This window comes from Erinaceus europaeus, unplaced genomic scaffold (assembly GCF_950295315.1).
Source record: "Erinaceus europaeus unplaced genomic scaffold, mEriEur2.1 scaffold_811, whole genome shotgun sequence".
Classification (NCBI taxonomy): Eukaryota; Metazoa; Chordata; class Mammalia; order Eulipotyphla; family Erinaceidae; genus Erinaceus; species Erinaceus europaeus.
In genome coordinates, this window is record NW_026648051.1 from 1 (window position 1) to 58,383 (window position 58,383).

The 58,383-nt window shown below is 40.1% G+C and overlaps 1 protein-coding gene across 1 annotated transcript; it reads right to left on the reverse strand.

Annotated features, from left to right (window-relative positions):
- Positions 1-312: 312 nt before the first annotated feature.
- LOC107523616 (beclin 1-associated autophagy-related key regulator) lies at positions 313-42,060 on the reverse strand. Its single transcript, XM_060184679.1, has 6 exons — positions 41,825-42,060; positions 25,514-25,576; positions 21,042-21,084; positions 9,356-9,437; positions 3,407-3,644; positions 313-758 (listed from the first exon to the last, which is right to left on the reverse strand). Exons 1-6 carry the CDS (start codon positions 42,043-42,045, stop codon positions 506-508), a joined length of 900 nt encoding a protein of 299 aa, XP_060040662.1. The 5' UTR covers positions 42,046-42,060; the 3' UTR covers positions 313-505.
- Positions 42,061-58,383: the final 16,323 nt, after the last annotated feature.

Consider the following 58,383-nt stretch of genomic DNA (forward strand, 5'->3'; position numbering starts at 1 on the left):
CCTGAAAGCAGAAGTACACTAGAGTTTGCAGTGAGTACCTCCCTAACACTTCCTCTCCACTATTCCAAGCTTTGGGTCCATGATTGCTCAACAATTTGTTTGGCTTCTTATGTTAACTCTCTTTTCAGTCACCAGGTTCCAGATGCCATCAGGATGCTGGCCAGGCTTCCCTGGATTGAAGACCCCACCAATGTGTCCTGGAGCTCAGCTTCCCCAGACACACCCTACTAGGGAAAGAGAGAGGCAGACTGGGAGTATGGACTGACCAGTCAACGCCCATGTTCAGCGGGGAAGCAATTACAGAAGTCAGACCTTCTACCTTCTGCAACCCACAATGACCCTGGGTCCATGCTCCCAGAGGGCTAGAGAATGGGAAAGCTATCATGGGAGGGGGTGGGTTATGGAGATTGGGTGGTGGGAATTGTGTGGAGTTGTACCCCTCCTACCTTATGGTTTTGTTAATTAATCCTTTCTTAAACAAAAAATAAAATAAAATAAAAAGTTTTCACAGAGAATTCTGCTTCTCACCAGGCCCTTGCGTGGTCTTCTTCTCTTCCACCCAATTGTAGTAGGCAGAGTAGTCTCCATTATTGGGAAGGCTAATCCAAGGCCCTGTGATGCTGATGCTGGTATCTCCATTGTGGTCATCACAGACCCATCTCCCTGAGTGGTAAGTTGTCCTCCGGGCTTCAGCAAGCTTACTCACAGTGCTGGAGGTCATGGCACTATCACTCTCACAAGACACATCTGCAGGATCTCTAAAAATCAGAAGACATAAGCAGGTCAGCTAGGTAAACCAGTGGAAAGACACTATCCTGTCGCCACACAGCTACTCAAGTTTTTTGTTTTTTTTTTTCCTGGAGTCAACCAAGGTATTGTAGTATGCAACAAGTGTTCCATGTGTATATCCTGCCCATTGTGCTGGAAGGTGGCACAATAGATAAGGCACTGGACTCTCAGGCTTGAGGTCCCGGGTCTTTTTCATTTTAGTTGGATAGAAACAGAGAGAAATTATGAGGAAAGGGGGAGACAGAGAGAGACACCTGCAGCCCTGCTTTACCACCTGTGAAATTTTTAATCTGCAGGTGGGGCCTAGGGGCTTAAACCTGGGTCCTTGTGCACTGTAATGTGAGCACTTAACCAGGTGCGCCACCACCTGGTCCTGAGGTCCCAGGTTTGATCCCTGGCATCACATATGCCAGAGTGATTCTCTGGTTCTTCTTCCTTCTCTTCCTCCTATGATTTATTTATAGAGGCTTACTTAAATGTCAAGGTATAATAAACTTACATAAAATTAGTGATTTCCACTGCTTCATCAAGTACATTCTTGAAGTGAAATGGGTTTTTTAAAAACTGAAAATACATAGTAGAACATAGTAACTGTTAATACAGTTAGGTGTCACTACCTTGAAACTTGGTGTCAGACCACCGCGACTTTTAAGCCAACAGTAAAATGTCAAAACTGAAACAAGAAACTAAAGTGATAGTGTTCTAAGACCAGTTTTTAATTTTTTTTTAAAAAGAATTTATTTACTTATTAATGAGAAAGATAGGAGGAGACAGAGAAAGAACCAACCATCACTCTGGTACATGTGTTGCTGGGGATTGAACTCTGCCTCATACTTGTGAGTCCAAAGCTTTATTGACTGCACCACCTCCCAGACCACAATTTTTTTTTTTTAACATAACATATCTACTGCTCTTGGTGGCCATGGTTTCCTTTTATTTTTGATAGGATACAGAGAAACTGAGAGAGGAGGGAGAGGGGGAAATACCTGCTGTACTTGCTTCACCATCCTGAAAGTGAGGAGCTGGGGCACCAACCCAAACCCTTGCACATGGTAATGTGTGCATTCAACCAGGTGTGCCACCACCCAGCCCCCTCCAAGACCAATTATAACTCGCATGGAGCCCTGAAAGGATCTTAGGGTCCCTCAGAAGCCCACAGACCACCTTTGAGAGCTGCTGGTCTGAGATGCAGAATGGGAATCAATGGTGAGAAGCATAGCAGGTAGAGATGCTCAGCAGGGGGGGATCGCAGTGTGTTCGGGGAATAGGGCTGTTCCGTGTGGTTGTGTGTGTTCACAAGAGAAGCACCAGGAGATGGTGCTGTAAAAGCAGAATGGCAGTGGGAAGACTAGGAAGTAGGAGGGCTTTCTGTGCTGATCTAAGTTTAGATTCTGTTCTTTCTTGGTTCTCAATTCTTTTTCCTTCTGTCACGACATACGTGTGAGAGACCTCCCACGTTATGGAGTAGGCTGAGCATGAGGGGACAGTGGCCATTTCTAAACTCAACCTCTACCTTTCTTCTCCTACTCAAGGAACTTTGACAAATAAGGAATTTATAGGAGTAACTTAAAAACTATCAGTTTTTTTAATGGTTTGGGAGAGGGAATGATGGTTTCCAGTAGTCTTTAACACATAGACACAGACTATCATCTCCCCATGACTGATATCGGAGGAGGCGCACCAGGACCCTACTGTTGCTTCATTCTGTCCCTTTTCTACCTTCCACAGAGTCCTCTGCTTTGGGCAATATGCTACACCCAGTCCAAATTTGACCTTATGATTTCCCTTATTGTTCTTTCTTTTTTTTTTTCTTTCCCTCTAGGGTTATTGCTGGGCTCGGTGCCTGCACCATTAATTCACTACTCCTGGAGGCCATTTTCTCCCCCCTTTTTGTTGTAGCCTCGTTGTGGTCATTATTATTACCATTGGTGATGTTGTTCATTGTTGGACAGGACAGAGAGAAATAGAGAGATGGGGAAGACAGAGGGAGGGAGAGAAAGATAGACACCTGCAGACCTGCTTCACCGCTTGTGAAGCGACTCCCCTGCAGGTGGGGAGCCGGGGGCTCGAACTGGGATCCTTATGCCAGTCCTTGCACTTTGTGTCCCGTGCGCTTAACCCACTGCGCCACCACCCGACCCCCGTTCTTTATTCTTAAATTCCACCTATAAGTGAAATCATTAGGTATAAGTCCCTCTTTTTTCTGGCTTGTCTCAGTCAACATGATGCCGCCAAGTTCTGACCATGGTATTGCAAAAGAGATGACCTCATCATTTCTAACATCTGCAGAGCACTCCATTGTGTACATGTACCACAACTTTCTTGGCCATTCACCTGTCATTGGGCATCTGGATTCCTTCAAAGTTGGGGCTATTATAGACTGTGCTGCTATAAACATAGGTGTACAGGTCTTTAGAATAGGTAAAACTATCCAGCTTAAAAAATATATATGTATATATAAAGGGCAGGAGTAGATAGTATAATGGTTATGCAAAGAGAATCTCATGCATGAGCCTTCAAATCCCCAGGTTCAATCTCCCATACCACCATAAATTGGAGCTAATCAGTGCTCTGGTTTAAAAAAAAAAAAAAAAAAAAAAAGACTCGCTTACTGTACCTCACACTACTCTTTACTTCCTCAATTGGAAAAATGACAGAGGTGAGCTCTAATATGTGAGATCGCCGAAGACTTGCCAGACGCTCATAATGACTTTTTAAGTCAATGGTTTTTTTCTCTACCAGGTCGCCAAGCTTGCGATTGTGCCTCTGAATCTTCTCTTTTTTCTCTTGATGCCGTTGCGCTCGAGTGTAAAGCTTCTGATTCTTTTCCTTGGTTTTGAGAAGGCCTTCAGAATCTAAAATAAATCGCGACCAACAATTATATCTCTTAACAGTTCATGGGTACCATAGAATCCCACTTCATAAGCATAAGCATCCTCTTAGAGCCAAACTGAAAACTAAACCTGAACAAAAGTAACTAGATAATGGTCACTTAGTGGAAGCTTAGAGTTTAACTCAAATAGATGTTAACTTCTGAAGCAAAGAAGACCACCACTAAAAATGACTCTGGGTCTTCATTCTTAATCATCACTAGTAAAAATCACTAGAAGACTATCAAGTTCAGCACAGGAAGCAAACAACTTGCTTATAAGACTATCTAAAATAGCAAGGAGTGAAAAAAACTGCCTGGGATGGTAGAATCATGCATTCATGAGAATTCAGCAAGACAAAGCAGATAAAACCAAACACACCAATATCTCTAAGAATGCTTTTTTTTTTTTTCCTATTCTGCTCTGCAAATGTCCATATTGAGTCCATTCAATTCAGCCAAGCCTCCAATCCTAAGCTCCTTAACATGCTATGTTAATGTTATGCACCCCACTTAATGGCACACATCTTAGTTTCCTGTACCAGGATCAACCAAATCTGTAGTCTCTTGACTAGAACATTAACAAGCCTCTGAAAAATGTCTAAGAGGTGTGTTCTCTTTAAATGTGGATCACCAGACATAAGTATCACTGCAGGCTTAAGAGGTCTTCAGTTTTAGTTCTCCTTAGGTGCATCTGCTTACCATGCCTGTTCAAATGTTAAGTCTCTGGTTCTATTAGACATGTTCAAGCAAGTCCATTCATTTACATGATCCACACAGAACTTTTTGAGTGCTCAAGTAAATCTGGCTAGCCTACCCATGACCCTGAGTCATATGGTAGCCATATTTTTCTGGGACAGTTTCCAAATTAATACCATGGACCCTTGCACGTAGCAGGAAGTCATCAGTCACCCAACCTGCAACAGCACAGATTCAGTACTCCAAGAGTGCAACTTTTCTCCATTCTATCGCCCCTTAAATACCAAAGTCCTTTCTACAATCCACTCTTGTTGATTTGTATAAATAAGTCTGACTACAGCACAGATCAACTGAACCCCAAAGTTTCATACAACTTCCCTATCTGTGATATATAACAAATTTGGATTATTCTGTATTGTAATACCTAGAGTCAAAAGATCCTAGAAAAATATTCACTAGGCTCTATAGCTTATAATTCATGTCCTTTTCTGAATATATGTGATTTCTCAAAGAGAAAGGGTGGGGGGCCTTAGGTCCTAGGTTCAAACCACCTTAAGCTAGAGATGATCAGTGCTATAGTCTTTTTTTTTTTTTTATCTTTTTAAAAAATATTTATTCCCTTTTTGTTTCCCTTGTTTTATTGTTGTGGTTATTACTGATACCATTGTTGTTGGATAGGACAGAGAGAAATGGAGAGAGGAGGGAAAGATAGAGAGGGGGAGAGAAAGAGAGACACCTGCAGACCTGTTTCACTGCTGGTGAAGCAACTCCCCTGCAGGTGTGGAGCCAGGGGCTCAAACCGGGATCCTTACGCTGGTCTTTGCACTCTGTGCCATGTGTGCTTAACCTGCTATGCTACTGCCCAACTCCCTGCTCTAGTCTTTAAAAAAAAAAAAATTAATAAATCGGAAATATTGATAAGACTATAGGATAAGAGAGGTTCATTTCTACACAATTTCCACCACCAGAACTCCGTATCCACTCCCCTCCCTTGATAGCTTCCCTATTCTTTATCCCTCTGGGAGTATGGACCCAGGATCATTATGGGGTGCAGAAGGTGGAAGCTCTGGCTTCTGTAATTGCTTCCCCACTGAACATGGGCATTGGCAGGTGGATCCATACTCCCAGCCTGTCTCTCTCTTTCCTTAGTGGGGGTGGAGTTCTGGGGAGGCAGGGCTCCAGGACACATGGTGGGGTCATCTGCCCAGGGAAGTCTGGTTGGCATCATGGTATCATAACCCTAACTGTCTCTCAGTATCTTTTTTTTAACTTTTAAATTATCTTTATTTATTTATTATAAAGATAGCCAGAAATTGAGAGGAAGGGGGAGACAGAGAGACAGAGAGATACCTACAGCACTGCTTCACCACTTGTGAAGCTTTCCCCCTGCAGGTGGAAACCGGGTGCTTGAACCCAGGTCCTTATGCACTGTGACATGTGTGCTCAACCAGGTGTACCACCACCCACCCCAGTATCTCTCTCTCTCTCTCTCTTGTTAAAATGAAAGAATGAGAGGAAGGAAGTGGCTGGGGGTGGGGGAGAAAAGGAAAACTATTAGGTCTTAATAAATTCTGAAATTCCTTAGCTTCCATAAATTGTCTACCATTTATTTTGAGTCTGGTCTAGAGGGTGGTAAGTAGTCTGTACTACTATTCTAAAGACATTGGTTTCCAATCCTATAGGCCACTAGAACCACCCAGAGTATCGATACACAAAATGTGGTCTTGTAGACCTGGGCCCATCTGTGCATACTTTCACCAGATTATCTCCAGAAATATTTTTCTTTGCTATGTCAATTTGACATTGCCATGACATCCAAATGTACAATCATTTTTTTTTTTTGGTAACTAACTGTATTGCAAAACCAGTGCTTTATGAAAGGATCAATGTAGGTATAAGACAGCTTGAAAATATGAAAAAAAAAAAAAAAAGGTATTTACAATGGGAAGTTTAAGAACTACAGACATAATTCCTCAATAATAAAATTTTGGGGCCAGGTGGCACCTACTTAAGTGCACACATTACAGTGCTCAAGAACCCGGGTTCAAGCCACTGCTCCCCACCTGCAGGGGGAAAGCTTCACAAGCAGTGAAACAGTGCTGCAGGTATCTCTCTGTCTCTCTATCTCCCCCTTCCTCTCAATTTCTGGCTAATTTAAAAAGTTTTAAAAAAAAGATAATGAGAGACAGGGTTATGATATCATGATGCCAACTGGACTTCCCTGGGCAGATGACCCCACCATGTGTCCTGGAGCCCTGCCTCCCCAGAACCCCACCCCCACTAAGGAAAGAGAAAGACAGGCTGGGAGTATGGATTCACCTGCCAATGCCCATGTTCAGTGGGGAAGCAATTACAGAAGCCAGAGCTTCCACCTTCTGCACCCCATAATGATCCTGGGTCCATACTCCAAGAGGGATAGAGAATAGGGAAGCTATCAAGGAAGGGGAGTGGATACGGAGTTCTGGTGGTGGAAATTGTGTAGAAATGTACCTCTCTTATCCTACAGTCTTAGCAATATTTCCAATTTATTAATAAAAATTTTAAAAAAGACTAGAGTACTGATCTTCTCTGGTGGTGCTGGAGTTTGAACCTAGGACCTAAGTCCCCCCCTTTCACTTTGAGAAATCATATGTATTCAGAAAAGGATATGAAATATAAACTATAGAGCCTAGTGAATATTTTCCTAGAACCTGGCTTAATTTCTCTCTGGCTAAGAAAAATAATCTTTTTAAAAAATTAAAAGTCAGTTCCTTAGTCACACTACCAGTATGTTATGTGTGACTAATGGACACCATATTCATCAGTGCAGGGACGGGACATTTGAATCATCACCGACACCCTATTGATTCTATGAACACCTAAGTGCTGACTATGGAGATCTCACAGTATGGAGGTGTCTGTCTGTCTCTCTCCCTCTCTATCACCCCCTTCCCTCTCAATTTCTGGTTGTCTGTATCCAACAAATAAATAAAGATAATTAAAAAAAATTTTAATTAGAGGGAGTAGGCTAGTAGCGCAGCAGGTTAAGCACAAGTAGCGCCAAGCCCAAGGAACAGCATAAGGATCCCAGTTCGAACTCCCGGCTCTCCACCTGCAGGGGGGTCGCTTCACAGGCAGTGAAGCAGGTCTGCAGGTGTCTATCTTTCTCTTCTCCTGTCTGTCTTCCCCTCCTCTCTCCATTTCTCTCTGTCCTATCCAACAACAACAACATCAATAACTACAACAATAAAACAAGGTAACAAAAGGGAATAAGTATTTTTTAAAAAATTTTTAAAAGAAAAAAATGAAATTTTAATTTTCAAAGTTCAGTAGGACCCAGGATTCTCTCTCTAAAGCTTATGAAGATCAACCAGGTGAATCTGATGATTTGCTAGGGATAAAAGCCACTGTCACAAGGACCGGTATAAGGATCCCAGTTCAAGCCTCCAGCATCCCAACTGCAGGAGGGTCAATTCACAATCAGTGAAGCAGGTCTGCAGGTGTCTGTCTTTCTTTTGCCTCCAGGATTATCACTGGGGCTTGGTGCCAGCACTATGAATCCATTGCTGAAGGCCATTATCTCCATTCTGTTGCCCTTGTTGTGGTTGTTATTGTTGTTATAGCTATTGTTGTTGTCTCTGTCCTATGACAGAGAGAAATGGAGAGAGGAGGGGAAGACAGAGAGGAGGAGAGAAAGATAGACACCTGCAGACCTGCTTCACCATTTACGAAGAGACTCCCCTGCAGGTGGGAAGCTGGGAGCTTGAACTGCGCTCCCTGCACCACCGCCCAGCCCCCTGTTGTCTATTTTTCTCTTCCCCTCCCCTCTCTGTCTTCCCCTTCTCTCTCCATTTCTCTGTCCTATCCAACAACAATGACATTAATCAACAACAACAATAATAATAACTACCACAACAATAATAAAACAAGGGCAACAAAAGGGGGAAAAAATAGCCTCCAGGAGCAATGGATTCGTGGTGCAGGCACTGAGCCCCAGCAATAACCCTGGAGAGAGGAAAAAAAACAAACACTGTCACAGTGTCCTCTGCTTCAGAATCATAGCTTTTATTTCCTGTGCTTGCTGCTTTTGTTGGGGGGGAGGGGTTTAGGGACCTGTTAAAAAGAGATATTTGAAGTCTTAAATCTGGTTATCAGAAATGTACAACTCAGCAATTTCTGGAGGTTCATAGATGCCTGGTATGAACACCATGATAGAACAGGGAAAAAAGAATAAAGCAAGGCCAAATAACAAGTTCTTACATTGCTATGGAGCCACAGCCTTTGGTGAATATGTGCAAAACCTGGTAAATGCTGTTTATCTGCAGTGCCTCTTTCCCATGCTATTTTGCTTCTCTAGCTTAGTACACCTGTGAAACACCTTGTGAGCACTTTATTCACACAAGCAGTTACAAAAGCAGTTTACACACCATTCCATAACATATAAATACTTAATTCTGAAAGCAATGAGTAGACAAGCAAAGGATTTACAAGATATGATGCTGACTCATTCTAAATTTGAAACATTCATCTTCAGAAATGCATGGGATAGCCCTAAGGGTTCAAGATTTCTATATGGATTCTTATGTAGACAGCTACCTACAATAAAGTAGAAACTATACAAATACAAGATGGTCAAGATTAAAACATATATATGAGGTTCATTAAAAGAGAAACAGCCAAAGTGTCTGGTTCTCATAGCAAGCTAATTCTAAACTTCCTGTTAGCTAAAGCAAATGGGACACTTTCATTAACTTTTTAAACTGAAAAAGTAGCAAGTTATTCACAGATCTTTCTATCTGTGTGTGTATATATATATTCCTTATATTAATATAAGGAATATATATATATATTGCTTATATAAGTGTTTTATAAATAGTTATCAATAAACATTTCCAGGATACTATTGCCTTCCCCATCCCTCCTCCTTTCCTTCTTTCCCTAGTTACTCTGGTTTATTAATCCCCCAAAATATCACATGAGCTGTTTAGGAGAGTTGGAAGGATGGGGTAAATGACTTACTTTTCTTCATTTCTTCATTTCCTTTACATATTGTCTGTTTTAGTTGTTCAATCCTCATCTTACAGGACATTATTTTCCATCTCTTAAAAAAAATACGTAACAAGTGTTAGAAATGATGGTCTATTGTGCTTAATGATCATCTACCTGGGACCACTAGTTATTTTCAGATACATCTTAGAAAACATAATGAGGAAAAGACCAATAGGGGCTGAGTGGTGGTGCACCTGGTTGAGTGCTAATGTTACGCTGCGCAAAGACCCGGGTTCAAGCCCCTAGTCCTTACCTGCACGGGAAAGAGAGCTTTGTGAGTGGTGAAGCAGGTCTGCAGCTGTCTCTCTTTCTATCACCCCCTTCCCTTCCAATTTCTGCCTATCTCTATCCAATAAATAAATAATAAAGATTTAAAATTTTTAAAAAAGAAAAGGCCAGCGGAGGGTAGATAGCATAATGGTTATGCAAAGAGTCTCTCATGCCTGAGGATCTAAAATCCCAGGTTCTGAAATGGAATTGGAGTATTACACCAAAGTAAAAGACTCTGGGATGGGTGGGTGGGTGGGGAGAATACAGGTCCATGAAAAATGATGAATGACATAGTGGGGGTTGTATTGTTAAATGGGAATCTGGGGAATGTTATGCATGTACAAGCTATTGTATTTACTGTTGAATGTAAAACATTAATTCCCCAATAAAGAAATAAATTATTAAAAAAAAAAAAAAAGAATTGGGAGAAGCATACGGGAAAGTGGGCCCTACCCTAGGGTCCCAGGACTGGGGGAAGTTTAGGCTCTATAGTGGAAATGTGAGGTTCCTGCTGTCTTAGGGTTCAAGAAGACAATGGATAGTTACTGTTATCATCACATTATTTGGTAATTGGGTTAACTTTGAAAAGTCCCTTTGTTAGACATACAATCAATTTTCCCCCCTCTCATATGAATTAAATAATGATTTATATGACTACAATTCAATAGGTGCGTATATAAACACCATTCCCATCACCAAAAGATGTGTCCCATCGCACCCACCCACCCCCATCCCCTCCACCCCCCCACCCCCACCGGAGGGGGAGGGTGGACATAAAAATAAATAAATAAATAAATAAAATAAAAAAATAAAAATAAAATCCCAGGTTCAATCCCCCGCACCACAATAAGCCAGAACTGAGCAGTGCTCTGGTTAAAAAATAAATTAATTGAATTTTTTTAAAAAAAGGCCAATACAATTATACTGAGTATAGCTTTTCTTTTCTTTTTTTTATTTCTTTATTGGAGAATTAATGTTTTACATTCAACAGTAAATACGATAGTTTGTACATGCATAACATTCCCCAGTTTCCCATATAACAATACAACCCCCACTAGGGCCTCTATCATCCTTCATGGACCTGTATTCTCCCCACCCACCCACCCTTTTACTTTGGTGCGATACGCCAATTCCATTTCAGGTTCTACTTCTGTTTTCTTTTCTTTTTTTAAATTTATTTCTTTATTGGGGAATTAATGTTTTACATTCAACAGTAAATGCAATAGTTTGTACATGCATAACGTTCCCAGTTTCCCATTTAACAATACAACCCCCACTATGTCATTTATCATCCTTCATGGACCTGTATTTCCCCCCCCCACCAACCCCAGAGTCTTCTACTTTGGTGCAATACACCAATTCCAGTTCAGGTTCTACTGTGTTTTCGTTTCTGATCTTGTTTTTCGACTTCTGCCTGAGAGTGAGATCATCCCATATTCATCCTTCTGTTTCTGACTTATTTCACTCAACATGATTTTTTCAAGGTCCATCCAAGATCAGCTGAAAACGGTGGAGTCACCATTTTTTACAGCTGAATAGTATTCCGTTGTGTATATATACCACAACTTGCTCAGCCACTCATCTGTTGTTGGACACCTGGGTTGCTTCCAGGTTTTTTTTTTTTTTTTTTGCCTCCAGGGTTATTGCTGGGCTTGGTGCCTGCACCATAAATCCACTGCTCCTGGAGGCCATTTTTCCCCTTTGTTGCCCTTGTTGTAGCCTCGTGGTTATTATTATTGCCATTGTTGATGTTGTTCGTTGTTGGATAGGACAGAGAGAAATGGAGAGAGGAGGGGAAGACAGAGAGAGGGGGAGAAAGACAGACCATGCAGACCTGCTTCATCGCCCGTGAAGCGACTCCTCTGCAGGTGGGGAGCCGAGGGCTCAAACTGGGATCCTTATGCCGGTCCTTGCGCTTTGCGCCACATGTGCTTAACCCACTGAGCCACCGGCCAACCTGCTTCCAGGTTTTGGCTATTACAAATTGTGCTGCTAAGAACATATGTGTACACAGATCTTTTTGGATGGATGTGTTGGGTTCCTTAGGATCTATCCCCAGGAGAGGAATTGCAGGGTCATAGGGTAGGTCCATTTCTAGCCTTCTGAGAGGTCTCCAGACTGTTCTCCACAGAGGTTGGACCAATTCCCACCAGCAGTGTAGGAGGGTTCCTTTGACCTCACACCCTCTCCAGCATTTGCTGCTGTTACCTTTTCTGATGTATGACATTCTCACAGGAGTGAAGTGGTATCTTGTTGTTGTCTTTATTTGCATTTTTCTGACAGTCAGAGACTTGGAACATTTTTTCATGTATTTCTCAGCCTTTTGGATCTCTTCTGTGGTGAATATTCTATCCATGTCCTCCCCCCATTTTGGGATGGGGTTATTTATTGTCTTGTTGTTGAGTTTGGCAAGCTCTTTCTATATGTTGGTTATTAAACTCTTACCAGATGTATGGCATGTAAAGATCTTCTCCCATTCTGTGAGGGGTTTCTTGGTTTGGGTAGTGGTTTCTTTTGCTGTGAAGAAGCTTTTCAATTTGATGTAGTCCCATAGGTTTATACTCGCCTTAGTCTTCTTTGTAATTGGATTCGTTTCATTAAAGATGTCTTTGAAATTTATGCGGAAAAGAGTTCTGCCAATATTTTCTTCTAAGTGTCTGATAGTTTGTGGTGAACATCCAAGTCCTTGATTCACTTGGAATTTACTTTTGTATTTGGTGAAATACAGTGGTTCAGTTTCATTCTTCTGCATGTTTGAACCCATTTATTCCAACACCATTTGTTGAAGAGACTCTGCTTTCCCCATTTAATAGTCTGGGCCCCTTTGTCAAAGATTAGATGTCCATAGGTGTGGGGGATCACTTCTGGGCTCTCAATTCTATTCCACTGTGTCAGTGTGTCTATTCATGTTCCAGTACAAAACAGTTTTGATGACAATGGCCCTATAATACAGTTTGAAATCTGGGAGTGTGGTGCCTCCGGTTCTGTTCTTTTTTCTCAAGATTGTTTTGGCAATTCTAGGTCTTTTCTGGTTCCAGATAAACATTTGTAGCATTTTTTCTATCCTCCTAAAAAATGTGCTTGGGATCTTGATGGGGATAGCATTATGAGTATAGCTTTTCTATGTTAAGAGTACAAAAATTATTTCAAGTTGTCTTGGTTGGAGGCCAGGCAGTAGTGCACCTGCTTAAGTGCACACATTACAGTGCATTAGGACCACACTGGTGGTGGGATTAGTGTGTAAGCACCTATTATGGAAGATTGAGAAATGTGCCCACATGACAACTATCTTGTAAATCCTATATTAATTCCCTAATAAAGCAATTAAAATTTTCTTGGGATGGGGTGGCAGCTCAGTGGCACTGCAAATGCATGAAACTCTGGTTCATTTCTGGTACCACGGTTAATTCTGCAGTGCTGGAATTTCATATGTCTGTGATTCCACTGCTCCAGGTTGATTTTTTTTTTTTCTCATTTCAGACAGAAAGACACACACAGAGAGGGAGAAACACCACAGCACTGCTACCAGGGAGCTTCCTCTGGTGCCATGGTGCTCCTGTGCGATGTCAGGGCTCGAATCCGGGACTTCATGCACGGTGAAGACACACATCCTACAGGCTGAGCGATCTTATCATCTCATGGTCCCCCCACTGTTACCACACTAAATAAAAAGTGACTCAGGAGGTGGCATAGCAATAGAGAACATGACTGGAAAGCATGAGGTCCTGGCTTAATTTCTCTCTGGCTAACAAATAATCTTTTTTAAAAAATTAAAAGTCAGTTCCTTATTCACAATACCAGTATATCACGTGTGACTAATGGACACCATATTCATCAGTGCAGGGACGGAACATTTGCATCATCACCGACGCCCTATTGATTCTATGAACACCTAGTGCTGACTATAGAGATCATTAACATTTATCTCACTGATGCAATATGCAAACATTACTTTCCAAATAATAGAAACTGCAATAAAACAACAAGTGCTTTTTAAAGTACCTAGTTAAACTATTATTTCTCCAAAAATCCTTGATGAAAATGAAATTTTCATCCTGCGTATTAAGCATGATTTAGATATAGTTTCCTTTGAAGGAGGGGAGAAAAAAAGGATCAGTGAAAATGCAAACTAATACTTAGCTAAAAAGTATTTATTAGCTATTCTATAATGCCTTCATAAATGTGGATAATTAAAAGCTTAAAGCAACATTCAAGTGTTTATAGTATTTAACACCTGTACAAGGAGTCTGATGGTATATGGCACACAGCAGATTATAGGGCTGTTCCACTGGGGGAAATCCTAACCTCATCAAAGAAGTGAAACATTTGAAAACACATTTGTAGAACTAGTGGGTTCAGGAATGAATTGAGTGAGAACTAGGAGACATACTCATTTTTAAAAGGTAGTAGTCTATAAGACTTAATACAATTGTTTTTATAGAAAATCTAGAAAATAGCAGTGGATTTAGAAAAAAAATGGAATTTGTCTAAAATAGTAACTTTTGAACTTTTTCCATATATATAAATGTTGCTATAGCACAAAGAGCATAAGCAAAATTCACTTAGAACACACACTCAGAGAGCGGACTTCCGGAGGCGGAGCTACGAGCAGCAGATCGCTTTCTCTCCTCTCCTCTCCCGGATCAACTAGGAATACCAAAGGAGACCACCCGGACAGAAACAAGACAGGACTAGAATGACCACAGAAACCCAGTAAATCACCCGTGAGTACAAACACGTGTGGCTGGTGACAGAGAGGAGAGAGGGGCCTAAGGAGAGATTAAGTGACTGCTAACAGTTCGACAGTTTGTCGGTGGAGACACCACCTCCAGTCTGCTCCACCAACAAGGGGACAGCTGAAGGGAGGAAAGGACTCCCCAGAGACTCACCAAGTACAACTCTGAGTCTCCATTGCTACTACCCTCAGAATCTGGAGCAGCAACAGGGAGGGACACCAGGGCACAGAGATCTAACCAGGAAACTCAGGAGAAGACCTATACCTCGGTGGCATAGCTGAAGGGCTGTGAAAGTCTCTTTGCATAACCACTGGATTATCTCTGCCACACCCTGCTTTATCTCTTGGTCAGGAGTCATTGATTAAGCCAAGAAGCCTATTGATAGTTTAAAAGCCCTCAGGCTACCATAGCCTACAGGGGAAAAAAAAAAGGCTTTTACACCACTGAGCTCCAACTCAGGGATTGAAAAAACTGTAAACTTATATAAAATGGTTAAAACAACAAGAAAAAATAATGGAGACTCAAACCAGGACAAGAGTCCAGCTAAAAGTCCTCCAGAGGGCGAAGCACAAAACAACGAGTTCAACATCCAAACATTAGCTAAGGAAATAATAACAGGAGTGAGTAAAGAATTTGAAAAAATTGTAATCAGAAATGCAGGAACAACAAATGAGAATATAGAAGAAAATTCTAATAATCTCATGGTTATTAGAGAGCTGAAACCTGAAATTGCTGAGCTAAGAAGGCAACAAGCTGAACAAGCTAAAACAGTATCAGAGCAGGGCAACAAAATAGATGAACTCCAGAAAGCAGTAGAGGGCAGAGAGAATAGAATCAATGAGGCTGAAGACAGAATTAGCAAGATTGAGGATGAATTAGAGACAACTAAAGAAGAAGTAAGAGACCTCAAAAAGAGATTAAGAGATGATGAAAACAACAACAGAGTCCTATGGGATGACTTCAAAAGAAACAATATACGCATTATTGGCTTACCAGAGGAAGAAAGAGAAGGGGAGGAAGAAAGCGTTCTCCAGGCCATAATAGCTGAAAATTTCTCGAGTCTAGACAACACCAAAGACATAAAGATTCAAGAAGCCCAGAGGGTCCCAAACAGAATTAACCCAGACCTAAAGACACCAAGACATGTCATACTTAGATTGGAAAGGAATAAGGATAAAGAAAGGATCCTCAAGGCTGCAAGAGAAAAACAAAGAGTCACCTACAAAGGAAAACCCATAAGATTAGCAGCAGACTTCTCCATACAAACACTACAGGCCAGAAGAGAATGGCAAGATATCTATCGAGGGCTCAATGAGAAAGGCTTTCAGCCAAGAATACTATATCCTGCTAGATTGTCATTCAGACTAGATGGAAGCATCAAAACCTTCTCAGACAAGCAACAGTTGAAGGAAGCAACCATCACCAAGCCTGCCTTGAAAGAAGTTCTGAAAGGTTTCCTATAAACAACCAGACCACCACAAATAGAACATATATCAAAACACTCTAAAACTCTACAAGAATGGCGTTAAAATATCTTCAATCTTTGATATCAATAAATGTGAATGGCCTGAATTCACCTATTAAAAGACACAGAGTAGGAAGATGGATCAGAAAACACAACCCAACAATATGTTGTCTACAGGAAACTCACCTAACGCAACAAGACAAACACAGACTTAAAGTGAAAGGATGGAAAACTATCATTCAAGCCAATGGCCCACAAAAAAGGGCAGGAACAGCTATTCTCATATCTGACATGATAGACTTTAAAATACATAAGATTAAAAAAGATAGGAATGGACACTACTTAATGCTCAGAGGATCAGTCAATCAAGAGGACTTAACAATTATTAACATCTATGCACCCAATGAGAAGCCATCTAAATACATCAAACTTCTACTGAAAGAGCTACAGCAATATATTAACAGTAACACAATCATAGTAGGAGACTTCAACACCCCACTATCTCAACTTGACAGATCATCCAGGAAGAAAATCAGTAAAGACATAAGGGAGCTAAATGAAGAGATACATAAACTAGAACTATTGGACATTTTCAGAGTCATTCATCCCAAGAAACTGGAATACACATTTTACTCAAATCCACATGGATCATTCTCAAGGATAGACCATATGTTAGGCCACAAAGACAGCATCAGCCTATTCAAGAGCACTGAAATCATCCCAAGCATCTTCTCAGACCACAGTGGAATTAAACTAACACTTAACAATCAACAAAAGATTAGTAACAGTGCCAAAATGTGGAAGCTAAACAGTACACTTCTTAACAACTTCTGGGTCAAAGAGGAAATCAAGGAAGAAATCAAAATGTTTCGAGAGTTCAATGAAAATGAAGACAAAAGCTATCAAAATATTTGGGACACAGCTAAAGCAGTCCTAAGAGGGAAGTTCATAGCTATACAAGCACACATTAGGAAACAAGAAAAGGCACAAATAAACAGCCTGATTGCACATCTTAAAGACCTAGAAGAAGAACAACAAAGGAAACCTAAAGCAACCAGAAGGAGAGAAATTACTAAAGTTAGGGCAGAAATAAATAACATTGAGAATAGGAAAACCATACAAAAGATCAATGAAAGTAAATGTTGGTTCTTCGAAAGAGTAAACAAAATCGACAAACCTTTAGCCAGACTCACAAAACAAAAAAGGGAGAAGACCCAAATAAATCGGATAGTAAATGAAAGAGGAGATATCACAACAGACACTGCAGAAATTCAACATATCATGCGAGGCTTCTATGAACAACTATATGCCACCAAGTTAGAGAACCTGGAAGAAATGGATGATTTCCTAGATACCTACCAACTTCCAAAACTAAGTAAAGAGGAAGTGGATAACATGAACAGGCCCATCACAGCTAATGAAATTGAAACAGTTATCAAAAATCTTCCCAAAAATAAAAGTCCTGGACCAGATGGTTTTACAAATGAATTCTACAAAACTTTCAAAGAAGAACTAATACCTCTACTTTTAAAAGTCTTCCAGAAGATTGAAGACACTGGAATACTCCCTGCCAGCTTCTATGAAGCCAACATCACCCTGATACCAAAAGCAGACAGGGACACAACCAAAAAAGAAAACTAGATCGTTCATCATGACCAAGTGGGGTTTATCCCAGGCATGCAAGGTTGGTTTAATATACGTAAATCAATCAATGTGATCCACCACATCAACAAAAGCAAGACCAAAAACCACATGGTCATATCAATAGATGCAGAGAAAGCCTTTGACAATATACAACATCCCTTTATGATCAAAACACTACAAAAAATAGGAATAGATGGAAAATTCCTGAAGATAGTGGAGTCTATATATAGCAAACCTACAGCCAACATCATACTCAATGGTGAAAAACTGGAAGCATTTCCCCTCAGATCAGGTACTAGACAGGGCTGCCCACTATCACCATTACTATTCAACATAGTGTTGGAAGTTCTTGCCATAGCAATCAGGCAGGAGCAAGGAATTAAAGGAATACAGATTGGAAGAGAAGAAGTCAAACTCTCCTTATTTGCAGATGACATGATAATATACATGGAAAAACCTAAGGAATCCAGCAAGAAGCTTTTGGAAATCATCAGGCAATACAGTAATGTGTCAGGCTACAAAATTAACATTCAAAAGTCAGTGGCATTCCTCTATGCAAACACTAAGTTAGAAGAAATTGAAATCCAGAAATCAGTTCCTTTTTCTATAGCAACAAAAACAATAAAATATCTAGGAGTAAACCTAACCAAAGAAGTGAAAGACTTGTATACTGAAAATTATGAGTCACTACTCAAAGAAATTGAAAAAGACACAAAGAAGTGGAAAGATATTCCATGCTCATGGGTTGGAAGAATTAACATCATCAAAATGAATATATTACCCAGAGCCATCTACAAATTTAATGCTATCCCCATCAAGATCCCAAGCACATTTTTTAGGAGAATAGAACAAATGCTACAAATGTTTATCTGGAACCAGAAAAGACCTAGAATTGCCAAAACAATCTTGAGAAAAAAGAACAGAACCGGAGGCATCACACTGCCAGATCTCAAACTATATTATAGGGCCATTGTCATCAAAACTGCTTGGTACTGGAACATGAACAGACACACTGACCAGTGGAATAGAACTGAGAGCCCAGAAATGAGGCCCCACACCTATGGACATCTAATCTTTGACAAAGGGGCCCAGACTATTACATGGGGAAAGCAGAGTCTCTTCAACAAATGGTGTTGGAAACAATGGGTTGAAACATGCAGAAGAATGAAGCTGAATCACTGTATTTCACCACATACAAAAGTAAATTCCAAGTGGATCAAGGACTTGGATGTTAGACCAGAAACTATCAGATACTTAGAGGAAAATATTGGAAGAACTTTTTTCCGCATAAATTTTAAAGACATTTTCAATGAAACGAATCCAATTACAAGGAAGACTAAGGCAAGTATAAACCTATGGGACTACATCAAATTAAAAAGCTTCTTCACAGCAAAAGAAACCACTACCCAAATCAAGAGACCCCTCACAGAATGGGAGAAGATCTTTACATGCCATACATCAGATAAGAGTTTAATAACCAACATATATAAAGAGCTTGCCAGACTCAACAACAAGACAACAAATAACCCCATCCAAAAATGGGGGGAGGAATTGGACAGAATATTCACCACAGAAGAGATCCAAAAGCCTGAGAAACACATGAAAAAATGCTCCAAGTCTCTGATTGTCAGAGAAATGCAAATCAAGACAACAATGAGATATCACTTCACTCCTGTGAGAATGTCACACATCAGAAAAGGTAACAGCAGCAAATGCTGGAGAGGATGTGGGGTCAAAGGAACCCTCCTGCAGTGCTGGTGGGAATGTCAATTGGTCCAACCTCTGTGGAGAACAGTCTGGAGAACTCTCAGAAGGCTAGAAATGGACCTACCCTATGACCCTGCAATTCCCCTCCTGGGGATATATCCTAAGGAACCCAACACATCCATCCAAAAAGATCTGTGTACACATATGTTCTTGGCAGCACAATTTGTAATAGCCAAAACCTGGAAGCAACCCAGGTGTCCAACAACAGATGAGTGGCTGAGCAAGTTGTGGTATATATACACAATGGAATACTACTCAGCTGTAAAAAATGGTGACTTCACCGTTTTCAGCCGATCTTGGATGGACCTTGAAAAAATCATGTTGAGTGAAATAAGTCAGAAACAGAAGGATGAATATGGGATGATCTCACTCTCAGGCCGAAGTTGAAAAACAAGATTAGAAAAGAAAATACAAGTTGAACCTGAAATGGAATTGGTGTATTACACCAAAGTAAAAGACTCTGGGGTGGGTGGGTGGGTGGGGAGAATACAGGTCCATGAAAAATGATGAATGAAATAGTGGGGGTTGTATTGCTAAATGGGAATCTGGGGAATGTTATGCATGTAAAAAAAAAAAAAAAAAGAAGTAGAAACGCAAAGCAGAAATTGACTGAGTTTGGAGTATGGCACCAAAGTAAGAAAGCAGAAGTATACTAGAGTTTGCAGTGAGTACCTCCCTAATACTTCCTCTCCACTTTTCCAAGCTTTGGGTCCATGATTGCTCAACAATTTGTTTGGCTTTGTATGTTAACTCTCTTTTCAGTCACCAGGTTCCAGGTGTCAGCAGGATGCCGGCCAGACTTCCCTGGATTGAAGACACCACCAATGTGTCCTGGAGCTCAGCTTCCCCAGAGACCCATCCTACTAGGGAAAGAGAGAGGCAGACTGGGAGTATGGACCGACCAGTCAACGCCCATGTTCAGCGAGGAAGCAATTACAGAAGCCAGACCTTCTACCTTCTGCAACCCTCAATGACCCTGGGTCCATGCTCCCAGAGGGATAGAGAATGGGAAAGCTATCGGGGGAGGGGGTGGGATATGGAGATTGGGCGGTGGGAATTGTGTGGAGTTGTACCCCTCCTACCCTATGGTTTTGTTAATTAATCCTTTCTTAAATAAAAAAAAAAAAAAAAAAAAAAGAACACACACTCATAGTCATCACTCGGATGTGTTAATGTTCTGGGTCGTTTTTGTTTTTTTTTGATAGACAAAGGCAGTGGGCAGGGGGGGGGCATACATCACAGCACTCGTTTCCTCCAATGTGGGAGCCAGACTTGAACCTGTACAGTACATATAGCAAAATAAACAGGCACAGGAGCAAGTGAGCTATTTTGCTAGCCGTATCACAAATAATCTTTCAATACAGTTGAACAAGGCGAGGAGTAGAAGGCTAAGCTCCACAGAGTTCAAAACATAAGGCCAAGTTATAGTCAGCCTTCCATATACATGGGTTACATACAACATTCCCAGTTGGCTGAATCTGTGAATACAGAGCTGGCAGACAGTGAATAAAAGAGTTAACAAACTCTTTATTTTCATATGCTGTCCTCAATCCCCCCCCCCCCGCGCCCTACTGCAAGTCTTCCCCCCACATATGAGGCCCAAACTACAAATATTTACAAACATTTCAAATAGAGAACTTCTCAAAAGTGGGGGAGGGGGGGAATAGAGAAAAAGTAAGCTTAAAAGTAAGCTTAACTTCCAAATAATTTTTCAAGCTCTACCAAATAAAAAGCACAGCATAAAGAATACAATTTGAGTCTTCTTACAGCTTACCAACTGATCTGTTATCCACTTTCCTTCCATAGCTCTTAACACTCTGTATGGAGAAAACACATAGATATAAAGCATAAGTCATAAAATCTTACACAATTCGATAACCTCAAACATGTTTTTTTTTTTTTTTTTTTTTTTAACCAGAGCACTGTTCAGCTCTAGCTTCTGGTGGTGGTGGGGGGACTGAACCTGGGACTTTGGAGCCTTAGGTATAAGAGGCTCTTTTCATAACCATTATGCTATCTAACCCCACCCCGTTTTGAGAAATGGCTAACAACACTAGAACTTCGGCATTTAGAAGCGTTTTCAGGGCTGGGTGGCTGCGTACTCTATAAAGTACACACATTATAATGAGAAGGACCTAGGTTCCAGTCCCCAGTCCCCACCTATAGGGAGTTTTATGGGCAGTGGAGTAGGCTGCAGGCACTTCTCTTTTTCTCTCCTCTATTTGTCTCTATCTCTTTTAATATATCTATATATACCACCTATCTACAGCCCCATCACTAACCCTGGTGGCAAAAAAAAAAATTGTTTTCCAAGTTCTCCATTCTCTACAACTTTTTTCATACCTCCTTCCTTTACATTTCCAACATTACCCTGAGTCTTTCTATAAATGTTCACAGGAAACTTCCAGAACAACCAGACACTTTCCCCCTTAGTCGCAGCAAGAATTTTCATCAGTCATAATTAATAATGAAAGGTACAGTAACTCATAATTAATAATGAAAGGTACAGTAACTCAAGATACAAAATGATTTCTAGAATAAAGTTGTAAAAAAGTTACCTACAGAATTAAGTATTCTATGAGAAAAAAATTAAGTTTCTGTGACTGATTAAATTAGAGAAAAGACTGGGTTAGGGGTTAGATGGGGCCACACCTAGTTAAGTGCACACACTGTAGTGTGCAATGACCCAAGTTTAAGCCTCTAATCCCCAGCTGCAGGGGGAAAGCTTCACAAGTGATGAAGCAGGGCTGCAGGTGTTTCTGTCTCTTTCTCTCTCTCTCTGCATCTCCTCTCTCAATTTCTCTCTGCCTCTATCCAATAATAAAGATAGAAAGAGAGAGGAAGAGAGAGGGAGGGGGGAAGGAGGGGGGGAGAGAGAAAGAGAGAAGATTGAGTTAAATAAAATCAAGCAGTTTCCTTTAATGCAGTGTCTTGGAAAATTAATCTATAGAGAAGGTAGGTTGATTATTCTTTTTTTAAAAATATTTATTTCCTTTTGTTGCCCTTGTTTTTTTATTGTTGTAGTTATTGTTGTTGTTATTGATGTTGTCACTGTTGGATAAGACAGAGAGAATGGAGAAAGGAGGGGAAGACAGACAACGGGAGAGAAAGACAGACACCTGCAAACCTGCTTCACTGCTTGTGAAGTGACTCCCCTGCAAGTGGGGAGCTGGGGGCTCGAACTGGGAATCTTAGGCCGGTCCTTGTGCTTTGTGCCACGTGCGCTTAACCTACTGCGCTATTGCCCGACTCCCAGGTTGATTATTCTTAATAGCTGAGTAGTATTCCATTGTGTATATATACCACAACTTTCTCAACCATTTATCTGTTGTTGGGTACCTGGGTTGCTTCCAGGTTTTGACTAGTACAAATTGTGCTGCTATGAACATAGGTGTACACATATATTTAATGGAATACTACTCAGCTATTAAGAATAATGAGTCCACCTTCTCCAATCCATCTTGGATGGAGCTAGAAGGAATTATGTTAAGTGAGATAAGTCAGGAAGACAAAGATGAGTGTGGGATGATCCCACTCATAAACAGAAGTTGAGAAAGAAGAACAGAAAGAGAAAAGCAAAGCAGAATCTGACTCAGTTTGGAGTACTGCACCAAAGTAAAAAAACTGGGTGGAGAGCGAGGATAGATTTTTAGCTTCCTTATAGGGGGGTGGGGGTAGGGACACAGATCTTTGGTGGTGGGAATGGTGTTAATATACACTCCTATTAACTTATAGTCTTATAAATCACAACTTAATCAATATGTGAGGGGAAATGAATTGAATGTCTCAAACTTTTTAATGCATAGACTCAGACTTTTGATGCATAGTTCTGAGTATATATTCCTTCAATCTAAGCACTTTTAAGGTTTCAAATTAATAACCTGATTAAATTCTAACAGTTGGCTTAAATTGTTAGTACATTTTGTGGTCCGGGAGGTAGTTCAGTGGATAAAGCATTGGACTCTCAAGCATGGGGTCCTGAGTTCAATCCCTGGCAACATATGTACCAGAGGTATGTCTGTTTCTTCTCAGTCTCCTCCTTTCTCATTAATAAATAAAATATTAGAAAAAACTGTTAATACATTTCTAATAATGGCTTTTTCTTTGAAATATTAAATCACCTAGTTTTAGACCAGGAGACCAGAAGCAACTGGTTATGTTACTATATATGACACAACTATATGTAAATAGCATTAAATGACATAAATCATGGTGAGGTCTTGTATGATACAGCAAATCCTAACAATGGGATTTTCAAAGTCAACCAAATTTCCAAATAACTTGGTTATAATAGCAACTATTTATTGCCTTCTTAAACCCTAAGACAGCAGGAACCTTCCCCATTCTCTGTAAAACCCATATTTCTCCCAGTCCTAGAACTTCTACAGCGGGGCTCGTTTTCTAGCACACTTCTTTCAACCCATACCAATTGATCCTGCATATTTAGATCTCAACCTAATCAATGCAACCAGTTTAATACGTTTCACTTCAGATTGTGTCCAGAGACGCCAAGCATGGGATGTCAATCCTTCAGCTCCATTACTCTGCCATCAAGTTGCAGATGCTACCATGATAACCAGACTTACAGAAGCCAGACTTTTCACCTTCTGCATGCCATAATGATTCTGGGTCCATACTCCCAAAGGGATAAAGCATAGGAACACTTTCAAGGGAGGGGGTGGGAAACAGAACTCTGGCAGTGGAAATTGTGTGGAATTGTACCCCTCTTATCTTAGACATTTTGTTATTTTTATTTTATTTTTTTTTATAAATAAATAAAAAGAAAATCAATCTTCTTGTGAATGTGTTAATCAAACATGAAGTGTGTCCAGAATAGTAACTGGCCAATATAAGTTAGAAGATTCTTTAGGACAGGTATTTTTTAATATTTTAAAATTTTAATTGAGAAAATGTCTTATAAGACTGTTGATATTTTAGGAGTATAATACCATACGTGCTCAAAATAAGTGTTACCCCAGTACCAAAGTGTCAGTCTCCCTTTGGGACATCGGGATTCCTTCCCCAGTTTTTCCCTCTCTCCTTAAGTCACTGCAGATCTGTGGACACAGAGTAAGGATTTATGTTTCACCTTTTCTGTTTATGTGCTTTCTTTTTAGTATCCCATATGTGAGTAAGATCATCTGATAGTTGTGTTTGTCTATAGGACAATTCTTTTTCCTCAATATTTATTTTTATTTTTATGATCGAGAGATGCGGAGAGAAGACTATAGTACTGCTCAGTTCTGGTTTATGGTGGTGCTGGGGACTAAATCAGGGACCTTGGAGCCTCAGGCATGAAGGTCTTTTGCCTAACCATTATGCTGTCTCCTCCAACCCCCACCCCACCCCTTTTTACTTTTCCCCCTAAAAATTTACTTATTGAGAGCAAGAGTCAGAGAATTACTCTGGCATATGCAGTGTCAGGAACCAAACTTAGAACCTCATACCTGCAAGCTGAACACTCTACTGATGTCTTACCTCCTGGGCACTAGGATAATTTCTGCCTCCCCCAGCCGCCCCCCCGCCCCCAATCATTTTATTAGTGGTAGCAAGTTAATGGTTTTACTGTTGACACATGGGGCCAGTTTCTTATCACTCCATCATAGGTGTCACAGAACACTCTCAACCTAGGTCTTTTTCTATCATCATGTACCAGGATCTCAACACCCTCTCCAACTCTTCCTTCTCTTCCCCCGAGTGCTTTGCTTTGGTGCAATTAGAATAGTTCTTAAATTCAGGGAATGAGAAATTCATCAGGTCTACTTGTTAGTAACTCATTCTTGGGTCATCCTCAATGCTTTCTGAATCAGCACTTCTAAGGACTGGGCATCACAATCTGCATTTTTATCAATTACCTCAGTTAATGAATTTTGATGTAGGTAATATGCAGAACATACTTAGTGAAAACTGATTAAGAAGAAATGTAATGTCCTAAAGGAACCACTATCACTTATTTAAGCCAATAACCCATTTGCTACCTGTCAATTACAAGGGTCAAGAATTTTATTCATTCAGTTAGTTAGTCACTGAACGCAAAATTGTGTACCATGTACTGGGTCTGGTCCTGGGTAGTTTTTAGAAGTAGCTCTCCTATTTTGCTTCTCCAAGATGTACTATGCTCTTCTGTACTTCAAGATTACATCTTAAGTAAACTCACAGTTTATCTATCTGCATACTACAGCTCGGAATTTAGCCGTGTGTTAACTAGATAACCTCTACAAATGAAAAAGCAAAACGCAAACTTACTCTTTTTGAAATTCTTCTTGCTTGCTCTTAAGTTGGTTTAACCTTTCCTTTTTGTCTACAAACCTGCAAGAAAAAAAAGGTTAAATGCTTTATTTAATGTTCATTTTCTCTGCATATAGAAATGTCATGGTTCTGAAAGTAAGTGGTCCACATTATCTCAATGGCGTGCATGAAACTAGCTGCCTGTCATTTGCTCATTTTAAAATGAACTTTGAATTCTCAGCTTTAAAATTATTTCTTAAGCTCATAAAGTATGTGTATGGATGCCAACCCCAGGTTAAATTATATTCTAAAACAGAAATATCTGAGCATTAAAATGAATCTGAATTCAGGTTTCTACTGCAAAGATGATTTTCATCATTAAGATGAAATTGTTTAAGATTTTATTTATGAGCAAGATAGGAGGAGAGAGAAAGAACCAGACATCACTCTGGCACATGTGCTGCTGGGGATCGAACTAGAGAGTCCAAAGCTTTATCACTGTGCCACCTCTCAGACCACTCTAAATTGATTCTTTATGATTTTTAAAGTATAATATTTCCTCATTTTTATTATTCATCATTGTAGGCTAACAAGTTACTTAGTAAAAGTTATCAAAATGAAGGGGTATCACATTGCAGTTCATTTTTAAAAATGTTTTATTTATTTATTTTTAGTGAAAAAGGGATACAGAGAGAAAGATACACAGAGAGAGCTACCAGAGCACTGCTCAGCTTACCGTGGTGCTGGGGACTGAACCTGGGACTTTGGAGCCTCAGGTTTGAAAGTCTTTCGCATAACCATTATGCTGTCTCCCCAGCCCTACAGTTCATTTTCTTTCTCAGTCTTTGATCTAATCTTATCATTTTTCCTTGCTCCCCTTTCAGATTTAGTTTGCCTTCTCTTTTTTAAATTTTGGTTGAAAGTGGGAACATAAATCATCAATTTTAAGCTTTTCTTCTGTCCTAATATAAGCATATAAAGTTACACACTTTCCTTCTAAAGCATTTCATGTTATTTTCAGAACTCCTAATTTCCCATAAGGTTCCTTCTTTGACCCCTAAGTTATTTATCAAAGTACAGTTTAATGGAAGATAACTAACAGTGTCATTCAATGAGCAAACCTCCCTTGATGCTAACTAAACATTTTGAAGGAAATAACAATACCACATGACGTAGGTGTGATATGGTAGAGTTCAAGAACAGCTGTCTCATGAATTGCTAATCTAAACAAAAACAATTTAACAGGATCCAGGTACTCTACGAATTCCTTCCTTGAAACCATCTAGATGGAGTAATCTCTCTAAACAGCTATTTTTATAACCTCATGTTTGAATACAACCAAAGATATGTACTTCTACCTTATTGGAAAATGCAGATTTAGAACATTATAGAGTTCCACTGAGTAGCAGCAGTACAGGAGCTAGATAGGTGGTGACTTCTTTTTTTTTTTAAATTTCTTTATTGGGGGATTAATGGTTTACATTTGACAGTAAATACAATAGTTTGTACATGCATAACATCTCCCAATTTTCCACATAACAATACAGCCCCCACTAGGTCCTCTGCCATCCTTTTGGACCTGTACCCCCCCCCGGCCCCGCCCACCCAACCACCCCAGAGTCTTTTACTTTGGTACAATACACCAAAAGTGGTGACTTCTTAATATAGCATGAGGAAACTCAGAAATCAATGTGGAATGTTGACACACTTATTAATCCATTACTTTAAAAAAATATTTATTTATTTATTTATTCCCTTTTGTTGCCCTTGTTTTATTGTTGTAGTTATTATTGTTGCTATTATTGATGTCGTCATCGTTGTTGGATAGGACAGAGAGAAATGGAGAGAGGAGGGGAGACAGAGAGGAGGAGAGAAAGACAGACACCTGCAGACCTTCTTCATCGCTTGTGAAGTGACTCTCCTGCAGGTGGGGAGCCGGGGCTCAAACCGGGATCCTTACCCTGGTCCTTGCGCTTTGCGCCACCTGCACTTAACCCGCTGCGCTACCGCCCAACTCCCTAATCCATTAATTTATCCGACATTTACCACATACCAGTAACTAAAAGCAAAGCACCATCCAAAATAGTACGAAATCTAATTATCTTATTCTGTAGCTGATTGCAATCTTGGACCTATTACCTGCTATAACAAAAAGAAGGAGGAAGGGGAGGAGGAGGAGAAGAAACTAATGTGGTATTTACTTCTGCTTCACCAAGGCAATGTGGTGATTCATGCTCCAAGAAGCTGAGGAGATGATAAACTCACAAACCATGCAAACAGAAAGAAAAAGAAAAAGAAAAAGAAAGAAAGAAAGAGAAAGAAAGGAAGGAAGAAAATCTAGCACAGAGAATAAAATTTTGCTTTTAGAGGCTATAAAAGGTCTTGGGGCCTGGGTAGTAGTGCAGAGGGTTAAGCACACATGGCGCAAAGCTCAAGGATCTCTGTTCGAGTCTCCAGCTCCCCACCTGCATGGGGGGGGGGTCACTTCACCAGCGGTGAAGCAGGTCTGCAGGTATCTATGTTTCTCTCCCCTCTTTCTTCCCCTCCTCTCTCGATTTCTTTCTGTCCTATCCAACAACAAAAACAGCTATAATAATAACAACCACAACAAGGGCAACAACAAGGGCAACAACATGGGAAAAATAGCCTCCAGGAACAGTGGATCCATAGTGCTGGCACTGAGCCCAGGTGATAACCCTGGAGGCAAAAAAAAAAAAAAGTTCTCCTTTCAGACCTATATTCAAAATGTACTTTACATTAAGACATATTGGGGTGACAAACAGCTCTGTGTGCTCTGTGCTGAGGTGGTTGATGTTCTTAAGTATTTTCTTAAATGCACAGAAAGGCATAAATATATAGATTAAAACAACAGGAACAACAATAAGCAGAAGACATCAATCCCTACTGTAGCATACACTTTGTGAGTAATATCATCCTTCAGAAAGGAAATGAGAAATAGGAGGTGCTACCAAAGGCAAACAGCAGATGATCTATCTCATGGAATGTGGCTGGTCAGTGTTTCAACTGCTCACCAGCACATTCATCCTCTTGTTATTCCACAATCCTCTGCTTTTTCTCAATATGGTTTCCCAGAAGAAGAAACCAGCAGTTGTGATAGTCACACCAGACTTGACTAATAGTTTATCTTAAGGAGGGGACAGAAACACACTCTACTGCTTTTCAAGTTGGGTTTATCACACAAAATGGACTTTACCTTGTCCTATGTCAGAACATAGACCTATCTTGTTCTTTAACACAATTTCATTGAGTGAGTACATTACCTATATAGTTTACCAATAAACACTGTCATTGTTGTACAGACAGACTATGACCCACATAGTCAAGGACTGCCACCTCTCCAGATTCAAAGGAGGTCTCGAAACTTTACATCAGGCTCAACCTGACGCTGTTGACTGGCTGCGGAAGAAGGGCAAACGCTAGAAGAAGAAGCAGTGTTGCAAGAGGCTTGCATGGCTGAGGCCCCAGAGTTCCCAGGTTCAATTCCTGGCACCACCACATGCCAGTGCTGAGCAATGCACTGGTCTCTCTCCTTATGTAATAAATACAACCTTCATTTTTAAAAAAGTATTTTTCAAACGAATATCCTAGTGCACAAATTTTTATGTTTTTAAGTTTATGAGAAAGTTCTATAAATAAAATACTTATTTGCAAAATTCAGACAGCTGTTGTTAAATTTCCTCTGAATCATTTCTAATAAACTACAATTCCACCAACAGTGAGTAACAAAACCCATTTTCTCAACATTTCTCAAATGATGCACATGTTTTGGGTGGAGATAAATAGCATAATGATTATGCAAAAAGACTCTCATGCCTGAGGCTCCAAAGTCCCAGGTTCAATCCCCTGTGCCACCATAAACCAAAGTTGAGCAACGCTCTCGTAAAAAAAAAAAAAAAAAAAAAAAGGAAAGATATGCATGTTTTAATCTTTGTTAACCTAATCAGCCTCCTATCCTCCTCCCCAAAATAGTTCATAATTCATTTATTTGCCTTTAATTCACTATTTAAAATGTTCAGCTCCTTTTCTTACCTTACTGGCCACTTAGTTTATTGTTGCTTCTCTGTCTTTACCTTTTGTCCATTTTTCTACAGGTTTTTTTTTCTTTTAGGGTGATTTATAAAGGAAATTAGTCTTTTGTCATATATATTGAAATTATTCTTTCTCAGTCTCCTTTCTGATTACTTATATTTCTGCTCCATAGAATTTTCCAAACTATTATGCAGATCTATTCACCAACTTTTTTAGTATACTATATTACTATATATTATAATAAGTTTTGTGTTTTCTGAAAAGAACCTGAACATTGTGCACCATCACTTTTACACTACTTCTTATAACTCCTCTCTCAGTATACAAAATGCTTTTCGTTTTACCAGGGTCCTTCTTACATGCACGTGTATTATATGCATGTGTATACACATATGTATATATTTCCCTATAGAAGTTCTCCTTTAAATCGACTGACCACCAGTCTTCTTCTGTGGTAGAGAATGGGGGGCACTAGGAGAGGACGGTCACATGGTGCCCTAGTGGGACCCAACTGAGGTTCCTGAAGGAGCTTTGGAGGAGTCACGCCTATCTCACTGAGACTTGCTAAAGGAAGGAAGGCCTTACGGGCAGAGGAAATTTCAACCAGGTAGAAAGTTCATTCATCCTGCAGCAAAGTATTTCAACACACCAAATGGGTAACAGCACTGTTAGTGGGGCTATCAGTTAAGAGTGTGAGCCTCAAGCTAAAAGTTTGTGCAACCCAGGTTCAAGTCCAATCTCCACCACACTGAAGGAAGCAACGGTGCTGTGGTTTCTGTCCCTGATAAGATCGAGCGTGTTCAGATTGGTATGGCCCCAGACTGGTCTCTGTCTCTGTCACTCACTCACTCACTCACTCACTGTTTCTCTTTATCTAAAAAAAAAAAAAAAAAAAAAAGTGTGCAGCTCATTATTCCACATTGTTCTGTGGCCACAGATAACTGAGTATAAGTATGACTATTCAGGTAAGTCTGTTTTCCTGCTACTAGAAACAATACCAGGACAAGTAGTCTACTAAGCATTCACACTGTTAATTCTGTGCCAGGTAGAAACATAACATACTAGGCACTTCCTATGTCCCAAGCATACTAGTTTTCATAAAGTAAATCTAATCCCTCAATCTGCCTACCCAGTTCTTTCCTCCACTTTATCGGGTATTTATTTACTCTGTGCCTAGGACTATGGCAACAACAACAAAAAAAGTCTCAAAAAAACTACTGAAGTATTTTTTAAAAGATTTATTTATTCATGAGAGAGTGTGAGGAAGAGAGAGAGAACACCAGAGTGTCACTTGGGCATATGTGATGCTGAGGATTGAACTCGAGACCTCATACTTGAGGGTCCAATACTTTATTCATTAAAGGCCACGTACTACTAAAGTATTTTAAGATAAAGCAAAATATATGTAACTTCGTAAATATTCACACACGGACCTAAAACATCAAACTTTTTTTTCCCTCCAGGGTTATTGCTGGGCTCAGTGCCTGCACCATGAATCCACCGCTCCTGGAGGCCGTTTTTCCCCTTTTTGTTGCCCTTGTTGTTGTAGCCTCGTTGTGGTTATTATTATTGCCATTGTTGATGTTGTTCGTTGTTGGACAGGACAGAGAGAAATGGAGAGAGGAGGGGAAGACAGAGAGGGGGAGAGAAAGATAGACACCGGCAGACCTGCTTCACCCGTGGCCTGTGAAGCGACTCCCCTGCAGGTGGGGAGCCGGGGGCTCGAACCGGGATCCCTACGCGGGTTCCTGCGCTTTGCGCCACATGCGCTTAACTCACTGCGCCACCGCCTGACTTCCAACATCAAACATTTTAAACCAGTTAATCGCAAAGTCAGTCATGATAACAAAACTTGGAAACACCTTACTGTCCACTAGCAGGATGAATAGACAAAATAATACTATATATAAAACATCAAGAGGGGTCTGTGTGGTAATGCAGCGGGTTAAGCGCACATGGCGCAAAGCAAGGACTGGCATAAGGATCCCAGTTCGAGCCCCCATCTCCCCACCTGAAGGGGAATCACTTCACAGGCGCTGAGGCAGGTCTATCTTTCTCTCTTCCTCTCTGTCTTCCCCTCCTCTCTCCATTTCTCTGTCCTATCCACAACAACGACGGCATCAATAACAATAATAATTACAACAACAATAAAAAACAAGGGCAACAAAAGGGAAAATAAATAAATATTTAAAAAATTAAATACATTTACAAGTACACACATATGCACAGAAACAAAGCTGGAAACCAATCAATCAGTCAAATATTTAAAAAAAGAAAGAAAAAGAAGCAAGACTAGAAAGAAATGTAACAAAATATTACTAGTTATGAGAACATGAGTAAAATCTGTTTCCTTAAGGTAATTCCCTACTAGTCAAGTTTTTTTTTCCTTACAATAATATAGTTTTATAATCAGACCAAAATACCTCACGGTTCCAGGCTATGTCTCAGGAGTATGATCTCCATATCCCTGGATTCTTTTATTATCATTTTGTTTGTTTTATTGCCACCAAGGTTATTACTAGATGCCTGGATGATGAATCCATTGTTCATAGCTGTCATTAGTTTCCTCTCCTTCTTTTGTTTGATAGGAAAAAGAGGAATTGAGAGGGAAAGGGGAGAAAAAGAGAGACCTGCAGCACTGCTTCACCATTCTTGAAGCATCCCCCCTGCAGGTGGGGACCAGAGGCTTGAAACAGGATCCTTGTGCATAGTAATATGTGCACTGAACTTGGTGTGTCATTGCCCAGCCCCAGCCCTGGGCTCTATCTTTGCATCACAGAGTACACCAAAGTTAAAAACTGGTAGAACTCCATGATGGTGGTGCAGTAATATGTTATATACCTCTCTCTCTTGGAAAATATCAAGGGTGGGGTGGGCTGGGAGTGTAGGGGGGTTGTCAGTGGTATCATGCATGTATGAGGCCAGATTCAATCTGCAGAAACTTGTTTTTAAAAAGTTTCTTAAACACACCACCCCATCAACTAAAACTGCATATGCTTTCCCTTTAAGAATTATGTCGGGAGTTAGGCGGTAGCCCAGCGGGCAAAGCACAAGGACTGCCTAAGGCCTAAGGATCCCACTTGGAGCCCCCAGCTCCCCACCTGCAGAGGAGTCGCTTCACAAGTGGTGAAGCAAGTCTGCAGGTGTCTATCTTTCTCTCCCCCTGTCTCTCCCTCCTCTCTCCATTTCTCTCTGTCCTAACAACGATGACAACAATAAAAAAAAGGGCAACAAAAGGGAAAATAAATTTTTAAAAGGTTTATAAAAATAAATAATAATAGATTAAGAATTATGTCACTATAAAAACATATGTCTATAATCATACACGATACACTAAAAGTATCTGAAGTCCTTTTTTTAAACTTTATTATTTATTTATTTATTTATTTATTGGATAAAAACAGCCAGAAATCGAGAGGGTAGCAGAAGACAGAAAAGGAGAAAGAAAAGATCCCTGCAGTCCTGCAGGTAGGGACCAGGGGCTTGAACCTGGGTCCTTGAGCACTGTAATGTGTGTGCTTAACCAGGTGTGCCACCACCCAGTCCTCATAAGTATCTAAAGTTCTTAGGTCCCATAAGACAAGTTACGTTCTTTGGGTTCACTAAATCTAGGAAGGGAAAATAAGCATTAACAATCAAACCAGGTGAAGAAAATCTGCCAGCTCTGGCCTGGATGTAGGTTATGGGGAAAAGAGTTAATGATGATTTCTTTATTTAATTTTTTCTTTTTATTGTTTTTAATTAATTTTTTCATTTTTGAGAGATGCAGAGAGACACACACACAGAGAAACACCAGAGCACTGCTCAACTCTGGCTTATGGTGGTGCTGGGAGGATTGAACCTGCGACTTAGGAGCCTCAGGCATGAGAGTCTGTTTGCATAACCATTATGCTGTCTCCCCCACCCGAATTTTTCTTTCTTTTTTTTTTTTTAACACCAGACACAGCTCTGGCTTATGGTGGTGCAGGGGATTGAACCTGGGACTTTGGAGCATTAGGCATGAGAGTCTCTTTGCATAACCATTATGCTATCTAGCCCCACCCTAGTTTTTCATTTATGTCTACCAGAGCACTGCTCAGCTCTGGCCTATTATGGCAAACACTAGAAGAAGAATGGTACAGGGGATTGAATATGGGACTTTGAAGCCTCAGGCATGAGTCTCTTTGCATAACCATTATGCTATCTACCCCCACCCTAGCTTTTTTATTTCTACAAGAGCACTGCTCAACTCTGTGGTTTATTATGGTACAGGGGACTGAACCTGGGATTTTCAAGCCTCAGGCATGACAGCCTCTTTGCATATGCTATCTACTCCCACCCAATAATGATTTCTTAAAGATAAGTCAGTGAACATTTATTAGTGATTTACAAAATTATGAGATAATAGGAGAAGGGCAAATGCTAGAAGAAGTCAGTGAACTAAGGTGGCTATGATTAGGAGGATGGGTACAGAATTTTGGTGCAATGTGGAACTACACCCTATAAATCTTATAATGCAGCAAACCACTATTGAATCACTAGCAGAAAAAAATAAGTAAAAAGAAAGAAGCAAAAAAAACAGCTTAAATAAACATTTGAAAGCAGATATGCCTAGGGAATCAAGCATAGCTATCCACTTCATCTAAACTGAGATGGCTAAGTAACTATTTCTTTTAAAAGAGAGGGGGTATTTACTTATTTATGAGAGGATAAAGTGGGGAGTAGAGGTGCAGAACATCACTCTGGCACATGTAACAAAAAGGGATCTGGAGTTGCACACTTTATCCACTGTGTTGCCTCTCAGGCTACAAAGTATTTCTTGAATTAGGATTCTACCAAGTAAGAATACCAACTATCACAGTTCAGGGGTGGAACAGAGGATTAAATATTGGACTCTCAAGCATGAGGTCCTGTGTTCAATCCCTGGCAGCATGTGTACCAGAGTGATACTTAAGTCTTGGTCTCTCTCTCTCTCCACCTACCTCTCTCATTAATAAACAAATTAAAAAAAAAACAACCTAGGTATCAAATCAAAATCCCCCCCCCCCTTTTTTTGGCCTCTAGGGTTATTGCTGGGGCTTGATGCTAGCACTACAAACCCAGTGCTCCTGGTGGACATTTTTTCCATTTTCTTGGATAGAGACAGAGAAACTGAGATGGAAGGAGAGGGAGAAAGACATAGACCTGCTTCTCCATTTGCTAAGCATCCCCCTCCTCCCCCTCAGGTGGGGAGCAGGGACTTGAACCCAGATCCTTGTACAGGTCCTTGTGACTAGTACTATGAGCGTTTAACCAGATGTGGCACCACCCGGGCCCCTCCTCTAAAATTCTTTATGGACAATGAAATTTTTTAAAAATCAACTCCTATTATCTCATAATTTTGTAAATCACTAATAAAAAAAATCACTTATATACAAACACACACAAAATGGCTGGTTCTTTTATGCTAAGAATAATTTGGCTATTATGACATTGGTCCTAAGTTTCAAGGAATTCTTTAATCCTTCTAATAAGGCACTATTTGGCAAAGGATGAAAACAAATTTCTCTGAAGGAAAAATGGTACAGAAAAGTGAAAAATAGAAAAGAAAGTGAAGTGAGCTGCGCAGGCCACCTGAATCCTAAAATTTCTTATTAAATTTTTGAATAATTCTGTTAGTTGCTCTTCATTCTTTATTTTCCCCTCTTGTTGCCCTTGTTGTTTTTTTATTATTGTTGTACTTATTATTATTGTTGTACTATATCATCATTGTCGAATAAGACAGAGAGAAATGGAGAGGGGAGGGGAAGACAGAGAGGGGGAGAGAAAGACCTGCTTCACCTGCCACAGTAAGCACTGGCAATCTGACCAGAATTAAAGAGCGATCTTCTGGATATAGTTATCTTCCTCAAACAAGCATTACATACCATTCTCATTACAAGGAGAACATCCAGTACAGTACAGTAGGAAATAATGGAAGAGAGGGAAATGAGACTCTACCATAGAGAATGTCACGGGAATGACACGGGAGACCTCAATGAGGTGACAATTAACTCAAGACAAAAAAGTCAAGGTATCATTCAGGAAGAAAAGTGTTCAAGGAAGAGGGAATAACAAGGGATAAGGTTCAATGGTAAGAAAATAAAAGCAGGGGGGTCAGGCAGTAGTGCACCGGGTTAAGTGCACATGGCGGGAAGCGCATGGACTGGCTTAAGGATCCGGAGGCCCCAGCTCCCCACCTATGGGGGGGGGGTCACTTCATGGGCAGTGAAGCAGGTCTACAGGTGTCTTTCTTTCCCTCCTCTCTGCTCTCCTCTCTTGATTTCTCTGTCCTAGCCAACAACAACAGCAATAACAACAACAATAATAATGGTAGTATCAAGGGCAACAAAATGGGGGAACTGGCCTCCAGAAGCAGTAGATTCGTAGTGCAGGCACTGAGCCCCAGCAATAACCCTGGGGGCAAAAAAAAAGATGGCAGAGGAAAGATCCCTGGCTATGGAGTAATGAATATGAAGTAGCATAGTATGAAGAGTATTTTTGGAGAGCTTAATATATACCAGACATCAAGTTATATATACTTCATGCAGTTACTAACAAAAAGACACTCTCACAGTTTTCAAAATGAAATAAGCATAGGAGCAGTTAAGAAACCTGTTCAACTCTATAGAACACTGCCCTCAATGTAGAATAACAGTGGTAGAAACTGTCCTGGTCTCTGAAGGGAAGTTGGGTCGACACATTCTGCCACTTAAGGAAGACTGGTCCTGATATGAGTGCAGCTTAGAATGTTCCTAGCTGTGGCCATGAAATTTGAGCTCAGACTGACAAGAATGCAGAGATTACACAGGCTCCTGTGCTAAATATGAAGAGACAAGAGACCTAAATGAGATTGATAGGGTTTACAGTTAATGGTATTTATATACTTTTCCCATATTTGGGAGCTACTCTCTGCCCTTATCCAGCTTTCTAGTCCTATCCTCAACTTTGACACCAACATATCAGATAATAAATACATCTAGCCCATCTGCATGTTAGCTGTCAAGCTCAGGCAAAAATTAGTAAAGTCATGGACTCCTTGGAATATACCTAAAATAGACTTCCTAGTTCCTTCTAAGATGAAGACCCCAAATTTCATCTGCTAGTACCTTTAGGTTCCTGATTATTAAGCAATTTGTTCTGCTTTATATTTTAATGCTTTTCAGTCACCAAGTTGCAGATGCTACCATGATACCAACCTGACTTCCCTGGACAGACAACCTCACCAATGTGACCTGGAACCCCGCCTCCCCAGAGCCCCAACCCCACTAGGGAAAGACAGAAATAGGCTGGGTATGGATCAAACTGTCAATGCCCGTGTTCAGCAGAGAAACAATTACAGAAGCCAGACCTTCCACCTTCTGCTCCCCATAAAGATCTTTGGTCCATACTCCCAGAGGGATAAAGAATAGGGAATCTTCTAATAGAGGGGATAAGATATGGAACTCTGGTGGTGGGAATTGTACCCCTCTTATCCCATAATATTGTCAGTCATTATTTAAACCACTACTAAAATAATAATAATAAAAGAAACTTGTTAAGAATCATATCAGTTAAGTGGTAAACTTGGGGCATAAACCCTAAGCCCAAAGTTTTAACTAACCTCCCAGTCAAAGTTAGAAGTTATAGCCAAATCCCCGATGGAGTTTGGTTTAAGAAGTCTGGTTTATTTGTAATGCAGTGGAAAACAAAGCCATTAAAGGGCTTAAGCAAAACCTTTAACACATTAATTTTGACTGTGGCTTCCAAAAGGAGGATGGGGGTAAGCTACATAGGTAGGTAAAAGAAGGTCAATAAGTGGGTGGGGAGAATACAGATCCATAAAGGATGATAAATGACATAGTGAGGGTTGTATTGTTAAATGGGAAACTGGGGAATGTTATGCATGTACAAACTATTGTATTTACTGTTGAATGTAAAACATTAATTCCTCAATAAAGAAATAAAAAAAAAAGGTCAATAAATAGCCAGGAAAGAAGCAGTGGTCTATTCCGGTTACATTCTAGAGGTGAAATTGGGTTTGTCAATCAATTGGATGCACAAAATAAGAAAAAAAGAAAAGTAAGACAACTTTCTGCTTTCTGGCTTTAGTAATGAATCAGTCATAATGGATAATAATGAAATGGTTCAGGATCAGACTAAGTATGATAAAGAAGGGTAGATTTAGTCAATAATGCAACAAATACCTATTGAACTTCTGTCAGTGGAATACATCAGAGGTGCCTTGGGAAATATTACAGTGAACAAATCCTTGTATTCTCAAGTGTGAGGTCCTAAGTTCAAGACATAACATCCCATACACCAAAGTGATCAAAGTAATGCTTCAGTTATCTCTTGCTTTCAACAACAGGGGAAAAAAAGGGGGTGGTGGGGGTAAATAGCATAATGGTTATGCAAAGAGACTCTCATGTCTGAGACTCCTAAGTCCCAGGCTCAATCCCATGCACCACCATAAAACCTACTGAAGGATTAGTCTTGAAGAGCTTACGTGAGTTGATTACAATTTTTTTTATTTTTTAAATATTTATTTATTTCCTTTTGTTGCCCTTGTTGTAGTTATTATTGTTGTTATTGATGTCATCACTGTTGGATAGGACAGAGAGAAATGAAGAGAGCAGGGGAAGACAGAGGGAGAAAGATAGACACCTGCAGACCTGCTTCACCTCTTGTGAAGCGACTCCCCTGTAAGTGGGGAGCTGGGGGCTGGAACTGGGATCCTTACGCTTTGCACGCTTAACCCACTGCGCTACCACCTGACTCCCAATTATAATTTTTTTACAACTTAGATTAATTTACTCGGGGGCAGATGTAGATAGCAGATAGTCTAGTGGTTATGCAAAGGGACTCTCCTGCCTGATGCTCCAAAGACCTACGTTCAATACCCCATAGTACTCTGGTTAAAAAAAAAAAATTGATTTATTCATTTATTTATTTCTGGGGGTGGAGGGAAGCAAGGATGAGAGAGCCCTGGCATATGTAATGCCAGGGACTGAACTTGGGGCCTCATGCTTCAGAGTCCAATGCTTTAATAACCTTGCTGCTGTTATTATAACTTACTATATAAACCTCATGGCAATTACAAATGCTATGGAAAATGATAAAAGTGGTTAATATTTTAACTGAAAGGTCAGAAAAAGAACTTCCCTGATATATAAGCAAAGGTCTTAAAGAAACAAAGAAGGCAGCTCTGAAAACTCTTTTTTTTAATATTTTATGTATTTATTTATGAGAAGGACAAGGGGGGGGGGCGAGAAAGAACCAAATATCACTCTGATACTGCTGGGGATGGAACTCAAGATCTCAAGCTTGAGAGTCCAACACTTTATGCACTGCACCACCTCCTGGACCACGCTCTGAAAACTTCTGAGGGCCAAATAGCTTACTTGGATAGTAGACAACCCAGGATTGAGCCTGAAACTTACCCCACTAAAGAAGCGTCAGTGCTATGGTCACTTTCACTCTCTCTGCCTCTTTGTCTCTATCTGGGAAAATAATAATAATAATAACAAAAAAGAAGACAATTCCTGAGAGACAAGAGTTCCTAAAGGTCTAAATAAGATTTCAAAGACTTTGAAATAGGAGTGTTCTTGGTATGGTTAAGGATAGGCCAGAGTAATTTTTCAGAGTAGGTAAGGGAGAAACTAACAAAGGAGGAACAAATAATATAGAACTTTGGTTGAGAACTCTAGCTTCTACTTTGTTAAAACATGAAATCCCAGATTGGGAGACAGCATAATGGATATGCAAAGAGAATTTCATAGCTGTGCATCTATCTACTTAAAACAGATAGTTGAAACAAGAAATTTCTAGAAATTTTGAACAGAGGCATGGAATAGTGCCTACTCTGGTGGTAATATGGAAATTATGCCTCTAGTGGATCAGATCTGATGGTGGTGAAAGGGTCAGATTTATGACTGGTTTTGAAGCAGTAAGGATTTGTTGATGGGATTAGATGTGGTAGTTTAAGAAGTCAAGGACAGGGAGGGGGAGATAGCATAATGGTTATGCAAATAGACTCTCATGCCTGAAGCTCCTAAGTCCCAGGTTCAACCCCCCACCCCATCATAAACTAGAGCAGAGCAGTGTTCTGGTGTGTGTGTGTGTCTTCATCTCTCTCAAAAATAAAATTTAAAAAAATTTTTTTTTAAAGTGAAGGACAACTGGAAAGTGTCTGGTTTGTACCACAGAACAATGAAGTCACCGTTTGCTGTAAGAGAAGCAGATTTATGATTTAAAAAAATCATAGATTTATGATAAAAAAATCATAAGTTCCATTTCTTATTTAAAATAGAGATATTTAATACAAATTTAAATGAAGATATTGTGTAGGCAGCTAGTTTTTTTTGGATTTCAGAGAGGTTTGGGTTGGAAATACAAGTCTGTTAAAAAAAAAAAAACAGTGGGCCGGGAAGTGGAGCAGTGGATAAAGGGTTGGACTCTAAAGCATGGGGTCCTGAGTTTAATCCCTGGCAGCACATGTACTAGGGTGATGCCCGGTCCTTTCTCTCTCCTCCTATTCCTCTCATTAATAAATAATAAATATTTTTTTAAAAAGGAAATATAATACAAGTCTGGCAGTCTTCAGCATATACTAAATAGAAGGTAGTTAAAATCATGGGAACTCATTTTAGAAAAGGTTACACAACAGATACACTGTTGATAATCTCCACCAAGTACACAGTTTCATCTCATACCTAGTATACTAACAATAACACAAACGGTTTAATTTGTAAAACTATCTATGATTTATCAGTAATTTCTAAAGTCATTAAGTTCACCAAAGACACACAATGCACACACAAAAAAAGAGAAAGAAAATGCCACATAAATCTCAAAAGGGAAAGAAATTAACTTTATGATCACAGTATAACCAGGAACTAGTAACATTTCCAAACACAGAATCTCTCTACAGTACAATGGTTAAGTACATTCACAAGATGAGTTTAGATGGCCTGGATCTTAATTCTGATTCCTACACTTATTACCTATATGTCCTAGGACAACTAAGTTGGGGACAACTCATTGAGCTCTTGTATATGAATACCTGAACTTTTGTTTAAAAGTTATATAACTCTCACTGACACTAAATTTCTGAAACAAACATTAGGAGAGGATCAGCAGCTAAACACAACTAATTTTTCTTTTCTTTTTTAAAATATTTATTTATTCCATTTTGTTGCCCTTGTTTTACTGTTATAGATTATTGTTGTTGTTCTTGATGTCGTTGTTGGATAGGACAGAGAGAATGGAGAGGAGGAGAAGACGGGGAGAGAAAGACACCTGCAGACCTGCTTCACCGGCTGTGAAGCAACTCCCCTGTTGGGGATCTGGGGGCTCAAACTGGGATCCTTCAGCCAGTCCTTCGCTTTGCGCCATCTGAACTTAACCTGCTGTGCCACTGCCCGACTCCCGTAATTTTTCAATTAACTAATTTGTAGTTCTGTTGGGATTTAAAAACATGTTCCTAAATTCAATTTTCTTCAAGAAAAACCTGTAATCCCAGTCAGAATTTTTAAAGAATTCAAAAATATATCTCCAAACTCTTTACATTCAAAACAATCTTTGGAGGCAGAGAGGTGAGGGGGAAGGAGAGAGAATGAGCAACTAGTTAATTCCAGTTTACATATTAGAGTAAGCATACCTGCTAAGGTTAAACTATGCCACAGGCTACCACAATATTAATACCTCTTAATCACAAAGAGTGCTTGACTTTAAAGAATATATATATATATATATATATATATCTGTCTGGAAGGTGGCGCACTAGATAGGACATTGGATTCTCAAGCATGAGGTCCTGAGTTCAATCCCCGGCAGCACATGTACCAGAGTGATGTCTGGTTCTTTCTCTCCTATCATTCCTCATGAATAAATAAAATATATTTTTAAAAGAATATATATATATATATGTACTTTCAAAGACAAAGGTTAAAACAAGCATTTGAACAGGAGTGCTGCTCAAAGTGGAAAATCCATTTCTATGCCAGCAGCAACAGCGGATGACCCCTTGAGAGTCACCGTCTATCCCTATTCCCGAGGACCTACAGTAAGGGACCAGACTCATTTCAAGTGGAATATGGGGAAACAGTCACTTTTCTTCATCTGGTTCCCACCCCTGACCCCTAACCTAGTCCCCTGGGAGCTAAGCGCTGGCGCAAAGCAGTCACCCCTCCCTTAGTCGCTTTCCTCGTTCCGAACCCCGGTCCCAGGTTCCAGACTGTGGGCACCCAGCGGGAGGAGACATCCCGGGAAGAAACAATAGGGCCGTGGCGGCCGCCGTACCTCTCACGGTCGCGGCCGTCGAAGTAGACGAAATCGCCGCTCTGAACGCACTTGGCGCAGGTAAGCCGCCGGCGAGTGGTGTTGCACAGTGGACACCGCTCGACCGCCACGTACAGCCCCTCCGCGTCGTCCACCGAGTCCACTAGGTCTCGGGTGAACGGCTGGGGCCCGCAGCCTGGAGCCTCCGACCCCTGAGCTCCCTTCCCACTGGGAGACGCCATGATGGCCTGAGAACTGAGCCAGTCACGTGGGATTTTGTTTTTAACCTGGTGCATCCTGGGCGAGGAGGTGGGGCCTGGGGAGGGGCGAGCCGCCGGCCGGGCTTTGCGTAGCTCTCACTGGCGGGTGGAGGCGCTGCTGTTTATCTAGTTCGCCGAGAAGTCTCTCCCCACAACACCCCTGGGTTGCAAGAATCACGTTAGAGGGCTAGTTCACCAAACAAATCGTCTGCTGCAGCTGCTGGACCACGCCAAAACTCCGTTACCGCCTCAGATTAGAGCCAGAAATGGTAATTAGGGTGTCCTAAGGTTTCTGGGGAAAACGAATTGGGAACGTACAATAGGGGACTTTCATTAGCTATGGTTGCTATTTTTAGGCCATTTTTATTTGTGATTAATAGTTGTTTACAAGATTGTAAGATGACAGGGTATACTTCAACCCCGCACCTACCAGCAAAGTTCTGTGCCCTTCCCCTACCAAAGATAACCACCAGGGTTTTTCACAAGGTCCTAGACAGTTTGCTTACTCTGGGGTTTTGCTTTGTAATTTCATGTGTCAGCTCTCTGGAGTTCACATTTCATCCATAATCACCTCCAGTTAAAGTTTATTTTTGGACAGAGAGTGAAAAAGACCACAGCACCAACGTTTCCTACACTGTGGTGGGGGCCCGGCCTGAGCCTGGGTGAACACGACAAAGCACTGCACTATCCAGGTGAGCTATTTTGAAGGCCCCAGTTGTGGGATGCCTTTTACTTTGGCAAAAAGTGAAACTAAGATGAGTAAGGTGACTGACTGTCTTACAAGGAGACCGAATTTTGGCTTACCCTGTTTTGGGACAGATTTTCCTCTGTGCTTTTTTTTGTTTGTTTTGGTTTTTGCATTTTTATTTTATTTTTTTATTTTTATTTTATTTCTGATTTAATATTGATTTACAAAATTACAAGATAACAGGAACAACTCCGCATCGTTCCCACCACCAGAATTCTGAATCCCCAATCCCTCCATTGTAAGCTACAGCAGTTCTCTTAAAGTTGCAGATAGGGACTACTGGCAGTAGCAGAGAAAGTTTTTTTTATTATTTATTTATTTATTTATTTTTTCCTCCAGGGTTATTGCTGGGCTTGGTGCCTGCACCATGAATCCACCGCTCCTGGAGGCCATTTTTCCCCCTTTTTGTTGCGCTAGTTGTTGCAGCCTCGTTGCAGTTATTATTGCCATTGTTGACGTTGATTTGTTGTTGGATAGGACAGAGAGAAATGAGAGGAGGGGAAGACAGAGAGAGAGGGGAGAGAAAGACAGACACCTGCAGACCTGCTTCACCACCCGTGAAGCGACTCCCCTGCAGGTGGGGAGCCGGGGGCTCGAACCAGGATCCTTACGCCGGTCCCTGCGCTTTGCACTGCGCCACCGCCCGACTCCCAGCAGAGAAAGTCTTTAACAACCGAGAAACCCCTGAAGAACGCCAATTACAGACAATGACAACAGCTAACGAGCGACAGACTCACAACCTGACTAAAGTATTGTTGGCTACCACAGAATGCCCTCGGTGGAAAGGCCAAGAGGCCCATCCTCCCCGAAGGTTTGAAAAGAGCAGAGGTCCATACGGGGAGGGGAAAAAAGAAGCTCCTTAAAGATCAGTGTGCATATTGTAAAAAGATGGGTCACTGGGCCAGAGTGTCCAAGAAAAAAAGAGACAAAAGGACACTGAGGGAAATAAGACAAAAATCCTAGACCCCCTCCCAGGGCCCAGGGTAACTTTAAAAATAGAGGGGAAACCTATTGGCTTCCTTAAGCCCAGCTACCTTGTTCCCTGACCCTGAATTAGATGCTTCCTTACACGACTGCTCATAGATTCTGAGCTACTCATCTAGCCTCTGGGAAGACCTGAAGGACCAGCCTTTAAAAGGAACAGAAGTGAACTGGTATACTGACAGGAGCAGCTTCATCAGAGATGGGGTAAGGTATGCTCCTGGTGCTGGGAGCCAAGGCCTTAGCTAAGACTCTCATATAGCCAGTGAGAGGACATTCCGACCATTGGAACTGAGATTACCATCTAGCTGTTTGGAAAGTCGCTCATCCACCTCCCTCCCCCACTACCTTAGCAGAACTTCCTCATTGTTTGTGCATATATTGCAGCTGCAAAATAAAATTTTCAGAGCTTGATCAGACCTCCTGTCTTGCTTTTGTTCTTCATCTCTCTTGTCCCTTCCATTCTCTCGCCCCCTACCCTAGGTTTCCATCGATAACCCCGCAGGCCGGGGCACCTTTTTGCGTCTGGGGTCCGAGAGAACGTCGCTTCCCAGTGGTCGACCACGAAGCATAGGACCGCCACTTCAGAGAAGGAGTGAGTGAAGGTTCACATAGGATTGCCACTCTAGCCCAGAGTGAGTGAAGATCCGCATGGTGATTGCCGCAGATTTGGCCATCTATGAGATTGATCCGTTTTGAGGTAAGAAAGAGCGACGTAATTATGGGACAAGCATTGAGTACACATGATTTGTTGCGTAAGGGCCTCAAAGAGTCCCTCAAGACACGAGGAGTAAGGGTTAAGAAAAAGGATCTCAAGAAGTTTTTTTTATTTTGTGAGTGATGTTTGTCTGTGGTTTCCCTTAGAAGGGACTATTGATGAAAAAAGATGGGCCAGAGTAGGAAACTGTTTAAGAGATAACCTTCTGTTTGTGAGTCTGTCTCTATTCCCATGCCTGATTCAGGAGACCCCACCCCTGAGGCCGCCGTGATCGAAACGGCGCCTGCTAAGTCCCCTCCTGTTAAGATTTACCCCTCTTTGACAACCTTATGACCCCCCGCCAAAGATGGGCCTGATGCTAGTCTTTCTCCTGAAGAGTCCTTATCCCTTGATGAAGAGATGGCCAAATATCATAATCCTGACCGGCCACCCCTGCGCTCTTCATTGTCCAGACCGCCTCCCTACGCCACCACTCCTCTGTTTTGTGCTCTGGTCCTCGACTTGGCCAATATTACTGACTATACCACCAAGGCTAAAACTCAACTAGCACAAAAAACAGCTTCCCTTAGAAAATTAATAGAAGAAAAATGAGAGCATTTACAATTAAAGAACTGTGGGCTCTTGATTTGGCATTATCTTAAAGATCCAGATTTTTCCCTCTGGCTGCCACCACCAGAACTCTCAGAAAGTGTTAAACCAATTCTGAGTGAGATCTTATCTGGCTAGCAAGCTATTCTTTAAAGAAAGAAAAAAAATCAATCAAACAATATATTCTCTCTAACTTAAAAGCTATTAATCAGAAAACCAACAGACACTTTTGATAGAAATTTAATTATTTGTTTCTTTAAAACTCTAAAAATGTACCTTAGCCCAGAAAAAAAAAACTTCCAAAGATTTTTCTCTGCGCGCGGTAAACTAAGCCCACCTGTTCTGTCCGCACAGCCAATCATGGCACAAGAGCTACTGCTCCACAGATTGGCAAAGACTTCAGTCAATCATTCCCTAGCCACAAACGCCCCTCCTGGGGTGGGGGTGGAGTTAGGAATCCAAAAACCAAAGCGGTTTTTCAAAGGGAGAATTTTTCTTTTCACCAATAATGTCTGTTTTAAGTTTGTGTGCTAACCTTGTTTTCATTAATGTGTGTTAACCCCTAAGTAACTAAAGTTTGTTTTAAGTTTTAAATAAGATTTAGTTTAACTAAATATGGTTTTAAAGATCCTGACTCATAGAGTTGGCACACCTTTACCAGAGTAAAATATAAGACAGTTTCGTCCTTCTGATAGCTAATATCAGCATCAATTCATTAGTTAAAAGATTTTCTGAGATCTCTAGGCATGGTAAAATGCCTCTGCAGTCTCTCTCACTCTTGTGAGAATTCTAAATCTTACCAGCACCCCAATACCAACTGTCACTGTTTGTAACAAATTCCACGTTTGGTTTGGCTTTCTAATAACCCAGTCTGGGTAGAGCAGTGGCCTTGCCAGGAAAAATGGGTTAAACATGATATTCCTGGCCTCATAAGAAATTTTTATTTGAGAGATGTGATTCAACAAAATTATTTAGTATAAAATGGTCATCTAAAAGAAATGTTAACAGTAAAATTTTATTTTGAACATTTCAGCTATAAGGTTTATCTTAGCTTTTTAAGTTACCTATCCAAATCAAAGTAAAAGATCAATTAAGTTTTGTACCCATCCTTGTTCATAGCTTCCCTAAGGGTGTGATAGCTTTGTGATAAGCAAAGATCCTAACAAACAAAGTTTAACATTTTACATAAAATTGTTTAAGTGATTTCAAAAAAAAAAAAAAGGTTTCCAACACAGTTCTTATGTGGTAATATAAAGGTAAAAATTCATTTGCTAAGACAGCTAAAGATTTAAAGTAAAAGTCTTAAGTATTTAACGTGACAGTTTTTCATCTCCAAATTGATATGCAAATTATCTATGTATTTAACTGAAAAAGTTCCAGCACATTTTGGAGGGCCCCCAAAATGTCCTGTGAACTGTTTTGTGGATATTGGTCCACAGTAAATTTGGCATTTGTCTGACACTAGAGATGTTTTCAGAAGCAATGTCACTAATGTGTGTTAACTCTTTAAGTAACTTAAGTTTGTTTGGAGTTTGAAGAAAAATTTAGTCAAACTGAATTTGGTTTAGAGACCCTGGTTATGGGAATTGCTACAAGAGGTTAAAAAGATAAATTTTAAATTTATGTTCTTTTAAATTCAAACAGAGCCTCTTAAAATGAGGTATCACACACTGAGAAGGTGTCTAGATCTTGACTGTGATAGGTAAAAAAAAAGGTTTTAAAATACCTTCTCAACTAAAGAAGTAAAACTGGCCTGGGTTAGTGAAAGATAACACAATAGTTATCTTTATGCCTGAGGATGTTGCTCTGATAAATGATGTTTAATTTAAATAAGATATGTAGAAAAATATTTTTTTTATTTTTATTTATTCCCTTTTGTTGCCCTTGTTGTTTTATTGTTGTAGTTATTATTGTTGTTGTCATCATTGTTGGATAGGACAGAGAAATGGAGAGAGGAGGGGAAGACAGAGAGGAGGAGAGAAAGATAGACACCTGCAGACCTGCTTCACCGCCTGTGAAGCGACTCCCCTGCAGATGGGGAGCCGGGGTTCGAACCAGGATCCTTATGCCGGGTCCTTGTGCTTTGCACCACCTGCGCTTAACCCGCTGCGCTACAGCCCGACTCCCCGAAAAATAATTTTTTTTCCAAATAAAACTTATCAAATAAATATGGGGTGGCCTAATGTAGAGCTGTATAGATGTTTTAGCTAACCTTTTTACATTTTATTCAAGAAGTATGCCCCTGGTTTCCCTGAGAAAGACATGTCAAACTTTAATTAGTTCTTTTAGAGAGTAAAAAATTATCTGGCTTGTTTTAAGACATTGTCAGAGGTTTATTCTTGATAAATTAAGTTAATACATGGTGTTTCTGGTCTGATAGATTTGTTTTGGCAAATCCTGATTTAACAAAATTAGTATTTTGAACATTTAAGCTATGAGGTTTTATTTTAGCCTTTTAAGTTGCCATATTAGAGTTCTAAAGAGCAAAATCTATTAAGAGTTTTATATCTACGCTTACTCATGATAGCTTTGTGATGAGTAAAGATCTTAGTAAACTAAGTTATAATAGTGTGCTTAAACTGTCTAATCAGTTTAAAATAATGCTAAAAAATGGTAAACATTTTATCATGTCAACACATTAGGTATTGATTGTCTATAACATATTGGTATATTTTAATAAAGAGCCTTTTTTAAAATATTTATTTTATTTATTTATTCCCTTTTGTTGCCCTTGTTTTATTGTTGTAGTTATTATTGTTGTTGTCGTTGTTGGATAGGACAGAGAGAAATGGAGAGAGGAGGGGAAGACAGAGAGGAGGAGAGAAAGATAGACACCTGCAGACCTGCTTCACCGCCTGTGAAGCGACTCCCCTGCAGGTGGGGAGCCGGGGTTCGAACCGGGATCCTTATGATGATCCTTGTGCTTTGCGCCACCTGCGCGTAACCCGCTGTGCTACAGCCCGACTCCCAATAAAGAGCCTTCTAAAATCATATAAAAGAACTCAAGCCAATTCTAACCATTAGATCATCAATTAACTTGGTACAAGCTCTATAAGTAAATAATTATAGGTACATCTGCACATGAAGAACTGACTGCTCATATGGTAAGATTTAAAACTAAAATAAACATTTTTCTTTTTTTATTTATGGGTGTATGATGACTCCTAAAGTCACTCATACCCTAAAATTTTTCTCATTTCTTTACAAGCCTCTTAAAATTTTAATGCTTGACCTGCCATAGTGAGAGCAATTTACTGGCTCCTGCATTGTTTAATTAAGATCCTGCTATTCAGACTTTTAAGATTAATCTCCATTGATAAAAGCCAATGCTCTCTGGCAGATTGATGTAATTCACCTGCCCATGTTTAGTAAACAAAAACTTTTTTTTTTCTCAGTTGGTATTTTTTCCAAATTTATGTGGGCTACAGCTCAAACAAGAAAAAGCTCAATAAAAAAAAGGGGGGGAATGCACCCCCCAATATTCAGTTGGCTAAAGTGTCAATGTAGTAACTATTCTAAACCTTCTTAATATTTACAAAAATTCGAATTGTCCATTTATTATATCTCATTGACAAAGCCACCCACTTTTCCAGTCATAGAGACATATTTCTTCTTTTTCTTTTTTCAACACTGGATGTCCATGTTTGTTTTCCTTTTATTATGGTGGATGACATTATTGCTCTTGCAAAATCCACAGAGTCCTTCTTGGCAAATCCTTACCACAAAGGACGCCATGGCAGTATATACTCTAGCTAACCTTACCAGCCTATCCAAGTCTTCTCTTTCTGTTGACCTACCACTGCTGACTTCATCCTTGCATGTTTATTGACTGCTCACCTTTCTCCCAATATTCCTCATGTTCAACGAACCTCACCTAATGTGTATGCACCTCCTCTGTGTTTTGGTACAACACCACCCTATATTTTCATGTCAATTCTTCTCTACCTGGTCCTTGCCTCCTAGTTTTGCTTTTTCCACAGCTGACCCTCTATAAAGAAGAAAAATTTCATCAGTTGGCGCTGATGACCACCAGAGGACCAGACGTGCTGTGTTTCTTCCCCTGGACATCACATCCACTGACTGCTTCCCTTAGACTTGCTGGTGGCGTGCTAGGACACTCTATATATTCCTCCCATGAATTTTCTGACAAATTACAACAGGTTATAGACTCCACCACAAATAGTCTTGAGTCACTACAGAGCCTTTTATGGGACCCTTGATTAGCCTTTTGTTAATGATTACCTTGGGACCCTTTATTTTTAATAAGATTACTGGCTTTATAAAACAACAAATTGACTCCTTGGCATTGAAACCCTTACAAATATATTACCACAGATTTGATTTGGCTGACAGAGGCTTGGCTGAACCTGAGGGTGACACACCTCTTTTAGGAGCTGCATAAAACTCAGATTTATGCACGCCAGCCTTGGCATGGCATGGGCACCGGTAAGGGGTGCAGGGCTAAGCACTGCAGGGGGAGGACTCTATAGTCCGCCTCTGAGTCCCCCGTGAAGCAAACCTGACTTGCATGGAGGTTGGTGTTGGTCATCAGAACTCTTCACCATGAGTTTTCCTCACCTTGGAAATAGTGGCTCTGCCTCCTCTCCCCAAAAGACACCAAGAGCCGTATGAGATGCAGGAAGATCAGTTCTATATTTACCCCGTGGGAGGAATCAGGTCAATACTTCACCCCTCTGGTTAATGCCCGCTTATCTCTTGATAAGATTCCTAGCTTTTACCCTCATTTGCCCGCCTCACTTAAATTGTAAAAAGGGAGGACATGCCGGGAGCCAAGGCCTTAGCTAAGACTCTCATATAGCCGGTGAGAGGACATTCCGAGATAAATACATATTAAAAATAAACACATTAACTTAATATCCTAGTATATGATGTTACAAATAATGATTTTATACAGTTATTTGAAATATCTTTATATCATCAGATATTTCAGAGGATACATGCAAGTATACATCTATAAAAAAAAGAGCATCACATTTTATTTGTGTGTGTTAAACAATTGGAAAAAGAATTAAGGATAAGTTTATTTAGGAAATACTTCACTCCTCCTCTTCAAGAAAGGTGGTGCTGTATTTCTGAGAAAGAGCCCAAAAGAAGAGCCGTAAGTGTGGTTTACATGGTCAACAATATTTTCAAAAGGCCTTAAACCACTCAGATTCCAAAATAACTTTATTCAGTTTTAGTGGTAACATACAAGAGTCATTTTGAAAAAGAAATTTTCTTGGGTGGGGGTATAGCATAATGATTATGCAAAAAGACTTGTATGCCTGAGGCTCTCAAGTCTCCCACACCACCATAAACCAGAGCTGAGCAGTGCTTTGGTAAAAAAAAGAAAAAGAAATTTTCTTTTTTTCTTAGGTCTTCTTAAGAGTAATATAACAGAATCACCCCTTCATAAATAGTCAAAATGTGCATAGAACACACCTGTAATTTTTCAGATGTTCAGCTACATCCCACTACTAATACAGTGCTCTATGCACATGTTTATTTGCTACTGGAAATTCAAACATCCCATGCAGGATTTCATTGTAACTCATTTTTTTTGAAAAATGAAAATCTAGCTATCCTGCTCTAATTATCTCTAGTCAAACCACCTTTTTTTAAAAAAAAAAAAGTATTCCCTTTTGTTGCCCTTGTTTTTTTTAATTGTTGTAGTTATTATAGTTGTTGTCGTTGTTGGATAGGACAAAGAGAAATGGAGAGAGGAGGGGGAAGACAGAGGGAGGGAGAGAAAGATAGATACCTGCAGCCCTGCTTCACCACCTGTGAAGCTATTACCCTACAGGTGGGAAGTTGGGGCTCAAACTGGGATCCTTGCACTGGTCCTTGCGCTTTGCGCCACATGCGCTTAACCTGCTGGGCTACCGCCTGACTCCCTTTTTTTTTTAACATTCCTCCTTCACAAGTTACTTCAAATTCCTGTATTAGGTTTCATTCCATTGACTTCATGCTTCTATAATACATGCTTGAGACCTCGGATCAACTTTAAAAAATAAATGGAACATATATTGAGTGCATTTAAATTATTCCTTTGTACTGGAATTCAGTTGGAAAAACAAAAAAAGGTTCTCATGCCTGAGACTCCAAAGTCCAAGTTCAGTCCCCCTCACCACCATAAGCCAGAGCTGAGTAGTGCTCTAGTAAAAAACAGACAAAAAACTGACCTGGAATGAAGCTCCAGGGATAACAAAAATGAAAAAAAAAAAAAAATTACAACCAAGCAGTTTCTGTACTATTTTTATATGCATACTCAAAACAGGATATGGTAAGGTGTTGAATAAGAGTCAGGCTTTTTTAAAACCTTTTAGAATAGGATAGATGTTTTCAAATGCTTCATAGATCTCAGAATGTTCTTTGGCACCTACAATGAAATTGAAGTTTATGTTACTTTTAATAAAAAAATAACCCAAAAGTTTCTTGGCTACAATTTCACTGTTATCCCCATTTAATTTTAATATGATGGCATCTAAGTCAGCATGTTCAACCACTTAGCCATCTCAAACAGACTACTTTGTATCCACTCATCTCTCATTAACATCCCCATTCCATAATGCTGACTAACAGTGAAACACACTAGAGCTATTCTAAAGTTTTAAATTTCAGCGATGATAAATGTTCACTAGAGAAGAACAAAAATGTGCACATGGACCAATGGAACATGATAGAGTTCTCAGAATTAAACCCACATATGTAGAGGCATATTATATACGATAAAGGAGCCAAAATCTCCCAATGGGAAAAGTCTTCTTAACAATGCTGAGTGAATTGGACAACGACAAGTAGAAAAATGAAACTAGACCACCACTTAAAATGGATCAAAGGTCTGAATATTAGACCTGAAACTATAAAATACATAGAAGAATATACTGGTGAAACATTTCAGGACCTTAGCATTAAAGATATATTTGAGGGGCCAGGCAGTGGAGCACCTGGTTAAGCACACACACTAAAGACATTTGGAAACTGCCCCATGGGAAAGGAAACAGAGACAAGAATGAACAAATGGGACTATATTAAACTGAAAAGCTTCTACACATCGAAAGAAAATTCCATAAGGATAAACAGGAAACAGAAAATGGGAAGAAGATATTTGCACACCACTTCAGATGGTTGAATCAAACATCTATAAAGAACTAATATAGCTCAACAAAAAAAAAAAAAAAAAAAAAAGTGGGCAGAACATATGAATAGACAGCTTTCTAAAGAAGAGATACACCTGGCCCACAGACTATGCAGAAATGCTTCAATTCACTCATCACCAGAGAAATGTCAATTAAAACCACATTGAGATACCACCTCACACCTGTGCCAATGGCCTTCATTAACAAGACAAGAGAAGTTAAGAGTTGGAGAGGATGTGGAGACAGAGGAACTCTACTACACTGCTGGTGGGAGTGCAAACTGGTGCAGCCATTATGGAATAGTATGGAGAATCCTTAAATACAAATGGAAATACCTTATTATCTAGCAATTCCAATCCTAGGCATTTACCCAAAAGATGTAACAACACTGATTCAGGGATATGCATCCCCATGTTCATAGAGGTATTATTCACAATAGCCAAATTTTGGAAACATCCAAAAATGTCCTAAAACAGATGAATGGATAAAAAAGTTATGGGACATATACTCAATGAATTATTATTCAGCAATAAAAAGATGACACTGTGTCCTTTAGAATAAAATGGATGAATTGGAGAAGATTATGCTTAGTGAAGTAAGAAAGAAAGGACATGGGAACTGGGCGGTAGCGCAAGGGCCAGCCTAAGGATCCTGGTTTGAGCCCCCAGCTCCCCACCTGCAGAGGGTTGCTTTGCAAGTTGTGAAGCAGGTCTGTAGGTGTCTATCTTTCTCTCCTCCTCTTTGCTCTCTGTCTTCCCCTCCTCTCTTGATTTCTCTCTGTCCTATCCAACAACAACAGCTATGACAACAACAATAACAAGTACAACAAGGGCAACAAGATGGGGAAAATAGCCTCCAGGAGCAGTGGATTCATAGTGCAGGCGCCAAGCCCCAGCAATAACCCTGGAAGCAAAAAAAAAAAAAAAAAAAAGAAAAGAAAGTAAAGGACAATTACAGAACACTACAGACAACTACACCTGTCTTTCTGTCTCTCCCTGTTTATCACCCCCTCCCTCTTGATTTCTGGCTGTCTCTATCCAATAACTAAATAAAGATGAAAAAGTTATGGGGGTCAGGAGGTGGTGCACATGGTCAAGCACACACATTTTAGTGCGCAAGGACCCAGGTTTAAGCCTCTGGTCCCCACCTGCAGGAGGAAAGCTTCACATCCTACATGTGAAGCTTCCCCCTTCCCTCTCAGTTTCTCTCTGTCTCTATCCAATAATAAATAAATAAGACAAAAAAATTTTTTTACAGATAAAAAAATTACAAAAAAAAAGGAAGAATTGAACACACAAATGTAAAAAAAAATAGTCAACCTATCTAAGACTATAAGAGAACTATAGTAGTTATCTATGAGGGTGGGGCTGGGGACACAGACCTTTGATGACAGGAATAGTGAGCAACTATATTCCTAATAAAAAAAATAAAGAAAGGAAGAAAAAGAAAGGATAAGGGGGGTATAGCATAATGGTTATGCAAAGAGACTTTCATGCTTGAGGCTCTCATGTCCCAGGTTCAATCCCCCACACCACCATAAGCCAGAGCTGAGCAGTACTGTGGTTAAAAAATAAAAAAAGAAAGAATAAAAGACAGACACAGAGAGCTGGTAAATGTTATACATGTACCAATAATTTTATTTACTGTAAACCATTAATCCACTGATAAAAATAAATATAATAAAAAACAAATGATTACTAGAGGGAAAATGTATCCTCACCTTTAGAGTCTTGAGTGTTAAGGGGTCTTATGTGACATTATGGAGAGAATGCAAGGTTAGTGAAGGAATCATAAAAAAACTGTTAGCATAACAATAAATGAGAAGAAGTGGATAAAGCATGTTCCTTGATGACTAGGAAATTAGAATGAATGTTCAGTATAGGGGCAGAGATCATCTCTGAGGTGATCTCTATCTGGTTTAACTGTAGGACTAAGAAGAGGCAATTGCCACAGGAAGATCACCAGAGCTGAGAAGTAGAAAGGAAACTGGGATTCAGAATCAATGATGAAGTACAATTAAGAAAAAAAAAAAGAAAAGAAAGAAGGAAGTAAGAAAAAAAAAACAAATGTTGGCAAAGATAGAGATATTGAAGTTCCCACACATTGCTGGTAAAAATGTAAAATGGAGGACTGAGGAAATAGCATAATGGTTATGCAAAAGACTGTCAGGCCTGAGATTCTGAGATCCCACATTCAATCCCCAGTACCACCATAAGCCACAGCTGAGCATAAAAAGAATTTAAAATGGTTCAGCCTCCTTGGGAAACAGTTTGGTGATTCCTCAAAAAGGTAAAACATGAATTTCCATTATGACCTAGCAATTCCACTCCTGGTTATATGCCTTCTTAAGTTGAAAACAAGTACTCAGATAACACTTGTGTAGATGTATGTCCACGACAGCATGAATTACAAAAGCCCCAACAAGCAACAATCCCAAGTGTCCATCTACAGATGAATGGGCAAATTGTGATAAATGCAGGTAGTGGAATATAACCGATATTTGGCCATAAAAGGAATTAAGTTCTGCAACTCTACAATTCACATGAACATCAAAAACATACAAAATTAGACACAAAAGGTCACATATTGTGTGATTCCACTTACGTGGAAGATTCAAATCCACAGAGACATAGGCATATTGGTGGCTGTCAGGGACAAGTGCTTCACGATAAGGGATTTTATTTTGGAGTAATGAATTGTCTTGGAATGAGATAAAGATGGTGGTTGCATAATACCTGTAAATATTCTTTCTTTTGTAAAGATTTTATTTATTAATGAGAAAGATGGGAAGAGAGAGAGAAAGAACCAGACATCACTCTGGTACATGTACTGCTGGGGATTGAACTCAGGCCCTCATGCATGAGAGTCTAGTTCCTTAGCCACTGCACCACCTCCCGGACCACACCTGTAAATATTCTAAAGTACCACTGAATTGTTCATTTTATGTTATGTGAATTTCATTTGCTACAGTAAAGTTAAGAAATTGAAGTCTCTGTAAGCTTACATCATCATTATCATCATCATCATCATTTGCTGTGCCAGGACTTCCCACATGTTTTTTTAATTGTCTTTATTTCAGACAGTACATTTTTGAGAAGAGCAAAAGTTACCTAGTGACTGCTGAATAGTTTGCTATGCGAGTCTCCACTCTCAAAGACGTGGGGTGAGGAAGAGGGTGAATCTCTGACCTGGATAATAGAAACTCTGAAGCTTTGGGGTAGGAAAAAGAAGACCCTTAAGTATCACATGATTTTTGTATTTAGGTTTTTTTTTTCTTTCTTTTTCTTTTTCCTTTTTTTTTTTTTTTTAACCAATGCACTGGGGATTGTATCCAGTAACTTTTGCTCTTATTTTTCAAAGATATACTATCTGAAAGAAAGACAGTTAAGACAATTAAAAATCCAGCCTGAAAGCAGTGGAATGACACATGTGGGCTGTCTTGCACATAACCAATATACTATCACCCCAGCCCCAAATGTTAGTTTCTAAAGAGAATGCTTTTCTAGAAGCTAAACAGTAAACAATAACTTCCCCAAACTATCCCAAACAACAGATGAAACATCATTAAAAAAAAAAAAAAGCCAGAAGTCACGCGGTAGCACAGAGAGTTAAGCGCATGTGGCCCAAAGAGCAAGGACCTGCTGAAGGATCCTGGTTTGAGCTCCCAGCTCCCCACCTGCAGGGGGGTCGCTTCACAGGCGGTGAAGCAGGTCTGCAGGTGTCTCTCCCCCTCTGTCTTCCCCTTCTCTCTCCATTTCTCTCTGTCCTATCCAACAACAACAACATCAATAACAACAACAACAACCACAACAATAAAACAAGGGCAACAAAAGGGAATAAATATTTTTAAAAAGCCACCATGATTTCCCCCAATTTTATACATACACACACACACACACACACACACACACACACACACACATGTGCCACAGGTTCAAGCCCCACCACCACTTGAGAGGTGCTATAGTAAAGGAAGAAGCTCATGTGCTATGGTGTCCTTCCCTCCACACACCCGTTGTGTCTATGTGAATTAAAAAAACAAAATGCTCCCGGGGCCGGGTGGTGGCGCACCTGGTTGAGTGCACATGTTATAGTGCGCAAGGACCTGGGTTCGAGTCCCTAGTCCCCGCCTGCAGGGGGAGAGCTTCACAAATGGTGAAGCTGGGATGCAGGTGCTCTCTCCTCTATCTCCCCCTTCCTCTCAATTTCTGGCTGTCTCTATCAAATAAAATAAATTTTAAAAAAATGTTCCAGAACAGTGAAAGTATACATAAGGCCCCAATTACACACTTACACACACACACACACACACACACACACAAACACCTGCTCATCATAACTATTATGTCTTCTTTTAAAAATCAAAATTGGCATGTTTGCTGTTCATTGCATATTTTTTCCCAGAATATTCTAATATTATTGTGTAACATGCCATTTCAATCACAAAAGAGAAAAGAATGAACCTGAGCAAAAAGTGTTAATTTTGGGAGTCAAGATGGAGGGAGACCTGAAAGCAGCAAGGAGACAGACTCTCCCATAAACTGATTCAAACCCTAGGAATCCTAAGAAGAAACAGGATTTTCAGGCCTATAGGAGATAAAGTATAAAGGAAGGATCAAAAAGAAACCACAGTGGAAAAATATAAACCATCTATAAGCCAGCAAAAAGGAGCTTAAAGGACAAAGGAAGCAAAACCATGAGTCACCCAACCCCTAACACCCAGCCTTGGACAGAGGTGGCTGGTTTGTGGAAAAAGTGTTTATCTTGGCTCAGGTCCCATTGCTTTTTGCTGTCAGGGACCATAACAAAGCAGTTCTCAGTGCACTTAACTATAATAGAATTAGAACATTCAGATGTAGGCTTGGACATAATGACTGTCGCTTTAGCACTTCTGGGAATACAATAGTTTTGCATGGATCAATTATTTTCAGCCATCCTGCAAATGGCACATTATACAATAGTTTTAAAAGGCCACTTATTTGTATTATGCCCACCTATGTCCTACAATTCTACCTAGACACAGTCCATTATTTTCTAGTTACTCAAATTGCATTTCTAATTTCAGTACTCTAATAGTTACTCTTGTTAGACTTTCTTTTTATGGAGACAGAGAAGACAGAGAGACAGAGAGTGTCTAGAGACCACAGGACTAAAACTTCCTTCCATGTAGTGGAGGGGAGGAGCAGGATTGAACTTGGGTTGTACATGTGGCAAAGCATCATATGATCCAAGTGAGTTATTTCATTAGCCTAATACCTTGTTTTGAAAACAATTCTGCAGAGCTTTATCTTGTCATGATGACCTCAACTGTGTGAGTCTCTAGGACTTCTGTGAATATTCTATATGTCCACCCCCAATTAAAATTTATTTATCGGGAGTTGGGCTGTAGCGCAGCGGGTTAAGCGCAGGTGGTGCAAAGCACAAGGACCGGCATAAGAATCCCGGTTCGAACCCCAACTCCCCACCTGCAGGGGAGTCGCTTCACAGGCGGTGAAGCAGGTCTGCAGGTGTCTATCTTTCTCTCCCCCTCTCTGTCTTCTCCTCCTCTCTCCATTTCTCTCTGTTCTATCCAACAACGACAACAACAACAATAACTACAACAATAAAAAAAAAAAACAGGGGCAACAAAAGGGAATAAATAAATAATAAATAAAAATAAAAAATATATTAAAAAATATTTAAAAATGTATTTATATTGCATAGCAGTTATGCTGTCTCTTCATATAATAGAAATAATAACAACCAATTCCCAAAAGAAGAAACTGAGGTTCAGAGAGGGCAATTTGGTTTTCCCAAAGCCACAAAAGTAGATCCAGGTTTTGAGCTGGCCAAGTCCATTTATTCTGCATTCACAAAATTTTTGTTTCCTAAACCATCTGTGATTTCTATTATTATTATTTTTAATTTCTTTATTGGGGAATTAATGTTTTACATTCTATTCTTTTTTGATAAATGTCAATATTTAATTAAAGTCTCAATTATTGAGCTGGGGCAGACACATACTCAACAGAGTACACAAAGTTGCAATGCTCTAGGACTAGGAGGCCTCAGTACCTACTTGGAGGGGGAGGATTCTCCAGTGGTGGAGTAGAGCTCAGCTGTCTCTCCACCAATTAAATTTCTAGAGACTACAGTAAAAGAGGTCT

What these genes read in the sequence shown, in the direction of transcription:
- LOC107523616 (XM_060184679.1), bottom strand. Translation starts at nt 42,045, where the DNA reads ATGGCGTCTCCCAGTGGGAAGGGAGCTCAGGGGTCGGAGGCTCCAGGC. An exon ending in AGTGGATAACAGATCAGTTG is followed by an intron (nt 9,438 to 21,041) that starts GTAAGCTGTAAG and finishes ATTTTTTTTAAG; the next exon opens with AGATGGAAAATAATGTCCTG. An exon ending in AAATGAAGAAATGAAGAAAA is followed by an intron (nt 3,645 to 9,355) that starts GTAAGTCATTTA and finishes GATTTATTTTAG; the next exon opens with ATTCTGAAGGCCTTCTCAAA.